Raw genomic sequence first — 61,898 nt, 5'->3', positions numbered from 1 at the left:
ATGTCAGGCTAAACGATGGAGGTAAAGCGGCGGGCGGCATGCTGAGACTCCCCTCCGGTCTTTAATGAAAATCCTCGTTTTAGAGCTTTTCAGGGTGTCGCGTCTGCCAGGACGAGCGATCCTCTGTGTTTTTGCTGAAAGATGAAGGACCGAGGGTGGCGTACAACTGGGAAAAACGAGGTCTGGCTCGGGAGGAAAGGCTGGAGGACCTCCAGCTGTGCGTAGGTTGATGCACAGAAAAGTTAGCGACACACTCTTCCAGCAGAATGAAGGATCGGTAATGGTTAAGAGGCTTTGATAGCTTCCTCTGATGTTACTGCAGACTGTTCGAAATACCAGGGGAACATTTTCCAGCTTAATTACATATTTGGAAATGCTGGCACGCCTACATTAAGCAGTTCCTCGGTTCGGGTGTTTTATTCCAGATCTTTCCCAAAGCATAAAATCTTGTTATTCTTTCCGAACAAAAGAGAAGTCAAGAGCAAACTGAGAACTCGAGGTCAGTGTTGAATAAGTGTGTCATATTTCTTTTAAGTGCGTGTGCAAAGTTCATCACGCCACCAGTTATTTAAGGTCAAATCCACGTTTTCTTTCTTCACGCCTGCTACTTAAGTGGATTAATTAATTAGCCTGAGAGGCGCACATGCACTTCAATCTTCTATCTAACCTTGTGATAGCTTTTTTTTTTTTTTTTTTGATGGATGTAGAATGAACTTTTTCGTTGCTGACATCACCGTGTCCCTCCGGAGGCGAGCGCAGAGCTGACTTGAGCGGCGGACGTTGTTGGAACGTGGTGGAACCTGGAACGTTAAAGGTGGGGTGGGAGCAGAGGTCAAAGCGCCCAGCAGAATGAAAGCAGGGGCTTTTTTGCCGCTCCTGTTGTCGGTCGACTGCGGAGGGAGCGAGATCAATCAAGCGCAGCTATCTCTCTGAATCCATAATGCTGCTCGGCGTACGGGTCCGCATTAAAGAAAACGATTTTCCGCTGTCACGTGGCCGTCAGGGGCTTGTCTGTACGCCGCGTCGACCTCTTCACGGAGGAGCTTTGGCTTTAGATTCCTCCTGTGACGATCGAGCAGATTGTCACGTTCATATCGGGGCTTTTTAAGGATCTCAGGAGTGAAAATCGGAGGCGCCACTCCAGATGATGCAGGATTTGGCAGGATCACACACACAGCTGGTTCCTGGCTTCAGCATAAGCGGAGTGGCTGGAATGTGATGTCTACTTCCCCCTTGTTCTTTGGTTTGAGGTCTGTATTTTTCCTCTCTTGCGCGGTGTGGGTGTAGAACGGTTCAGCTGCTGCGATGACAGCCTCCTGACCTGTCGTGAACCTCTCCCCCGCTCCCCAGTGTATATTTACTTTCTTTAGTTCCACTTGGATACTTCAAATATTTGCATAGACAAAAACCAGACGCCAACACCAACCCGCCAGCTCTTACCCTTTAGCCAATAGAGACAAAGACTGTCAGTTGTCATTTGCATGCAATTTGCATCGCACCCCCCCCCGTGACTGTTTGCAATGTCAGGAGGCCAAATTAACCAGTGTTCCGTTTTAGCCAGATTTGCATTTCATTTGCATTAGACTAGCTTAACGAGGGTTACTTAGCCAAGTGACCCCTGTGGAAACTCCTTACTTCCAGAGGAGTAAGATGGCGTGATTGGCTAATTTCATTAAGGGTAACAGCCGTTTGACTGGGAGAGTGCCTTTGGATGTAATCATTAAAAGAGACGAGTGCTTGCAAGCTGTTTGTAATCAGGCTATTTTTGCATGCATATGGGCATTGTGTCATATTTACTGTAAGGATGAAAGATTAGGCATTGAGGGGATAGCGGGCAGCATCAATCTCACTCAGCATCTTCAAACAGGCACATTAATCATCCCATCTATGGAAAATCCTCCTCATCAGACTCGGGGCCCCCGTGCGCGCGCATGGCGATGATCACTGGATGCAGGAAAGGACAGAAGGAGAGTTAGTGGCTGACTGAGCATAAGTACACCAGCCGATACTTCTTCATTGATCCCGGTGGCTCAGAATGGATGTTCGGCGGCGTCCTGTCCCCGCTAATGTGCTCAGATGGCGGCCCCTGCCCGCGCCAAGTGTCCCGGCGTGCCGAGCGGCTTCACGCTCAAAACACATCCTTCAGGATATGCATCATTTTTCAGAGAAGCCCTGATCACTCGCCTCATCCGTCCGCGTGTAGAAATGTTCTATGGATAAAAAGAGAGAAAGAACATGCTAATGGATCCCTTTGGGTCCTATTTAAGAGATGTTGCTCCATACTCTGCCCCTTTGTTCCTAAACACCTTGAAAATGTAACTAAATGATCAGAATTTTATTCGATCTATACACTCTTTGCTCCCAGCTGCATTTTCTCTGGGTTTATTAGGAAAGCGTGACGCTTGTTTTGCCGTACGTGCGCTAATCCCATTTATACAGGAGAATGAAAATGCCCTTGTTGGCTAAATCTGCAATTATTCCCTCTGTAAGCGGACTAGCCAGCACTCACACTCTCATTACCAGTGTTTAAGCGTTTAGTGTTGTATGAGGTGCTTAGCTGGGAGCGCGCACGTGCACACTAGCACATCTAAAGCCACGGTTGTAGGTATAATGAGGGAGAAGGCCTTGAATGGTTCCTATGCTGTGATGCATTAAAGCTTAATAACCTGTCCTTTCAGCTCGCTCTTAAGGACATGCTCCAGAGCTGATAATTGGAAAGATATTTGCCTTTTCTCCCGCTCGTTCTCGTCTCCTTTGTCTAATTGCTGCTTTCAGTGAAGTTCGGTCTATTATTTGTCCTTGAAAGATAATTCCTGTTTTTTCCAAGTCACTCTTTGAGCCCATTTTATGGATGAGGCCTGAATGGCGTGTTTTGTTCGGTTGTGGCTGCAGCGGAAAGATCTGCCACCATCTATCCAGCGCGGGTCAATAATGGGTAAACACGGGAAATGCTACATTTCCCCCGCTGAGCTACCGAATGGCGCAGGTCAGAAACTCTCAAACTCTGGTTAATGCGGTAAAGTTTTTGCACCTTATTGTGGGTTTGAGATTAAATCAGCCCTGTTTATCCCAGCCTGGGCCATAGGGATGAACGGTTCTGCCCCCGAACAACAAAGTACTGGACCACTGCCCCCCCCACCCCTCCTACCCCAGGGATTGGGAATCAGTCCCTGTGTATTTACAACATATGTAGCAAGGTTCGAACCCTGGACGTCTGATCCCATCACCTATTTTGGCCAGTCTATGTTGGGAGACGACTGGGACAAAACTGTGAGCCACAACAGAGAAATATGAGTATTTAATTATTATTCCGAACAAAAGAGTCCTGTTGCCCTGAAGCCACTAAGGGCAGCTTCCCTCTTATTAGGAAAACCGGATTGGCAAGCGGCGAGCCGTCAAAGATTAAATGGCAGCATTCCAACGCTGTCTTAAAGGCAGAGCTGAGCGTCGTCAGCATAGAATATATACCATATGCCCCGCTGACAGTTTAGTGGCAGTTACAAAATTGCTTTCCGTCCCACGTCCTGCTTGTGTTGCCTCCAAATGTTTACGCCCCGAGCGGCGTTCCCGGGGGCGGGAGCAGAGTTAAGGTTAACATTCATGCCAGTCGTCTCGTACACGGCCCTGCTGCCAGCTGCTCAGATGCAGGCCCGTGTCCCTTTTATGCTGTGGATTAGAGTAAAGGGCAACTTTATGTGTTGACGCCCTGAGCTGTACTGTATGGCTCACAGTAAGTGCCTAATGTGCGGTCACAGTTAGAGGAAGCCTGTCGACATCGCCGCGTCGCCACGGGGCTGTCGAGGACGGCTGAGTACGGCTGCCTGTCTAATGCGCTCTGACCCAGAAAGTAAGCGTCTGACCTCTTTAGCTTCTGCTTATAGAAAATCTCCCTTCTTCCCTCGCTCCTGCTCCTCTACACCTCTCCCTCTGTTGGCCTTCGCTCCTCCGATGTGACGTTCCGCCCGCCACCCCTCCCCGGCGGGATGTCTTTCTAAATCAGGCTCGGATTTAGAGTTTTCCTTTCCTAGCACCTACCCTGCAACCCAGATGTAGGTCCCTAAAGCCGCGCTGGCCCTCGGATCTCCGAAGCCGCCGTCAATTGGATCGGCCTTCTTTTTCTTTCGGAGACGTTCAGGTTTCCTTCTGTCGTTCCGCACCTGTAGGATGACGCCGCACGTGAGAGTCGCACGGGAAAGTCAAACCCCGTGCTCGAGAGGGCGCCGCCCTGTGATAAACAAGTGGAAAAGAAGCAGGTCGAGTGAGAAACACGTCTCTTCTAGCTGAACTCACATTTTCTGAGGAGGGAAAAAAAAAGGGAAAAATTCCAACGACGCAAAAAAACCCCGATGGGTTTTGAGAAAGAAACGCCAGTTCCCGTTTAGGCTGGACGCAGAGCAGATCTCCCCGAGCTCGCAGCCGCGGTAGCAGGCCAGTCTCACATCGGCTCGATTGGCATAAACCCATAGAGTTTGTCCTGCATCTGCTATATTTTCAAAGCGGAACATTGAAATTTTTTATATATAAATGATTTAAGAGCCTCTTTAAGACACAAATGCTAAACCTTTGACTAGCTTTGGACCAGTCTCATGCACACTGGTGCCAGGATGACCAACAAGGCAATCATCTTTAAAGGCTGCATTACAAATTTGACATAAATTCATGAAATTATTACTGTTTTGTTGGCTGTATGTGCCCGTCCCTTCATCCGCCGTGACTGATTATACTAATAACTCCATCATGTGACCTAAAAGCACACAATATTATGCTAGGTCATCCACGTGGGTCACGTGTGTCACATATAGAGTGAAACTGGCAACAGGACCATGTTATTATTGGATAATTATTCAGAAAAATGAAAAATCTATGGTTGATTATTTTGAACACGGACACACACACACACACACACACGCGCGCGCGCACACACACTTCTCCCCCGCTCTTGTTATTGTGACTTATATAAGCTGTGTTGCTGCTTCTGTTTGACCTCTCAGCGCGGTGACAGTTAGCGCTGTGAGAACGCCACCCAGTCCGGTCCAATCAGGATCAACAGACGTGTGTTCACATCCATAAGTTAGAAGAGCTAATCCAAAGTGTTCAGTAAACACTGGACAAAGTTGGGCGACCAACAAACGGGCCAGAGCGGCGGGGCTCTGGAATCGCATTTAACCTCGAAATGATGAAAGATGAAAAAAAGAGCACCGAACTTTGGCGAGGCTCCGAGCTTGCAGAGCGGAAATCTGGTGGGTGTTTACATACGTTTATGAAGAACTATATGCTTTTTGGGCGTTAGTGGGAAAACCCAAACCCACAAAAACCCACTCTTTCTATGAACTCTCGATACGACCACGAGGTGTTCCAGCATCCCGATTTATCCTAAAAGAGCGTCGCAACTTCCTCAAATCAATTGACTTTTGGGAAAATGGGACTTTTCTTTCCTCTCACGACCCCCCGTCTGGCCACTCTTAAATGTCACCCCCCCCCCCCCCTTCGTGCAGCTCGGTGAGATGTTCTGCAACGTTGTCCCGACAAACGCGACTCTCGCGGTGTCAACAAAGCCTGCTCGCCGCGGCAGCCTGTTGTTTTTGTTATTCTCTCTCTCTCTCTCTCTCTCTCTCTCGCCCATCAGCATCTACATTAGTGGGCTAATTATACGACCTGACATGTACTCGGAGAGAAGCGCGCCGGGGAACGCCAGCGTTTGACATCCTAGAGGGGTCCACGGTAAACAAGGCCGGGGAAGAAGTGGCTCTGTTTGTGTATCTGTTTGTTGTCACCATCAAAAAAGCAAAAACAAAACTTGTGTCGGATTCGTCCTCATTCCAGTTGACCTCGCAACACACCCGAACCTGGAATTTCACCGTTTGATGCGTTTTCAAGGCCCATTTCTTCCCCTCTCTGTTTATAGCTATGTAACAGTGGCCTGGTTGTTGGGTTCTTGTGCACTGGGTTCACCCCGCGCGCTCGCCCGCTCGCTCGCTCTCTTCCTCTGTCTCTCTCTCCGGATGAGTCATGGCGGGATAATCAGGCCCAGAGCTTTACAAGGATGACTTGCTCTGACAGTATAGATGGGCTGGAACCACCATCACCGCCCCATCAAACCCTCAACAAACAGCCAAAAACAACATTAAAGAGCGACAAGAGGGAAGGAAATTAATTAAGAAAGAGCAGATGAGTTGATTTGTGTCTGTGTGCACGAGGGTTTCTTCCTCCTCCCCTGACTTGTGTGTACGGCTGCATGTCTTTGCATAATTACGCCCGCGCATCTGTGAACGCGCACGTGTGACAGTGGGTTCCTCCCCTGCTGCTTTCTGGGAGGTCACCGGGTGCAGTGTGCTGGCACATCAGGGTTTTTCCCAGGTTAGTGCCAAGGCCAGTGCCCGGGGTAATTATGGTATTATTGCATGTGTGTGAGTATGTGTTTATTTTACCAGAACGTTTCTCTTTCCTTTCCTTCCCTTCGTTCTCCTCTGCCTCACTCTGCAGTGCGTCTGAAGCCAGTGGTGCCATCTGTCGTGTGTGTGTGTGTGTGTATATGTGTGTATCTTAAGCTTCAGAAGGAGTGAGTATGTTATGCAAATGAAAGGAAGGATGAGGAGAAAAAACAGAGGGTGGCAGTGAGCAGAAGGGCGGAGAAGGAGGGGAAGTGGAATGGAAATGATTTTGTGTGTGTGCGTGTGTGCGTGCTCGCGCGCGCGGGCGTGCGCACGGCAGTCTATATTTGTGTGTTTGAGCATCTGCCCGAGAGCTGCACAGTCAGCCATTAATTCGACCTCTTCCTGGCAACACGAGTGCCTTGTGGTTTGACACTGTGTGTGTGAACTGGAGAGCGGCTGGTACCATCAGTTCCTTTACTGGAAACACACTGGGAAGCCAGAGCCCTTTAAATGTTATATGGCATCAGGAGTGGAAAGAACAACAAGCCACCATCTCACTGGTTGAGGTCTGGAGTTCTGGTTTGTCCTTTTGGGACATGCTTGTCAATCTCATCTCCATGTTGTCATTTGGCCTTTTATTAAAAAAATAAATAAAAAACATGGTTAAAAATCCATCCAAACTTTCCATGACGTTCCAGGCCAGTGGATTATCGTGAGGGATGCGTTTAGAAGCTTGTATTGAACTTGTAAAGTTGAGGGGTTTTTTGTTGTAAAAAGAAAAAAAAATCAATAAATTAATATAAATAAATTTTAAAGTTTTTGCTCGAGTCAGTCTCTCTGTCCTTTGTTGCCATGGAAACATGGTGGCACAACAGTCTGGCATCCCTCCGTATCATTATCTTATTTACCCTGCATTACAAGGTCTATATTTGTACAATATATGATGGTTTACACACCCAGCCTTTAAGTAAAAGCCTCATTTCTATTTTTTATGTATTTGAAACAGCTACAGCGAAACATTTCATTGCCCTGATTGTTTAAATCTCTATGACTGAGTGTTTAGGGGGGATTTAATAAAGATTAATTGTGAGGGAGTTGCGAGTATTTAAACAGTTTAATGTGGTACACTAGGATATTTCATTATTTAGGGTTTCAAATCTGGAATATTCTGAAAAGTAAAACCCACTTTTGTGGAATTTGAACATCTGAAAACATGTGAACCCAGCCCTGACTCGCAGGAGATGCTCTCCACGCCAGCTAATCTTGCCTGAGTTGATAACGTGCTCTTGCACTGACCTTTGAGTTTTGACAGTAACAAATTCGTGTTTCCTGCCAAAAAGCACACAAACAAACTCCAACTTTATTGTCATCCATCCAAACGTGCCAGGCTGGGAAACACAAAAAAGGATCTTTCGGCCTGTCTGGAAGCTCATTTCATCGACTGAAAACATGGAAATGGACACAAGCGAGCCATTAAAACCACAGCTGCAAGGTTTATGACACGTAACCACGGCGCCTAATTCATTTGCATTTGCAGAAAAGCAATTATTTCCGTCAAAACAGATCTGTCAGCATAAGTTGAAGAAAATATCTGGAGTCGTTCAAGTGTTGTTTTGGTTTTACTTCTGCCCTCAGGTTCTGCACGCTAACACGTGTTTTCAGGTTCCATCATGTCAGGGTGAAACACCGTGTGTGACCGTCGGGACGTTTTGGTGCTTCACACCAAGCGCTGTGGCCCGGCCTCAACATGTGCAGTCACATCGTACGGACGGCTGCACGGGTAGCACAGGTCAAAGGTCACGTGTCATCCTCCGCTCTACTCTTTTATTTCAGTCCCAAATCATTATAATTATTTCCATTTATGCTACATTAAGCTCGTCCACCTCTCTGCTATAGCTGCCATCCTGAGTACTCCCTTCTCCCTCCATGAGCTTCAGTGGAGGCAAAACTCTCCACTTTAGACTTTCAAGAAAAGCGGAAACATTTAAATCCACAGCTGCGCCCCACCATACCTGTCAGACCCCCACGCTGTCTCCCAATTCCCTGTGTTTTAAAATCAGGTGGGTATCCACTCCACAGATGGCTGCTAATCATATGATGCTCCCCCGTTATGGAGATTTAGAACGTTGCTTCTGTTTGTGCTTTTGTCAATATGTTGAGGCCTCAACAACAAAGCCTTTCGCATTTTAGTGACATCTGGTGGCCAACTGGTAGTAGCGCAGTTTTTGAAGCGTGAGCAGAGTGAGACAGCAGCACTGGAACGCAACACTGCCCTGTGAAAAATCTGACATAAAAGCCTGCTATTGGCTTTTCAGAGTAAGTTATCTAGTGATATATGGATATTTTTTTTTACACCAAGTAGTCTGTATTTTTCCCTTGAGTAAAGAAAATGAAAATTTATGGCATGGTGCATTTAAGAAAACTCCCCTTGGTCAAACATCAGTCTGTGATTACACAGCACATTTAGTGGAGCGGAGCTATTGTGAATATAACCTTGATGAACCAACATAAAAGTGAGGAAACAGCCATGAAAGCAAGGTCAAAGATAGGCTAATTAAAAAGATAATTACATCAAAGCAAAGCATGGAAACTAATCTAAAATGATGGCATAGATAGGTAGTTCTAAAGTTCTTCCTCCATCCTCTGATTTTAATCTCGGCGTGCACACTAATTCCAGATCAATTTAAACTCCAGACAGAAAATCTACATTAATGCTGTTGTATTTCTGTGGAATCTAAAGTCATACTTCTCATATGAGAAACATAATGGCTGTAAACCCATGTGTGTGTGTGTGTGGGGGGGGGGGGGGGGGGGTGATGTTGATGCAAATTTAGTGGCACGAAGCATTCATTCTGTCACAAAGACGAGTAGAAGTAAGGAAAACGGAGCATAGTCATGACAAAAAAAAGTTGGCATAAGGCACGTCAGCCCACGGCGACATCATTAGATGAGATTAGCAGCAACGGAGAGCTTATTTTTCTTGGCCTGTGGTTCAAAGTTGTCATCAGACAGACCTTTGACCCCCACACCCCCAGACCCCCCACGGCCATGGCCTATTAGTCGGATGTTGCGTGTCAGCGTCCGCAACTTTCTTGCATCGGCGCTGACAACGAAAATGTTTATTATGTTCACCCCGCCGCCCATCCACGCATAATCGCTGTGTGGGAGTCTGCGGAAGGAGAGACAGATGGAGTCTGACAACTGGCCTCACCTCGCCGGTAAAATGCTGATTTTAATAGTTTGATCTTTCCCCTGAGTTTGTAAAAAAGAGAGCGCAGATGAGGATCACTTGGAATCAGTGGAGATGTGGCAGCTTGGCAGCGTGTGTGTCTGTTATATTCTCACCATCCCACAGGACCGTGTCTCTCCTCCATTTTTACCCTCCGTGGGAGGTGATCCAGTGAACAGGCTTATAATTGCACTAAACATGGAAATGCCATATTCACACCAGGACTGTTCTGCCGGCTTAATGGACAACTTCTGTCGTCTGTCTCACGCTCCCTCGGGGCTCAACGGTGTCGCCCCGGGGGGGGGGATCAAAGTGCAGATGATCAACGATCCAAATTTGCGGGCTAAGGAGGTTTTGTTGACCTGAAGGCGACCCTTTAAAAGATCCGACCTTGCTCCAAAAATGTGTAATAACTGATCGCGCGACCTCGTTATGGAGGCACCGCACGTTCAGGACGGACTTTGCTCATTTGGGTTTTTGCAGATATTTCCTTCGTCGCCGTGGTTCGTCTACAACTCAGTCAGTGTGATTAGCACATAAGAGTGTATTGATTAGGGTGAAGGCTGCAGTAAATGCACATCAAAGTTTCCTGCTCCATCATATTATAGTAGCTTCACCTCTGCCCCACTGGACTCTAGTGGACAGCAGGAGGTGGTTTACAGCTGATGTCCCATCAAAGTAGCGGCCAGTTGCAGCAGCCCAACGAGCAACTACTGGGGGATGTTTGATTGGGTGAGGCTGAAGGGGTCGAAGTATGAGTATGGGGGGGACCGTTATCGTCTTCAGTGTCCACATGACGAGGTTGTTAAAAGCTGCCACGTTAGAGATGGACAAGCTGGGACGAGATGGACCGACGGTACATTACAGGCTTAAAATTACCTGATAGATGACAGCACGTAATTACCCGTAATGATTTTACTGGAACCTAATGTGTTTACCAGCTCACAGAACCGGAAAACCCGGTTTCAAATATTCCTTTAACTCGTTTAGGGGCGTTTTTTTGAAAAATCAATTTGCATTGTTTTGTTCATCCAAGGCCTCCCCTGTGCGCCGCTCTGCTTCCTTTCCCTTCGCCCCTTTCAGCAGCAGAAAGAGGTAGCCTTGCGAGGAGACGCCTGAGGCGAGCCGCGCCAGACAATGGGCCCTTTCTCCGGCGTCGACGACGGCCCAGACAAAAGTGGGACAAAGCGAAATTGACAGAAAGCAGTGAAAGTTTTGCATCAACGGAACAATGAATGCCGCCCGGCTCGGCCCCGTATCTGATGCAGACAACTTCTCAAGTCTGAAATGCGGAAGAGAGGCCCATTGGCGCGCATCTGCCGGCATCTTCCCCAATAACTGATTCTGATCACCGCCCCGGTATTGTCTTATGGTTGCCTCTCGAGAAATAAAGCCTCAAAGATAGGAAAAAAGGGATGGGAGAGAGAGGAATCCTAATTAATTGCGATGAATATGCAGATGGGGTTGAATCCTCTGGATAGCTGTCTCTTATCACTGAGGTCTCCTTCAATATTTAGACAGAGCTTTGGGGACAAAGACGAGGCTACGCCGAGAATACAGCCGGCTCCAATTCACCCACGCCGCTGCTCCTCCGGCTGCACGCTGGCTTGCTTTAATTCCTTATCTGCCTCCGCTCGTTTTAGATACCGCAAACATTTTGCTCAAGCTTAACACCGGAGCCGCTCAGAGTTTGCAGAGTAGAAATTATTCGGCAGCCGGTCTCCAAAACCCAGCAAGAGTTTGGGCACGCGCGGCGTTTCTTTCCCTCCCAGAACGTTCTCTTTATGCGGATCAAAGACATCGTCCTCACAATGATAAGTTTGCATTCCCTCAAAGCAAATTTCACCAAATTTTCACAGGAACTGCTTTTGAATTTGCGTGAAACCATCGAAAAGTAGTTTGAGAAAAGTTCAGTCGTAAACTAACGTGAAAGAAAAAAACCTCGCTCCTTCAGCGCCGACATTACGAGGAAAATAGGACATAAAAGATGAGATGAGAGAGCAGGAAAACTCGTTGGCCTCAACCTTTCAACAGCTTTTCCACTTTTATTCCGACATTTCCCTGTAAGCGTGCGTGCACGTACGCTTGTATTGCCTGTGTTTGATTGAGTCGGCGTGCACGGATGCTGACTGACGAGTCATGTTGATGTATGGATGTCGTGTTGTGATCTCTGAACCACAGGCTGGCCGGCCAGAAGCAGCTAAACAGTTGGTCATCTGGTGCCGGCTCAGATATCGCAGCCTGGGTGTCAAACTGTGCGCGAGCGAGAGACGTGCAGCGGCCCAAGTGAGGCGCCATGGACCGGCCACCTGCGTGCAGAAAGCGGTGGCAGTTTGGCGCCTTGTTCCCTGGGAATTGAACAGAATGTGCTGCAGCTACAGACATGATGTAATGACTGAAACAGGGTCGGCTTGGCTGATTTAAGACTCAGCAGACAGCATTAGACTTGGTAGGCTTCCATATCCTCAGCTTCTTACACCGGCGCCCCTAGTGGTCACGCGCGGAATGACACTCAGCTATTCAGCTCCCAAGTATTGTAACTGTAAGATTCCAGATGACTGGGTAGTCATCACATATTGAGCATAAATAGCTGCATCCTGTAATAGTTGCATGTTTTCAGCCAGTTAATTAAATGTTGGCCCCTCGTCCCATTGGAAATAAACCCATCAAGGGGTCTGAGGGGTCCTTCAGTGCTGCTGCTATCCTACCCAATTGCCCATTGTATTCACAAGTTTATCCTGACTGTGACCACTCTCTCTTACATCTCAGTCCATCAAAGAAGTGGATGTGATAAGTGATCATTTAACTCAATGGATTCCTGTATCTTGTAAATATTATCTTGTAAATATAACACCCTGGCCAGTCTCATCAATCCTGCGTGCTACGAATGCTTGTTTCTTTCTTTGTCCGAATGTCCCGCGGTCAGAGGGCTCCAACAGCGATCGTTATTGATCAATCGGCAGGGGCAGATTCCTTAAAAGTGTCCCAAAACATGAAAAATCACTTTAGGACTGAATAAAATATGGCCACCATCGGTCGGTATGAAATATTCATCTCTAAAAGGTGTCAAAAAACAAACAGCCGGGCTTTACTCCTGCCGCTTGCGCTGTGTTTGAAATGCGTGCGTAATTACAGCGTCTTCTCCCTTAATGCCTCCCAGTCTGGGTTTCAACCACCCCCCCCCATCATTTTGCTTTCCAGTAACGAGCGCACATTTTCTTTTCAATAAAGGAAAACATGCAATTTCGCACAATGGAATATTTAGTAGCGTTGTGTGTCCTTGGATGTGTGTGTGTGTGTCTGTGAGAGAGAGAGAGAGAGAGAGAGAGAGGGAGGAAGCACAGTGGGGGGGTTAAGACCTGAGATGGGGCGAGTCTTGTTGTCCTCCCTGAATTATTTAGCACCTGGGGGGGTTTGTGGCTCAACACCAACTCCGGCTTTCACGGGAGGATGCAGAGCAGAGTTCGTTGTTTTTTATTTTTCACGACTTGTGCGGCTTTGTTGCCACGAGTGGCCCCCGGCTCACCAGAAGGGGATGTTCGGCCTCAGATCATCAGAAGGAATCCATCCAGTGAGATTGACCGAAAGCTCATTTGGCCTCACTTTGCACTCTTTAATCCTGTCATCAGTTTCAGTGAATTTGACAGAAGGAACAAACAAGTAGGAAATAAGAGGGATGTGTATGTGTGTGTGTGTGTGTGTGGGGGGGGGGGGTGATGTTGATGCATGTACATGAATGTGTGATCTCTTCTGCTAAAGCTTCTTACAGCGCTGCGGGTTTCCTCTCCTGCCAAGTGATTTGGGGTTTTCTCTTTGTTTTATGTTGTTTTCGTTTAAAAAAAAAAAAAAAAGTCTGTGGCCAGTGCTGTCCTGCGCTGGGCTTCCTGGACGGCCCTGCCTCAGCACCGTTTTATTCGGACTCAAAGCGGTCGGCTGGTGCGTCCTCGCAGGTGCGGGAATACAAATGTGTGTTTCCGTGTTTGTTCCGGAGCGTCGGAAGTCCCTGAACTGGTGAACTTTCATTCTAACCTCAAACCCTGAAGCACAGTGCGCACAAACGAACACACACCGTCTCCCGACGCCTCCCCCCAAAGGCCCCCCGGGGGTATCGGCGATCCTGTACGCTCGCTTACATTTACTCACCTTTGCACTCATTATACTACCGTGACTCGCAGGCTCCCTACTTTTTCACCTCCGCCGTGCTGGTTTTGGCACTTTACCCAGATTTGAAAGGTGTTTTATCTCCCCTGCTATTTCCTGTCTTCTCTATTTTATCCCCCCAATCCTTACTCTCTCTCTTTTCCTGCTTGGCTACATACCCACCCACCCACCCACCCATAGCATGAATATGTTGGCACACAAACACCGTTTTTAGAAAGCAAAACAACCCGGGGAATAACATTGGAATATGGAAATGAGTAATCTCCCTGGATGGATGAGTATCAAATCCCCGAGCGAGCAAACAAGGTAGAGAGAGAGACTGCAGAGCAACACTGTTCATTTTGCCAAGGCCAGATGGCGAGGGCAGCTTTGGATGCTGCACGCCCCCTCTGCCTGTCAGGCCGTGACATGCACACAGCACGCAGACGCAATTACCTCAGCTTGTTTGTACAGAAGTGGTCGAAGCGAGTTGTGTGTCTTATTTGACTTGGGTTTGTTTTTGCTCGCTCTTCAATCTGTTGCCGGGATTGAAGGAGCGTCTGCGTGGAGGTCAAGCCGAATCCCGGGTTGTGTGTAAGGATTTGACCAGCGCTTGTTTGCGCGTCCTAGGAGGAAATCGCACAGGCTGTCATGGAGGAAAAGTTCTAACAATACGTTCTCCTTTTCGACACATCGCACAGTGCCGCTCCTCCTGTTAGCTTAGCTTAGCCGCAACGTCTGTGGCACAAACATTTGGGAGCAGCATTCCAGGAATTCCCAGATATATACCGACGTGGACATGGACAGGTGACCAGAAGGTGGTGTACACCTGTGTCGCATCTCTTTTGACCAACCTTTGACGTGGGAGCTCTTTATTCTGAATATGTCTGTAATAGCTACGCTGTGAGGTTTGAGGTTTCATTATTTATGAGTTCGAGCACATTCAGAATAAACGCCTTCAAAAAGATGCGAAAAAGCCCTCCCAACATAATTTCAGCATCTTGTAACTACACCAGGGAGGTTTCCACCTTCATCTTTAAAAACCCTCTTTTCAGGCTCAACGTGGCGAAAAATGAAAGTCACCTCGTCGTCTGATCAGAGGAACAGCATTCCAGGCGTCCTCGCATTTGTTTCCCATTTACGTCGGATGATTTTGTACCTCGCTGCGCGTGTGGTTCAAAGACACATCAGACAAAAGAGGCAGAAATGAGACGCAAACAGGCCATCAATGAAGCCGTCAAAGCAGCCAGCGCCGCTGACGTGAACGTGCGCCCGGCGACGGCGAGTTTTCCCAACCACCACAAGGCCACACAGAAACCCACATTACAGCGCGGCACACGCTGACCCCGTGTGACTCGTGTGGAATGTGCTGCCGTCTGTGGGAATGCGCCTCTCGCCGTCAGCGCTGACGCTCTCGCAGGGCGCGTTTTATCGGAGCGCGGCCGATCGACGCAACAGAGGCGGGCATTGTCGGAAATACTCGAGCAGAAGGTGAAATTCCGGGATTCAACAGTTGCAAAGTAAGTACAGTACATTGGGAAAAAAATCAACTCTAAAGGTCGGAGCCTTCTCTGCCTCTCTGCACCCTCCCTTTCTTCTTCTTTCTTTGAAAAATTGATGTATTTTTTTTAAATATAAAAGCGCTGTGAAGGAAATACGGCGTCCTTGCAGGGTCAAAGTTGCTGGTGAATAACAAGCCGTGCTCATTGTTCCTCACTGTGCTCTGGCTCATCTTTGTTGGTTTGACAAAGACTTTTCATGACCCGAAGTATTAAAAAATGTGCAATTTGTTCTTCCTTGACACAGAAGCAGCGTCCGCGGTGCCGATGGAGACGTATTCTGCTGCTCTGAAGTCCTTGCGTGAAGCGTAGGAACGTTGTGTGTTAAATTTGAAGCCCTGTCTCTTCTGTCTCCTCTTCCCGCTGTATTTCTGGTGTGTTTAATCAACACTTGGCCCTGCTTCTAGTGGAGCAGCCCTAGTTAAAACGCACTCGAGTCTTCTCCCGCTCACTAATGCAGCTGAGACTTCTTTACCCCTTCAGTGGATAAAAGCACTTTCATCCCATCCGAAGTATCCGGCTCTTTTGATAACGTCCACATCCGTACGAATCCGTGCAGGGGTCTGTAGGTCTGCGGAGCGCGCATTCAAGCAGAGCTCAAAGATAGCTGGGCTCATTGCCATTTCAGACAGGCAGACCCAGGCTCGGGGCAGGGCAGAGCCGGGAGAAACGGAACCAGCAGCCGAGACGGAGCCAAGGTCGGCTCGAGGGGCGCCTTCGTCCTGAGCTTCGCTGTCCACCCCACGTGACTCCGCATCGACCTCAGGAATCTTACAGCCGGGAGAGGGAACACGCTGCCTGTACACCTTGTTTGCTCTAAATGGATGTAAAATCTCCGCCTACCCGGGGCGGAAAGAGTGAAATATTGACCTGGCAGTCGACCCCAGTGCCTTGCTCATGTCACGGTTTCCATAGCTGATTGGGGAGACGTTTGAAACAAGCACATGTGGATTATTTTTCTGTCTGAGTCCTTTCAAACAGTCTCCACCTTATTTTTTAAAATGTTTTCCACTCTTTCAATCCAAGTGGTGACTGGCTGGAGAATTAGCGCTCTTGATTCCCCATTTTCACGCAGCCTAATGCTAATATTAGCATTCTGCGAGTGAAAACTGTGATTGGTTAAACTTGGGCAATTTGGTTAGAGAGCAGAGTTTTGTTAAACACTCGGAATTAATGATAATTAGCAGCAGCTAGAAACAGTTCACCTCGCAGCTTGTTACGATGTTGTCAAGAACGGGTTTTGCCCTAATTATAAGTCCGTCGGTTCCAATTTAAAAATGGCACCTTTTTATTAGGTCATTGGAGCCTATGTGGGATAACTGTGTCTTTGTAGATCTCCCTTAATTCAGTAGAGGCGATAAAGCGGCTTTGATTATTTTGAAGTTGGGATCTTGACAAAAGCCAGAAGGTGATGGAATATCCTGTGTTGAAATCTATTAGTTAAACCAAGCCGAGCAGCCTTAATTACCTGCTGGTATCTCCGGTCCTGGACGTGTTAATGAATCAGTAATTGCGCGCTGCACATTTACGGCACAAGTCAAATATCAAACAATGTGTGTATATTTGAGCCGAAGCCTACCGATGTTCCTTCAGCCTGTTTATTACAGTGCCAGGGCAACATCAGCATGCTAATTACTAACTTACACATGTTGACAACTTGCTGTATTTCCAGATAAGAAATCCCCGTGGTGCTTTACCTGGCAGTATAACTAGCAGTACTCAGGAGCCATCCTTTGATTTAATTTGAAGCCAGATTGATTGAACATAGCCTCAGGTCGCTGCCTGGCCTCTGCATAAACACACCAAGTCCATGTTATGTTTAATTCAGAGTCCTTCCCCTGGAAGGAAACCAAACTGATCAGGACTTGTTTACGCTCTCCGGCCCCAGCAAGCCCTGGCCTACTTCTAGCAACTTTCCTCAACTTTAACCACACTTCACTGTTTGCATGTGTGTGTTTGTGGCGCCGCGTCTGTGTTTGAATTTGCTTTGCATCTATAATGCAGGGTCTCTTATAGATCCATACGTCTTCGGGGTGTGGGCCGTGTTTCGGTGGGGGGAAGGGGGGGGGTCTTCTAGAAACCTGGGGAACAAATGAAAAGCTGCGCACATTTGCTCCTTTGTGGGAGGGGATTTATGGAGTAAATCCACACTGCGCGACCTCTTTAGGCTCTGAAATTTCAAGTTGAAACTTGGGACCGATAAGAGGCAGCTTGAGCCTCATATTCACAGACTTTATCAGTCCTAGTGGGGGGTGGGGGGGTGGGGGTGATGCCAGAGCTGGTCCATCTTAAAAGTGCTGTCACATAACATGTACAGTACAAAAAGTCCTCTCTTACACACATCCACTGAATTTGGGGGGTTTGTGGAGACTTCTGGGCAAAATCTATGTGGAGGTGTGTGTGTGTGTAAGTGCATGTGTGTGTGTGTGTGTGTGTGTGTGCGCGCGCGTGCGTCTGACAGCTCTCTGTACCAACAGCGCCCGTAGCGCAGCAGATACCAGCCAAAGATTAGGATGTAATTACACGCCACTTTCTGCTCCATCTCTCTGCCCAGGAGAGGCAGAGAAAGAAATGGGGAGAGGGGGAGACAGACAGACAGACGTGGTATGGAAAGAAGGGAGGTGAGGAGGAGATAAGGAGGAGCTGGGATGGGTGTGTGTCAGAACTCTGTTGTGTTTCTGGGATGTGTTGCCCGCCACATCCAATTTTTTTTTTTTTTTGCACAAACCATAAAAGAGCTCCCCCAAATACCCCCCAAATACCCCCCTGCACCTGCCTCCGCACCCATTTGGGCCCCAGCTGCATTTTCATTGGCTGTCTGTCACCACGGTAACACAGTGAATACACCCCCCCACCTCCGCCCGTCCCGTCCTGCCGAATCGGAGCGTGTTCACGCTGCACTTGTGCCCTGAGCGTTGTTGAGAATTGTCTTTATCTTGTTGTTATGTGTTTCACCATATGTTCCTGTCTTCCCTTAGAAGTTAGGCAAGGGAGACTAAATGTAATTAAGAACAGAGACATTTGCAGGATTGTTGTTTGATCTACTGTTATCTCAGGAGCCAGTCAGGCAGGGGGTGTCAAACACTCATTGTAAACAGGACATCAGGGGGGTTGATGATGATCACATTTGCATGAAGAATGGGATCTGGCCTGGGAAAACAATGGAAGAGAAGAACTCTACCAACACCAAAGGGACTGGAGGAAGAGGACGGGGACATCTCAGCGGGGGATTGCATGGACATTGTGAATTTGCATGTGTGTGACTATAAAGGACTGGGCCAAGGGATAGTTAGCTTGTCAGACTTCATGCCCTGACAATTGACTCTGTTGTTGCTAGGGTTATGAACTGGCCCGGAGCTCTGTAATATTTGTGTCTGGAATTGGTTCTATTGTCAAATACATTTTGAAATTGGTACTTTACTTCTCGAAGTCTTCATTCAACGAACACGCGGATCGGCAGCTACATACAGGAGGTATTGCGATCCAACAATTTGGTGACCCCGACGTGATGAAGAGAGAAGTCATCTGAGGCAAAGAATTCAACAACGGTCACTTCGGAGGACAACTGACGACAAGGGATCCCTAATAAAAAGGTAAGCAGACACCTGTTTAATCAAGCTCTGCAGATTGGCTATTTCCAAAAATTTGTCGTCACTGTCAATTGAAGTGTCCTAGTTATAAATTCCAGATACAAATATAAAAATATTGACTGCAGGAAGTACTGTTGAAATATACAGGGAAGTACTGTTGAAATATACAGGGAAGTACTGTTGAAATATACAGGGAAGTACTGTTGAAATATACAGGGAAGTACTGTTGAAATACACAGGGAAGTACTGTTGAAAAACAGGGAATAGACGGTTAGAGTAAACCGTAACTAGTACAGTGCTGTAACGGTTAGAGTAAACCGGAACTAGTACAGTGCTGTATTGCTGTATGCAGTGCACTGTATATCATAAAGATTTGGGTTGGGACTCGGAGCGCAGTTGACGGGACGGACACTCCCGACGCCCGAGATTTGTGTTTTTGTGTGGGGTGGAAAAGTGCCAGAGTGAACGTGAATTAAAAGGCTCTTTGTCCTTGGGAATTAACCCCCAGAGTGGAACCGGATCAAAGACGTTTGATCTAGAAGCTTGTTTCACTGAGGCATTGAGTTGACCGTTGGAGTCATTCACATTCAATCTCACTTGGGAGCATAGTTAAAGATGGAACTGGATTGTGGAAAAGCGTGTTGGGATCAGGGAGAATGTTCTCCCTATCCTCAGTCTGTGGAAGAACAGTGGAAGTGGACTCTTGATCAGGTGGTGAGTGACATGAAAGAAGTCAGGGAAAGAGAATTGGATGCAATAAAAAAGTTGTGGAAGGATGCTCAGAAGCAAAAGATTCTTCCTTCTCCAGAGGTGAAGGTTAACTTAACTGAAGCATTGTGTAAGTGGGAGTCAGAAATTCATACTATATTACAAGAGCATCTTGATAATCCAAAATTAGGGTTTATAGCAGGGAAAATCATGGCAAAAACAGGGTAAGCAGTTAGAAGATAGGCGTCGAAGGATACATGTTGTGGCTGTGGCATGTGCAGCGGTGCACTATTGCAGATCTGGGGGGGTCACACGAGTGCCCAATGTAGAGAAGCCTCCATTAGAAGATTTAAATCAGACATTGACACTTAACACCACTCTTTACCCATCATTACCTACTACTATTTCCCCACCCCCATATCAATTGCCAGTTTTGACTAATAACAGTGGTCAGTTAGGTGTGGACAGAGATGAAGAACTGCAGGAGTTACGTGAGACAGTGTGTGAACTTTGGAGACAGGTCAGCAGGATTAAACAGGGACAGGAAGAGATGGAGATAAGTTAGGAAAAAATGAATTTAGAGAGGAAGCTCAGGTGGTTCGCTCTAAACTCTCCCAACAAACTACATTTAAAAAACAGGATAGTCAAAAATCTACATTAAATATCTTTAAAACACTTAGCAATCATATAAAACAAGTGAAAAGAGCTGATCCCTCAGGAGGTTTTGCCAGGGCTGACTGCAGGGAGGAGAAGGCAAGATTGATTTATGGCAGTGATAAAGAGGAGAGTGAGAATAAGACAGATACATACAAAATTCCGGTTACATTTATTGGGGAATTGGAGCATCAGGAGCATGTGCATCCTCAGACAGAATTATATGAAAAGGATCAGGGTTCAAGTATGGGAGATTGTGAATTAGAATTATGGGAAGAGAGTGAGTGTGAGTATAGAGGTGAACCGTTGACAGGGGCCATAAATAATGAGGAGGCGGGTCAAATACAAATACACACGCGGAGTAAGGGGCCCGTTTCAGGAATGCCACAGTTCCAGCCCCCTCTGATATAGAAAAGAGGAGGACAGGAACCAGTATATGTTCCATTTGCTATTACAGATATCAATTGTTTAGTGGATAAGATGCCCCCACCCGCAGAGGGAGGCGGCAAGTGGATGTTTAGCCTTTTTAGTTTAACACAGAGCAGGCAGCTGGCATTAGGAGATTAAAGAGGAATGGATGTGTGCCACAAGGTGCCATCCTGGCTCAGATAATCTACACATTACTTTATTCCGTCAGGCAATAATTTTAGGACTTCCACAATTAGTGAAAGAAGCCATGGAAGGAAATCCTGACCTTCCAGGCAGTACGGCGGATGTCTGGGAGAGACATCTTTCACACCACATCAACACATCTAAAGCTAAACAACAGGGAAAGAAAGAGGAGGTGGTGACAGCGCAGGAACAGCTCCTAAAAATGCAGTTAGATGAGGCACGGAAAAAGCTTAATGATAAACGAAAGGAAGAGAAACAGATGGTTCAGCAGTTTTCTCGGCAGGTGCAGCCAGATCAGTTATGTCCGCAACAAGATTTTGCTTCGAGAAAAGTTACAGGGAAATTTCTGGATGATTACATCACCGTGTTTGTGTGTTGGGCCTGAAGGTGTGGCTGCACAGGTTGACCTTACTGCTGAACAGAATGAGTGGTATGAGAGACTGTAAAGGAAATGTTGTCATTTCTGGGTCTCGCAAGCTATAATAGACATTTTATTCCTGCATTTTCAGAAAAGTCTACGCCCCTACGTACAATGGTGAATGAACAGGGAATGCGTGATTTGGCAGCCCGGGTAACATGGACAACTGAGGGAGAGAAAGCGTTCATTGCCCTTAAACAGGCATTCACCACAGCGGCACATTTGGCAGTTCCAGATTATAAAGATACTTTCTTTTTGGATGTTTCTGAAGGAGAACATACAGCAAACGGTGTTCTCTTTCAGAAAAAAGGGGGTGACAGGAAAGTATTAATGGATGCAAGTATAATACTGGACCCCATTGAAAACAGGCAGCCACCATGTGTAAGGCATGTGGCAGGGGTAGCAATTTTTTTTATAAAAAACAGCACATTTAGTGATGGGTCACGCTCTGACGGTACTTACAACACATAGCGTGGTATCACTGGTCAGCTCAGCAGCATTCACCATGACCTCACTTAGACAGACCAGGATGGACAAGATTTTAACTGCACCACACATAACACACACACATGAAGGGATAAATATGGCAGGGTTTAACACAGCATCAGGCTCACCTATAAAACATGAAGTAGAGATGAGGCAACTGACACAGGCACTCATGGAGCCAGCGGAGGTCGCAGTTGTAAAGTGCAAAGGTCACAGCAAGGAGAACTCTTTAGAGGGAAAAAGTAATGAGGCGGCAGATCAGGCAGCAACGAAGGCAGCAGGTTATAAACCAAGTGACAGTTTGTTGTTGGTAGAGAAAACGGTTCATGAAATGCTTACAAGATACGACAGGGAAAGACTTGGTTGTGATCAAGAAGAAGCTTCTCCACATGAAAAAACTGATTGGAAGGAAAAGGGGGGCTGTGAAAGTTGAAGGAATTTGGCGGGTCCCAGACGGCAGACCTGTTCTCCCGCCCGGTCTGTTAGATGCCGCTCTGGAAGAGGCCCACGGCCTGACACACTGCGGGAACCACGAATGATGCAGAGAATGCTCAATATGTACACACTTTAAGGTAAAATTAACAATTCGACCACAATTCGAAGTTTCCAGTTGCCCCATGGCAGGGCAAGAAAATTATAGATTGCACTGATATGTTAGATAGGGTCAATGGGTTCCGATACCTCTTGGTCGCAGTGGATGCATACACTGGCTGGCCAGAGGCGGTTCCCGTGAAAATAGAAGAGCCAAAAAGTGTTATTAAATTTTTGATTAATCTGACACATGGTTTCCCCAAATAAATTAGATTTGACAATGGAACTCATTTTAAGAATAGAGATTTACAAACCATAGGCCAGCCCGGTACTTTTATGAAATGTAGATTTTATTTTGTTCAACTAAAAACGAATCTCTAAGTTCTCTCCCAACAGGCAACCTCTGTAACCAGTCAGTAAGGATCCAGGAATTTCACACACAGCTGAGTGGGTTCTTCTGAGAGTCATCAAGCAGAGTGGTCAGAGCACAGGTGGACGGGCCACTTTGAAGTTGCAGAGCGAACATTACTTGTTAACCCTAACCCTAACATACTAACACCCTAACACATTAACCCTAACACTGGTATTACTGGAATCAATGTACCCCAGCAGATAATTCACAGAGAACGCTTGGACGGATCGAGGAACATCTAAAGACGATGGCACCATGATTAAACGTCTATTATTCTTCATTACATCAAGAGGAGTTGTCAATGAATTGTTGTATTGGCCTAGCTTAGGCTAGGCCAAAAGGGGGATTGTTGAGAATTGTCTTTATCTTGTTGTTATGTGTTTCACCATATGTTCCTGTCTTCCCTTAGAAGTTAGGCAAGGGAGACTAAATGTAATTAAGAACAGAGACATTTGCAGGATTGTTGTTTGATCTACTGTTATCTCAGGAGCCAGTCAGGCAGGGGGTGTCAAACACTCATTGTAAACAGGACATCAGGGGGGTTGATGATGATCACATTTGCATGAAGAATGGGATCTGGCCTGGGAAAACAATGGAAGAGAAGAACTCTACCAACACCAAAGGGACTGGAGGAAGAGGACGGGGACATCTCAGCGGGGGATTGCATGGACATTGTGAATTTGCATGTGTGTGACTATAAAGGACTGGGCCAAGGGATAGTTAGCTTGTCAGACTTCATGCCCTGACAATTGACTCTGTTGTTGCTAGGGTTATGAACTGGCCCGGAGCTCTGTAATATTTGTGTCTGGAATTGGTTCTATTGTCAAATACATTTTGAAATTGGTACTTTACTTCTCGAAGTCTTCATTCAACGAACACGCGGATCGGCAGCTACATACAGGAGGTATTGCGATCCAACAGCGTCAAACATTAGGATAATCCCCTCTCTCATTTAAGTGTAAAGTCAGCAAAAGAGAAAGTGGCTCTTGCAGAAGTGTTATAAATTTATAAGAGAAGTGTGTGTGTGCGCGCGCGTGTGTGTGTGTGAAGTGAAACGCTGCCATGCTGCTCCTTGAACACACCGTATGTCACTTACATGCGCACCAGGAAGAAAAATTACAGCAGCAGAACTTGTACTGGAGTCAAATTTTGCTGTTTTTTGAATTCTCTGACTTACCTTCTATTTCCCTCTATTGTTCAGCCCCCCCCCCTTTTTTTTCTTTCCTTGCGGTGACATTTTTAGGTCGCCTCTCATTCACTTTCATCATCTTCACCATGGAATGGTTTATGCACATCTGTGGTGCCTACATGCATGAGGTGAAACTGGTAGAAGTGGGAAATCCCTCTGGGGGAACATCAGGGAAAGCATGATCTCCTGGCAACACCCCCCCCCCACACACACACACACACACACTCCCTGCCGGCTGTCTTTTGAAGATGGGAATGGTGGTGTTAGAGGAGACAGCTGTCACAGACTTACAGGGACCCGCGACACACCACCTATGCATGTACGTATAGGTGCCTACATCCGGATCCTAACATTCCCTCCCCCTTGTTCTGAATATGTAAATTTATTTTACATCTTGATGTAGGAATTCGGGAGGGGGCGAATTTCCTGCTCACGTGTACCGCCGTTTGGAGCGGGCAAGTTTTAATTCCGCTTCTCGCCGAGAGAAGGGGGGAGTTCCACATTTCGGTGGGATCAAAAGCTTTGAGGGGATTTCGGAGCTGGTATCAGCACAGTGCACGTGTGGGTGCGCGTGTTTGCATGAATGGTGGTGGGGGGTCCAGGGGGCTCTGACACAGATGTGAACGTAGAAAAACAACAACAGCGCGTGAACGGCCCTCCTGCGTTAGCTCATAATCACAGGTGGATAAAACAGACAAATGCACACGTAACAAGTTCCTCCTGCCCCCCCCCCCCATGCACGACAAGTGCACTGACACACATGACGCATATCCTCTTTAATTAATTCACTTTTAATTGAAACTGAAAAATTCAAAATCTTTATCCTCTCCCAAATTTCTAAAAGCTAAAATGCTAACTTACCTGCGGTGTGTTGTTAATTATGATGTGTTCTTTTTAGGTGGCCAAACTGTTAAATTTAACAGGAATGGGAACATTTGTGAGTAGGGACTAAACAGGAGATAAAATCAATCATCATCTGGATATTGTGACTTTATGTTTAACTTTTGTAGAACCCTGTAAGCCAGAATTTGAGCAACTATTCATGTGGGTAATGCTAGCCTAGCTTAGCCTTATTAGTATGAATGTATTTGTTCCCATCTGCAGGAGGGTCCCCTTTCCTGCTCAAGGTTTCTTCCTGTTGAAAGGGACTATTTTTTTCTGCTACCATTGCTTGTTTCCTTGGTCAGGTGCTACATAAGATGCTATATGATAAAGTTCATCTGAACTATCGTGACTCTAACTTCATTTGAAAATAATAGCCATGACTGGACACATTTCCCTGCCAAGATATGATAACGCTGATGTCGCCTCCATGTTGGCAACAAAGGCGGCTCTTCTTTAAGCCGTGTGATGGGATCCTGCGCGTAAAGCCGGTCCAGCGTCGGCGCGGCCTTTTACCGACATCAATCAATTCCACAAACACGGAGCAATCGCCTCTCGCAGCATGTTAAAATCGCCAGTGGATTACCGAAGAGTTTCTAAATTATACAGAAATCGCGGCTGGATTAATTCCATGTGACATCAGCTCGTCTGCGGCTTCTAAGCCATATTTAGTTGACGATCAAATAGCTTAACCTGGCCAGTTAATCCCATCCTAATATTTCCCTAATCTGTCCCCAATCCAAACTATAACAGAATCAGCATTAGCCACAACTTGTTTGTGTTTGAGTCCTTTTTTCCTCTCTCTCTTCCTGCACCTGTTTTCATGTGTGTGTGTGTGTGTGTGTGTGTGTGTGTTTTCCTGTAAATTTACTTCAGGTTCAGGCAGTGTGACTCAAATTCTGGCAGTCACACACACACACACATACACACACACACACACGCACACACACACACACACACACACACACACACACAGATTGAAGGCACAGACCTAAACAGAGGATTAGTGACTTATCATCAAGTCCCTGGAGTTTTGATGTTAGCTAGGTTATGTTTCCAGCTAAGGTTCTTATGCTTAACAATAAGCAGACGACATCCAAATATTATTCATTATGCTTTTGAAGAGCACTTTATTTGATGAAGAAAGAAAAAAAAAAAAAAAAAAAAAGAAAGGGGAGGGGGGGGGGGGGGGTGTTGTAGCAGGATGTTAAACAGTGAGTTCACATCCTGCTGGACTGGTTTGTTTGGAGCGGACCCAACGCCATAATCAGATCAACATTTTCCACTGAGTGTCGAAAAAGCGAGCGAGCGGGGAAGCGTGACGGGATCATGACGAGGGTTTAGCTCTGCAGGCGACCCGGGGACAGATTTTTTTTTTCCTTTTGTGGGGGGGGGATGAAAGAAGAGACGGCAAAGCTTTGGAATCTAGGGGAAATGATTGGCGAGCTGGGGGGGGGCAAACGCGTCAGCCTGCGAGTGTTTCTCTTTTATTAAAAGTCATTTATCAGCGTGTCAGCGGCTGCGACGTGATGGATCTGGCGCGGTTTGATGGATCTCGTGGTTATTGGAAAATTGATTGCTGTCATTGGCGTGTTTTTATCTGTGGAAACCGCTTATTGGACAGCGTTTTTAATGACGTTTGATTCTGATGAGAATGTCAATGAATCGCGATTAAAATCTGCCGCGCTGTCGGGCGGTTTTCTGACTACGCTAATCAAAGTGATCCGAAAAGCATGTTTGGGGGGGTGGGGGGGCTGATTGATGCAGGAATGAATGTCCCTTGGCCCCTCAATCATCATTATTAAACCATAACTGGGAAAATCCTCTCTTTGAATTAAAAATCTGGCCTTTTTTTATCCGAATTAACCATTTTACAGTCAGAGGGTTTGGGGGGGGGGGGGGGGGGGGGGGGGGTTGACAGAGGTCAGTGCAGGAACCACAATGAGTTCTCACTCTTCAGAAACCCATCCTGGTGGAACCCCAGCAGATGGTGCCAAACTGGGAGGGAAGGAAATGGGGTCGGGGGTTGATGGGCTGTGACCAATAAGAATGAATATGAGGTGAGAAATTCAAGGTTTAGAAACTACAAACTTCTAAAGTTCAGTACCCCCCCCCAAAAAAAATAATTTATTACTTGCCACATGATGTTCAGGAGCCAGAAAATGATTTATGGAATGTTCAGAAATATTCCCAGTGTGCATCATGGTTGTTTTTAATCACAGTTACAACAGAGTTTCGGTTGTAAAGTAATGACTCGCTCCTGCCCACAGGCCCCCCTCCTTTAATTGAAAAAGTTAAATTGTCTAACGAGGGGAAATAAAAATTTGACATTTGGGATCAAAGTGTAGAGGTTTGTACCAAAGCCCATGCTAGGGGGCACTCTGGGACGCCGGGGCAGGTTTGTTCTGATGAAATTAGACAGACACTGTGAGGTGGTGTGTGTGTGTCTGTGTGTGTGTGTGTGTGTGCGTGGGTGGGCAGGGGGGTTCATTCTACCGAATGTGAACGCACACAATAAATCAAATAGATCCTTTTGCAGTGTAAATCCTGAAATATATCCGACATCTGAAGCTAAACTGAGAGAATTCGTCTTCCCATCTGATTAAATAGTAAACATCGGCGCGGCGCGGCCCATTAAAGTTTTATTTTAGGGCGCAGTGTAATTGCCACTTCACAGGAGCTCGAGCCGCGCCAGGATGTCACAGGGGGTACGGGGCTCGGGCGGAGGAAGAGGAGAGGGGGTCACCGCACCCCGTCTGCACCATCTGCGACACATCCCATGACCCCATTCACCGCCCGCCACCCAATGAGGGAGCTCCTGCTCCCGCGTCAGTGGGCCGTGTCCCACTTCATAACATGTCATAATGACAAGTCACCAGGAAATAATCAGGATGCTCATTTCAGCTTTAATGAAATGGTGCAATTTTGTTGACTCTCGGGGGGCTTTTCTCACAAAAGCATCCGAATTAAACTGAAATTCCCCAATGAAAGTTTAATGTGTCTAATACACCTCACCCTCAGATTAATAGAATATTTATGGCACTTTAGGCCTTTTTTACACTAAATACCACCATCTTTAAAATCCCTTATGTTCCTAAATCCCCGCTCTTCCTATATGGGAACACTCAGCTTAATAGGAATTGCTGGCACACACCGGCTTGTTTTTGACCGAGATGTATGGGATTGGGCTCTATAAGACTAGAGATTTTCTCAATCCCAGTATTTTGTTGCGCCCAGCCCATATAGAGCTGCGATGTGGGCGAACATTTGGTAAATATGCTGGATAATTCTGTCACGCTGATAGATATAGATTGAGCTGAGCCTCTGGGGTTAGAGCACGTAAGGAAACAACAAGGTTCCAATCAGCGGGACTGTGATTGCCTCCAGGATTAAAAATAATGTGTTCTGATTGCATCACACGATCAAACCCAATCGACTCTAAATCCGGTTGTGAATATAGATTGCGTGCGTGTGCATATCTTTGGTGCTTAGTGATTCAAGAGCATATGTTAAAGGGATCCATCAATGCCATTTTTATTGACCCCCCTCCGTTCCTGCGCATGGGCACTCGCACACTCCTCCGGAGTCGATATCACTCCGCTTATGACTCAGGGAAACAGTGTGGGAGTGATTTATTTAGGTGGGACAGATGCGTCTTCGCCGTACCGATCTGTCCCGTTTGATGAGATTAGGCGCATCGGACACCTCCCCTTTAGCTGGCCGTGAGCGCGCTCGTGATTGGAGGGCCGCGTGTCGGTCAAGGAGGTTGTGTGTTTGCGGGCAGTGAGATAATCCCAGAGAGCAGCTGCGCTTCAGCCTATGGAGCATCTGCTCGGGCTGCCAATGTGCTTATATAACATTCTGTTGACCTCAAATTACGGGCAGTCAATAATGATGATTAGGTCTGATCTGATGGTGGTTTTGGGATTGATGAAGTGCTTTCTGTGGCTTTGTCAGGCTGTTGGATCGTTGCAGCAGGGTTTGTTTGGACTGCCTGTACGTGCTGTAACGACCCCGTTAGAATGTTCTGCGAAAACAACCTCTAATCTGGTCATTTCTCCATTTTTTAAAGGCCAAAATAAATGTTAATGACGGATCCTGCTTGGAAACTCTAAAATCTAAAGGCTGAGTCCTGTTTACGTGGTGGTAATTACAGCGAGAGCCAGAGCAGCAACAATTAAGAACTTGCTTTTGGAAGTCGCTGTTTGTCTGTAATTGATTACCAAACTCATCCAAAGACATGGTTGGATGCAGTTAATGGACTGTAACTTTCATCGCTAAATTGAATCACGGAATGTCGGACACACACACACACACACACACACACACACACACACACACACACAAACAAACCTTGAGCGTGTCAGTATCAAACCCAAAGATAGACTCCAGAGCAGAATCACGACGCTCAATGTTTATTACATTTTTCGCATTGGTGCAAAACCATCAGTCTAATTTAGGCAACCAAATCACAAAGTTAAATTGGTTACTATGGAAACATGTCCAACACGCAAGATAAGCAAACAGGAGGTACGACAATGCTGGGAGTTGTATAGGTAAGGCCAGAAGAAGAAAGAGTTTGATTCCACAAGGAAAGGGGGCGGAGACAATTAGACACAGGTGACAAACGTGAGGTAAATGAGGAAAGGTCATGGAGGAGGATGAAGCTAGCAGGCCCATGCTTGGGAACGTCAGGAGTTCATACTTGTTGCTGGCAGAGACAAAATGCATTGTGGGATACCTAGCTGTCCCAACCGCACACAGGTCAAGGGTTAGTGGGCGGAGCAAGCATGCATGCGGGCACTTGCATAGTTGGAACTGGAGCAATATTTGGGCTGCCACTGGTGCCCTTTCACAAGTACTAAAGAACTTAATTACAGACATATTGTCTAGTGAGGGCGGGGGGGGGGGGGGGGGGGGGCACACAACCTAAACATACACATAAATCTGACTAACTGGCCTCCAAAGTGCACATTTGAATTAAATGACACCAACTGCTCCACAACGTGGCCACCACTTAATCTGGTCGGTAGCACGGAACACATGACTGAAATAATGTAAAGTGTAATCTGGATTCACGGATTGCTGGTGTTTGATAATCTGTCAGATTATTAAACACACAGGCTGAACATATTAAGAGGCGGGAGGTTTTAGGGTTCAGCTCAAACCCAACGACCGCAGGTTTCCTTTGGTGTCCTGCACAATTACAGCGCTCGCGTTGAGCTTAAAGCCTTTTAGTGACTCCGACTGATGAACCCCCCCACTTGTCTGCTGAAACAGATGTATCTGTCAAAACAACTTAACTGATGAGGTCAAGAGGAAGAACTGCTGAACTCTATTTGGATCATTTTTGGAATTTCCCCAACACTTTAGACATCACACACATGTTTAGACACCATTGCAGCGCTAACTTCACCGACAGCTGATCGAGCTCATTTATCGTCCCAGTTTCTTTTTCTTTCCTTCTTTCTCTTCAAACAAAGCACTGGACCTCCTACTAAAAATACTAATGGGCTCATCTGAACTAAACCAAGACGATCTTTGATCGCATTCAGAATTTATTATGTCTTTGTGTTTGTGTTAAAACTCCCAGTTTTTTATGCATTTTAAAGAGCGTTGGGATCAAGTGTACCATTATGTTGCACTGAGGTCTGGGTGTCTTTGAAGTATGTGTGTGTGTGTGTGTGTGTGTCTTCCAATCTGTGCCTGCTGTACCCTAAAGTAGTATATGTTCTCTACAAGGTAATTGGATTACTGAATTCCTCAAACGCAACTGCTGAGACCCCCGAGTACTATTTTATGCCTCCTCAGCAACCTCGTTGCTCCCTGCTTCATCCTTTGCTCTCGTTTTAACTTTCCCCAAGACGTCCTCAATAGAGACCCCCGTCGATTTGCAAGAAATAACCAGAAGCGCTGACAAGTAGCAGTAAAAGCACACAGGATTCATATTCCAGCTCTCTGACCCATTTCCACTTGGAAAAAAAAAAGAAAAAAAGCTGCGAATCTCCTCCCAACCTCTCCTGCGTCGCCTACCAACTTCCGTCGGATTGCATCAGAGTTGGCCTACTGTACGCGGCGAGCGCGAATTTGACAGTGTCTTGCAGCATGTGTGTCAAGGTCGGCCCTTGTTTCGTACAACCTCTTCACGCCCCCCCTCCTCCTCCTCTCATTTAATTGATCTCGAAGAAAGAAGGGGAAAAAAAGGGGGGGCGAGAAATGTACTATATATGTGCAAATTGAGATTTGTGTGAGTCAGTCTGCTTCCTGCTCCGTCTGGGGGCAAGGCAATACCCGCGGATGGATCCAGTAGAAACGGGAGGGAATGATTTAATAAGGAGGGTGTAATAGAGGGGAAGGAGAGAGGAGCAGATAGGATGGATGAATGTTTTGATCAGAGCAATAAAGGAGGACCCCTACCCGTGCTTCCTTTTTTTTCTTTGCCCTAGGGTTTGAGACTGTGTGTGTGTGTGTGTGTGTGGGTGTGTGTGTGTGTTTCTTGGCACTTCTACTCTAACAAAGCACTGAAAAGAGAATGAAGGGAGACAGCCAGGGGAATAGTGTAGAAAACAGAGAGACAGCTCCAGTGGACTCAGCGCTGCACCGGACCCAGCTCATCTGCTCCCCGACAATAGAGAGGTCACTATGAATTAGAGGCTCTGGGAGGCTCAGGAGATGGAAGCAGACAAGACATCTGTGCATCAATGCATGCGCATACGTGCACACAGCACGCTCACTTATCACTGCCCCGTCTTTTCCGCTAGTTCCTCTATTTCTGTCGTCCTCTTTCCAGCTCTCCGTCTCTGTCTTGGCTCTAAACAGGTCCTCAACAGGCTAAGCATTGTGCAGCACCCCAGAGACTGAGTGTGACATTTAGTGCGCTTGGTTCCATTTCCTGTGTCATTATCGGCTGTCTATTCTGCTGTGCTTCAATGACAATAGCCACTGTCTCGCTCCAAACAAGACCTACCGCTGTTGATGCCTGTTGAGAATAGGCAGGGGCTTTTTGTAGGGCTACAAATGGCCTCAGTCCTCCTGATGAGATGTATCGACTGGGCATCTCATTCAGAGACGAGCCGTGCCGCATTTGAGGTCTGTCAGAGCGTCTGTTGTCAAATGGAAGCATAATTAGATTCCATTTTCATTATAAATGTAGGTAAAAGTGAAAAGCAGTGAAGCGTCACAACAGGAGGTAGGAACAATTGAAGTTCCTGAGTTGTAAGGGTGATGCAAAAAAGCCTTTCCCGAGTGAGAACTTCTCAACAAGGTGTGGATCCGAGTTTATCGATTATGAATGTCGATTCAGAATCTATTCGTCAAGCGCAAGCTCGATGTGTGGCGTTCTGCAGGTCACCTGACTGCTAACGCGTGATAGCCAGTGGGCCCCTGCTGTCGGATATTTAAGTATGCATGTCCAATATGGATCTGCTAAAGAGCTATAATACGTCTTATGTCTGTCTTGTGAGATTTAACTCTGTTGTGATGGAATTTTTTAGCAGTTTCACAAGCCTGTAGGGGATCTAATCACCATTTTCACGGCAGGGGGCCTCTGTTTCAGCATGAGCACTAATACAGGGCTATAGGAGAAAATACAAATAGCTCTAACCCCTGAAGTTCTTCATGCGAAATTTATCGTCGTCCCTGACAAAACCTGACGTATGCTAACAGCACTCTCATTTGTGACCATACAAGCTATAACATATGCCCTGAGAGCATGCGAAACGATGTTTTTCAGTAGCTAGCTAGTATGGTTTTACCTGATTTATAGGCTCTTATGTTACTAATTGGGGTCAGGGCAAGAGCAGTAAAAGAGGGAGATAGGGACGATGGAGGTCAGATTGTTCCCGCCTTGTTTACCATGGCTCCGTGGCTCCGGCTACTGCAGCTAAATGCACACACTGCCTTCATGTGTGTGCGTATGCATGAGCACAGTCCGGCTAAGCTGTTAAACACATTGTATATATTTATCCTTGGGGATGAATCCAGGGCATCCAACTGATGAGTCTTGGATTTAGCCTGATCAGTCTGGCTTTGGGGGCAGAGAGGGAGGGGGGCGACGTCGGCAGGCTGGGGATGAGTCACTGTTATGCAGCCGGTGGCCTGCACTTAAATGGATATATAAGCATGCAGCCTAACCCTGTTGACACGATGCTGGTTTAATCTGCACAAGTCAACCAGTGCATGCGTGAGAACTGGAGAGAGAGTTAATCAAGTAAAATGCAACCTCACCATCGCCAGAAAAAAAACAAAAAACCAATAGAGGGAGGAGGTAGTGTTCTCAAAGCTGCACAGAACTGACTCTTCACACCAGTGAAGAAGGGTCATTTTCTGTCTTTTGTTCTGGTCGGGGTCAGCCGGTGTGTGAGAGGCAGGAATAAATCCCATTAATGGAAGATCAAGCATAGGTGGGAAGAAAGGGGAAGCCAGCTTTCATGCTGCTGAATGTCACAAACTGTCTTTCATTAACGTGCACACATTTTTGTGTGTGCTAGAATGAAACAAGGCTGCATCATTAAACAAGCTTCCCGCCAAACGCCCCCCCCCCCCACACTTCCTCTGCAGCCCAGACACTCTCTCACTTTGCCTCCAGAGATAGTTGAATTGCAGGTTGAAACCTGAAATATGCAACTATTATGATTAAAATACTGTTTTGTTTCATACTAAGGAGTTTAACCACCCATAATAGCTGTCTGATTGTAACTGATCCATTGGGTCCAGAAAAACAGGTTCTTGACCCAACCCTATAGTGATTTAAGTGCCCTGATATATGTGATCCCGATAAATCCCGACACATGCTATCATAACAGCTATAATGGACGCCAACAGAGCATTACAAATGTTTTTTTTTAGTACCAACATCTATAGGTTTGCCTGATTTACAGTCTTTTATGTTCCTAAAAGGGGTCCAGATTTATAGTATTCCTGATTTATAGTATTTCAGTATTCTTTTGACATTGGCTTTTAGGTAGTTATTTGATGCTATAAAAACTGGGCAACATCGTTACTTACACCTGAGCTCCACTCAGGCTCCTTTTAATGGATCCAGTGGTCTAAAGCCCTCCAGGCTGTGCTAAAGGTGTTGTTAACCCATGGACAATAGAGCAGTTCTACAGACAGCTGGGCCGACTGTAGTATAAAGAGACATCGGTCTTTTTGCCTGTCCTGGATCTGGCCCTGCTTTTCTCCACCTCCTCACCTTTCCTCTCCTTTCTCTCCCTCTCTCCCCTCCCGTTAGCTGTCCAGCACTGTTTATTTGTGTTTGCCTCTCCAGGAAGTTTGAACAAAATGCTGGTGTGCCTCTCTTTCCTCCCCTACCTCCACCTCGCTCGCCCCAGCTGCTTCCTCTGTCCTCCCTCCCTGTGCCTCAGCGGGGCTCCTCCATCCCCTTCCACCCCCATCCATCAATCCTAATCCCTAACCTGCGTTCCACAGCAGGGAACAGGGCCGGTACAGGGCACCGACAAACTCTCCACCCTGCCACAACATCAATCCCACAATGCACCTCATTTCCCTCTCAGCAAGCGCCCCCCCCCCCCACCCTAGCACCCCGGTGCTGTTGTGCACCGGCTCCCGATTGGTTAACAGATGGTGCATTCAAAAAGAACATAAGGTGGAGGAAAAACAGCGGTTTGCCTTCTACCAATAGCCTGAAATTTAACTACCAACCCACCGGCAGTTGAGCCATGCCTTTAGCAACATTTGCTCTTTTTGATGTTTTTATAGCGGCCCGGTCACTGGGGGTCGTGCGACCAGCTGTTGGGCACATTCAGAAGTGTTTACATCTGTCACTGTGCGTGTCTGTAGGAGTGAGTGTGTGTGAATTCCAGGATGTTGGTGCAGCGCTGCCACCGACCTCGGAGACAGGAAACCTAAACTTACTTTGTCATCACAGGCGGAGTGGGCAGAACAAGTCCAGGCTGGCTGTTTGAATCTGAGAGGATGGGACTGGGAGCGGGTTTTAAGGTTGCCGGGAAGTCCGAGACGTCGTTAAACACCACGTGTTTCTGGAAGGAATTACCCTGCAGAAAGTAACCAAAGCATTATGATGACATGCCTCACGCTGCTAATTCGGATGCGAATCATACCTGGCTGCATCGATGAACCAGTCGGCTTGGCCATTAGCAGCCTCTGCATGTAGCACGGGGAGCAGCCAGTCTGGATGACTGCATAATGTGCATAAGGGCTCGCATTAATGCATTCAAAGAATGAATTATGTAAACACGGACATGAGCAGCGAAGATTAGGCCTGAGGATGGTTCATCCCACAGAGACGAGCAGACTGTTTGGTTTGCTACCTTAAGTGACCTACTGGGACAACACACACACACACACACACACACACACACGTATGCACAAATAATAGCACAAGCTCTCTCAAGGACGGGCAGTATACACCAAACACTGACCACATAAACATGCCCTTTAAATGCACTGGGAAGCTTTTAACTCACCAAGGTAAACATATAAGTACAGACCATACATGTGTTTATGACGCCATTATAACACGCAATCCGAGCAGTAATAAAAGCCTCCGAACAGGAAATTTCGGGATAAGCTACCGGTAACTCACTGATATCGGTATTACCGTCCTTTTCTGGTAATCCAAACACACATCAGAGGCTGTCAGTTCACACTTAACATTAACATGCGCCTCCACGCACGTCTCGACTGACCGCTTGTAATGGGACCTCACTTCCTGGCTCTGTACGCAAATAAACACATTCAGCGCTGGGACAAACAGAGTTCAAAACATTTGCTGCATTTACAAATTTGGCACAGGCAGGATTTCACAATATTTGTAATGCTCCTTTGAGCACAATAACTTACCGAGAAACTTTAAAATGGGGGGACTTTCCGCTCGTACGGTAGGGACTTTAGCCTCATCTTTGCTGTATCTGTTAGACGTGTTTATTTATATCAAATGCTGTCTCCTCACATATTTACAGAAACTACTGTATTTGTATTCCAGTCCCTCCCTGGTAGCCAGCTGGAAAGAGCTGTCTGTCCCCTCCAGCTTCAAACTTTTACTAACTGCACAAAAAATTGAGATGGTAGCTTTCTTGTAGCCTTCAAAGTAAACAAAGCAGAAAACATGATATGTGCAGAGTGGGATTGGGGTATCTCCGGATATCTCGGCAGCAATTTTTGGCCCCGGGTTTCTTAGCAGTAGTCTGATTTCCCTGTTGCTCAACATGCATCAGGTGCAACTTCTGCGTTATCTCCAAAGTCTGAGTCGAACCCTCGCCGTATCCCGAGGCCGGGGATTAGTTTGAATGCATAATCCAATGTTTTCCTTCTCTCCTTTTGCTTTCCATACTTTCTGCACCACTTTGTCATCCTCGGAGTCATCCATGAGGCAGACAGATGGGAAGTGGCAGAAGATGGCAGCCAAGGCAGACTTTTTCATAAAAATACTCCCATGTCACAGCTTAATGGAAAGTTGCTTTCCGAGCCAAGGGGTTGTCGTATTTCATTGCCTTTAATTCTGCTTTGCAAGCACAACAAGTCAGGATACTCCCACCCTCTCTGTGTGTTGTGCCTGTGCATGCGGACGCATGTGTCCCAGCATTTTGTTTTTCTGTGATGTAATGGAAGACAGCAGCGACGGCTGTTTGTTCGCCCTGCTTTCGGTCTATCGGGTCTTGTCATCTGGAGGAAAGTCCCACGGTTCCCCGCACGTGTGTCCGGGGGGGGGGGGGGGGGGGGGGGGGAATGGGGGGTGCTGCACCGGAGCTGGGTAATTAGTTGCGGTAACCCCGCGAACACACGGCGATGCACGGGTTATAACACCGACATGAAGGATATTTGTTCTACCTCTTCATTCCCCCAGAGATCATCAGGCGCCGTTGTGCGACCTGATTCATCTTCCCCTTGCCAACGTGCCTCCACTGGCCCACAGTTCCAGCAGATGTATGCCCCTTGCCATTTCTCACCCATTAAGTGTCCGGTTTTCCTGGCCCAGATTTAGGTTTTCATGACTATTGAAGGGATCAGGAGGAGTGTTATAGAGACAACTGCAGCCTGCATCCATCCAAATCTTTATCTCTCCATCCCACCTCTAACCCCGGCCAGCGATCCATCCCTGCCCCCTGCGGGCGCTTGCAGCCGCTCTCATTACTTTCTGGGGTCCGAGAAAGTAGGCACATGTTGGGAATTGTCCCCCTTTATCTTTCTCAATTTTACTCTCTTGAGAGATGAAGGCTCAGAACTGCGACCGTGTGTGTGTATTTGTGTGTGGGTGTGTGTGTGCATGTGTGTGTTATACAGAGAGAGTGAAAGATAATGGGGCTTGGTGGGGTGTAAATGGGGTGAGATGACAGACTGGAGTCAGGAATCGGGGGTTGAGGAATAGAGTCAAGACACTTAAAGGGGATGAGGATAGGATGACTGTTGTCATGGAGACAGGTCTCTATGGAAACAGCCTGCTTTTTTCCCCAGCCAGACAGGGGGTTGGTCTGCTGACTGGGTGTCTGTGAGAGGTGTGTGTGGGTATGAGACATCAGAAAAGAATAATAATACGCAAGCCCATATTTCAATATTGAATCTAAATATTCAATTCCAACATGCTCGACAATGTAAATAGAGATGTATACGGGCATGATGCTCTCCGGGATCGCCATCATTTCAGTTGCGCAGTTATGACATTGTTAGCTCACCATTATATGTTGTCTCAGAGATAAACATGTTAAATTATGCTGGCGTTGATTGTAAACCATGCATGGAAAATGTATCCACACCCACTTTCCAGACCTGACATTCCGTCTGCTGCAGCCTTTTATGAAATGTGTGGTCATGTGACCATTGTTGTGTGTGAATTAGTGCTTTACACTATTGTCTCCAGCCTTTTATTTACCCTCTACCTGTAATCTTTTGGCCCTCTGGTAAACATGACGAGAGAAATGCCGAAGTACGTAAATAAACGGCGCCTTTCGGTTACATAATGTGTGTCTGTTTCCTTCCGCGGCGAAATCATTGAGCGTGCGAGAGCGCGGCGGATGCTGTGACTCTCAGTGAAGCCACCCAGCGCTGCGGGCCAAATCCCACCACTCCCACTCCTCGCTGTTCTCATCCCAGCGATCGTAGCTGTTGCATCAACATTTCATAAGGGCCTAAATAAAGCAACGCAATCTGATAGAGAGGCCCAGCACTTTGCCTGCGCTGTTAAGATGCATCTGTGTCAAACTCTGCTGTTCATCACGGCAAGGTTCTCATGTGAAAGGGGTGCTAATCACCACTGGAGACACTTTTCACCTTTCTGCACATCAGGGATGGGGGGGGGGGGTCACAGATTGTTGAGCAGGAGAGCTACCCCTGTTAATGTGTGACAGTCTGGCTGTCACATGTTAAGATGATGGTCCGATGGTGGCAGCTAGCTTAACCGTGTCTGGCCCATGTGGAAATACGTCGCCAGGTTAAACAAATAACAGCATTTTTTAAATTTACAACAGCGGGATATTCCGATAAATATGACCCAGGTTCGCTTCCGTCGGCGCCGAACTGCTGCAACAACTCTACAACAACAACCTCTGGACTTTATTGGGTTCGCCGTTGCACCACCATAACTGATCCTGGCGTGAAGGGCGGGGCTGAGAACAGGTATTCAGCTCCTGTGCTGTTCCCGCCATTAGCTGCCAACTCACACACTCTGGACCGTTAAACCAAAACAACCAGTTTGTTATTAGCGGGTAGTCGCTAATTAAAAACAGCAGGAAACTGGGCCTCTCGTAAATGACAAATCACTTTTATTTATTCTTACACTTTTTAATTTAGATGTGTGTTTACACGTCCCACATCCCTGTAATAAGTGGAGATAAAGTCTTGCTTTCATTGTTTTTGATTCATTTGCATGCACTCGGGGTTACACACAGTCTGCTGCACAATTGGCCATTAAAGCTTACATCATGACTAATTTATATGCATTTGGAATGAGCGGCGCTCGAGTTTACCCCGGCAAATCACCCAGCGCAGCCAACGAAAATAACCAGATTTTCTAGACTCGTCTAGGAGAACTAAACCGTGACTGTAATCAGGTTAACGCCTGAGCCGCGCAGTCCCGAGACAGGAGCATGCGAGGTGAGGCTCCGCCCCCTCAGCCATACGGCTCTGACTCATATACAGCGATCTGCTTGCACAGTTCCGTGTCCTCGCATCACCTCTCAATAACTTTGTTACAGCCACTTCAGTAAAGTCCCCGCAGCGTGGTGTGTGACTGGAATCTGTTTACGAGCGCCGTGCCAGTCGGCCCTGCTCGCCGCCTCCTGTCTTTTTACAGGGCTGCTCTCAGCTGATTCAATTTTCCATTCAATCTGTTTTGTTTATGGAACTGTTAGACAGGAAAGTATCAGGGAAACATCTAAACCCAATTTCATAAAAACACAACAAGAAAAAAATGATTATGCCATTCCCAGTGTCTAGGTTTCACTCGTATAATCCTGTTTGACCATGGCGTCTGACTGTAAACATTTTCATCCCTCTAAATCGTTCGTTTCTCTTCTTTTGCTCTGAACTCGTCTGAACTTTACTGTCCCCTCGTTCCCTCTCCTCTTCCTCACCCCTCCCAACATCCCTGCCCGTCCTCCCTCAGCTCGCCTCCACATCATTTCTCACTTCCCTCCCTCAATTCTCCGCCTGTCCTGCGAGTTAACTTTAGGTAAGCAGGGCAGGTGATGCGGGGTGAAAAAAGGAAACAAGAGCAGCGTGACTGCGCTGGAAAACAAGCGAGGGTGAGGGCAGCCGGGGTGAGAGAGCCTGTATGTGTGTCGGAGCGGGAGAGGGTGGGGGAGGAACAGAAATAGTTTCCATCCTCACGTTGCAGAATTACAGTCTGGATTCCCTCAGACTGGATCCCCAGAGAATGACCAAGGCTCTGTTGGTTTTTTCTTTCTCTGCCTCGCTCCTTCGTAATGTTCAGCGCTGATAAACTGCTGGCATCCCATAAGCACAAAAGCGGGGCGAGATAAGGCCCCCGCTCAAATCGTCAGTGGGCTCTCCTCGTCTTTCCTTTTTAAATCTTTGTTTTCTCACTCCGTGCCACTCTCCGGCTGATGGGGATTAAGAGGCTGGTGAAACAGTTCAAACATATGTGGCTTTATCACAGCCACCCATGCATCCGTGTGTGTGTGTGTGAGTGTGTGTGTGTGTGTGTGTGTGGGCGTGTGCAGGGGTGTGTGTTTCCAAGGCCGCCAGCGTCTGTGGTATTTACACATGCCTGGCAGTACTGCACTCGCACTGGCGTTTGAACTCATTATGACTGGAAGACACCGGGTCAAGGCTCTGCACACTCAGCACATTTGCGTCAGCGTCGTGTGAGTTTGTCTCCGTCTGCGCGGGTGTGTTTACATTATGTATGGATGCTTGTGTCCCGTGTCTTTGATCACGTGTCTGTGGTTGAGAGTGAATTTACCTACTGTAGCTAGTCCACACCTCGAGGGTTTTGAACACCAGAAGAAGCTTTGCGCAGGTATAATGAGATAATGGAGAACACAGATCTGCAGCTAGCGACATTGAAAACAGTAAAACCAGTCCAGCGAGGACTATTTACATATATTTATTTGTGTTTGTGGACTAATCCTGCAGCTGCCTGTTGTGAATATCTCTCTTAAGGGAACGCCTTTTCAATGAAATCGACCAATATTCAATTATTTTGTGTCTCTGCTATTGAGGCCATGCTAAATTTGAATAAATTTCCAATATACATCTTTGTAATTAATTGAATTATTGAGTCAGAAAGTATGTTCGGAAGGCCTTCTTCCAATTACCTGTGTGCTCACAGCATGTGGCTATTGTTCCCAGGCTTTCCAGGCAGAAACGGCATTGGTTTTTTCAAATAGTTCACAGAAAAACTACCAGAAATTTCAAGGGCGAGGCCGTTATTGAGGCCTCTATTCACTCAGTTGAAGTATCACCTTAATACTTTTACCACTGTGGTTATAACTAGTTTCTGCCGTTTCCCACGTGGCCCTTTTCACCTTGCTGCTGATAGATTTTAATCTAATAAACGCAGAGAGACCATCAGTGGAAAAATGACGGCCAGCAGACCCGGAGTAATGCAAAGCCTCGTTTGGAGTCCTATTTATAAATCAGGCAGCCTACCTTTTCTCCGCTTCTGTTTGTTCTTGCTGTTTGCTGCTCAGCAGGTAACCGCGGATTTAAACGCAGGTTGTTTTGCTGCAAACGGCCACCAGCTGCGCCGAGGAATTAGACTAGCAGAGAGGTTGAACGAAAAGAGCAAGCTGGGACGCCAGGACCAATGAGGGTGATTGAAATGTTGAGTCGACCTCAGGGGACCTGCCAACACTGCTGACATGCATGATGCAAAAGTTGAAACAGTAAATCCTCGACAACACACAACTGTCACCACAGTTCTCAGTTGTGTGTATAACACAATTAAAGGAGACATGGAAGGAACAGAACAGAAGCCACCTTATTTCAGCAGACACGCTTCACTGTTTCCCAATATTCACTGGTTTCAGAGTCAACAGTCCCAGTTTGGTTTCCAGCCGTTGCTACGCTCTCCAATTTTTCTAAAGATCCGTGTTATTGGATTATGCGCTGGCCTCTGATGCAGACGCTGCGATGCATTAGTATTTTCTTTTTAAAGCTAATTCTGCGCGGTTGGATTTATGCTCAGGGTAAATGCTGCTGCGGCCGTCGGACTCTGCAGACGTGGAACATATGTGACTCCCGATCCGGAGGTGGAATGCTTTCCCAAAGTTGGGAAGGAGACCACAGTCCTGCTGTGATGTGTCTCGGAAATAAAACATTTTAAAAAACCACTCCCTGCCAACTCAATTTGGTTTGGACCGGTCTTCTCTCCAGTTCATCTAAATGCAGCTGCTGGGCTTCTAACTGGGACTAGCGAGCGTGAACGCAGCACTGCTGTTCTCTCCTCGCTTCACTCATTGCTTGCACTAATTAATTGCCTGTTTTTAAGGTTTTTCCGAAAGGTTCATCAGAAACGTTCCCGTTCAGGTGCCAAGATCGGACAAATCAGACGGCTTGGACCATCCCACAACCAGGAAAAAGTCCAGCTCAATTCCCAAGTGACATAAGTGGAAATCTGAGGTAAAGAGTGCGCGTCCAGCAGCAGCAGCCTGTCGTGAGCCATGAGCCAGGATCCTAAGAAGTCTTTCATCCGGTGACACTCCCGTTATTGATGATATTGATCAGATGCTGCGGCCGAGCAGAAAGATCCCATTCATCAGCCAACGCTGGAGTTTGATAATGGAGCGACGACGCAACAGATTAAACGGCGGCGCGTGCTGTTGGGTTTTCTGCTTCATCAATTCTTCAGCAATCAGTTTGGATCGCGGCTCTGAGCAACAAACTGCAACTGCTGCTCTCATTTGTTAGACATAGATTTTTATTAAAATGATTATTACCCTCCGTGAAAGTCAGACGGAGCGGAATATTCACTATTTTGTATGCTAGGCTGGGCTTTCAGTTGGCTTTGAAATGTGATTTGAATTACCCTCCACACAGTTAATGGAATCAACCTTTTGTGGAACTCAAATGACATCGTATTAATACATTTACAGAGGGTTGAAGGTGTTGAAGCTTTCACATCATATCAGGTTTTCCTGCTGTTTACGATCCATCAAAACAGCCTCAACACAACGATAAGAGCTGTTCCATTCGCTCCAGCTCTTTCCACGGGTGTCTTGCGTGGCCCTGACCTCCGGGCCCCCGAACACAAGAGCACCTAAGGCTTCTCCCACGTGTGGCCTTCGGACAACAAGTCCAGCCTGAGCACCTTTTCAACTCTTTGCTGCCACATGTAGGTTTACTCTATACGCTTAAGCCTCTTGAGTAGCAATTAGCAGCTGCCTGCATGCCTAACAATCCCTTTATTGAAAGCCTGATGAAAGCCCTCGCACCTCTTAAGTGACTCTCCAACTGTGTAATAGGCTCTCTTCATTATGAGCCATGGCCACAGAACCCAGTGTTAATTATGGGAGGGCAGCGTTGAACACGACCGCCCCTGTATCTGGGTTTATCGACAACTGTAGCCATAAAGGACAAAACCCTAACCAATTCGTCCTGCTACATGTGTCTTACAGCCATGTGTTCATTATTAATTCATCTTTTTTTTTTTGACCCTTCACATATATCAACGTACCATCTCTTGCTGGCCTTGACCTAAAAATATCTGTCTTAGCAGCTGCTTTGGAGAGGCCTTATCAGGCAGCCCGCAGGCAACACGAGGCCTTCTCCCAGAGAACAGCGGCGTGCAAACAAAGGATGTTGTCTGAGTTGCTGCCTCACAATGTGGTCTGTTATCAGTTAGACCCACAGATGGAGAAGACATTCCCTTGCTTGAAATGTCACTGGAAATCAGATGATCCCGTTTTATCACCCCGAAATGATCACGCGCGGCACCTGCATTTGCGCTTGCCCCCCTCCCTCGCTCGCTTTTCTCCCTTCTCTAAACATCTTGTAGTGATTTAGAGGAGTTGGAGGTCTCCCGGGGACATGAGAAAAGGCCTGAACTGAATCGGAATCAGAAGGTTGAGGTGAAGCGTTGCAGTGAGACAGGAAATCAACAGGACGTGGCGAACCAGCCCCGCAGCACTTTCGCTCCCATCCCCTTCGTTCTTGTCTTTAATCCTTCCTCTTTGTTGCCTTCCAATGTTGACACTCATTCCTGTTGCCTGAAATAGTCTACCTGCTGTCTTACCCCGCGTTTGGACAGTTGTTGCCGTCCTCTCTTTGACATACTAATCTGATTAGCGCATCTAATCCGGTTGTTGTTAATGCTATTAAATGCTTCTTAAGAGAATAAATATTGCCGCTGCTTGTTTGCGGCAGGTTTAAAGTGTATAAAGTTAGACAACAGAATTAGTGCCAAGACATGTCTATCATCCCCTGGTGGGGGACAGCTGTATGTTCTGTGATGTTAACACACTGGGACATACAATCCATGCAGAATAAATACCTGTAATGTGGCACTAAATCAACGTTTCCAACATTTGATCAAACACAGGAAGCTAAAGCAGCTGCTGCGCGCACGTGTGCCTGTCTGACTGAAACTGGACTCTCTGCAGTGTGTCCTCTGGGGGTTTGACCTGGAAGAGGAGACACAGCTGGTGAGACGACGAGATGAAGCAAAGGGACAGCGCGGAGGGGACATGATCCGCGCAGCAGCATTCCGAACAGTCGGTTTGTTTCACCGTCGCTAGTTAGCCTCGAGCTAATATCTACACAATGCACTTGTGGCGCTTGTGGTCTCTGCGATTGTAAACATTTAAAAGAGGAAATGTTTGTGATGGCTGGGCCGCAAACATCGTCTCGCAGCTAATGTCTGCGCAGCGCAGAAGAGTGACCCTTGGGGATGAAGATAAACAGGGTGAAGATCAGTTCTTTGGTTTTGTTAACTCCGTTTGGACTAAAGCCGTCAGCGCCGCTGTAGAAGACGTCTGAAAACAGTGAAAACGAGGCTCCTTCAAGAGTTTGATTAAAGTATCAGGTCCTCTAACAGCCTGGATCAGGTTCTCCAAGTGGAAAATAACCGAGCTGACATACTCAACCTTGCTGTGGTGCGCCTGTGTGCGTGCGTGTTTGATTGTTGTCGACCAGTGGCAGTCATAACAGGATGAAATGGTCACCCACTCTCCTTTCCTTCTCTTGATCTAAACAATCTAAGAGCAGGGAGTTCCCGTCACTGAGGAACGTGAGGGACAACATGTTTTTTTTTTTGCGTGTCCCTCTGTGTGCGCTCGCGCTCGTGTCGCAACTCCGCCGTCCGTCTCCCACCCTTATTCTGTCTGCCTGGATGTCCGTGCACGTCTGTCCGTGCGGGGCTTCGGTGTGTGTAATACGAGAGGACAGCTCAATCTGCTGCCTCTGATCACCAGGATAGTGCAACACCCCGAAAAAGACACCTCCTATTTCCAGTGACAAGGCTGCGACTTCCTGTGGGCCGGTGTTCGTGGACGCTGTCCCAGTCCCCCCCTCTTGATTAGCCGTTTTTTGCCACGGCGTTCAGAGGCTCGCTGGCCACTCGGCCGCCTCCTCTTGACAAGTCGATTACCGAGACAGGAGCGAGATGGTATCTGCCGCCGCTGGCCGAGGGGATTAAGAGCTGCGGGCTTTAATTGTAGCCCAGACCCAGTGTTCTGCTGGTGATGGGAAGATGGGAGCAGTGAAGGCGTCTGTAGAGATGCTGTTCACATATGTGAGATTGCTGCTACGGCCCCTCTCAGCAGACGACACAGGGAAACAGTCAGTTTGAACATTCTGGTCTGTCGGACTGAGAGTTGCTGTTTAAATGACGTTGGCGTCCCTGTTTAGGGGGGTTAGAACGTAAATACCTTCCACACTTTCACACAAATACAAACCCAGTTGATGTTTCTGAACCAGGGAGACCCAACCGACAAACGATCCGTTCCCAAAGGTGCGTCTGCGACTGATTCCTGCGTGCGTTCCCTCCGTCAGGCCGACTCCCCCGTGGTCCAAAACAACAACAGCAAAAAAAAAACTCTTTGGAGGCAGCGTTTTTGAGTTTATCTCTCGCCCTCCCTCTGTCTGCAGCAATCCCCATCTCCCCTCGCTCCCCTCCCTCCGCCGCGCGCATCTCCACCTTGTTATCACCCCCTCAAAGCCAAAAAAGCTCCGTCGCCATGGCGACAGCCTGGCCGTCGGAGGGGAGGGTTGCGGATCCACAACTTTGTGGTGGTTTCGGTTAGACTTTGCGTAAATGTGATTTTATTGTGCGTATTTTTCTTACAGATTTGTTGGGTTGGACCACTCGGCTGAAGGAGTTAGCGTGACTAATGTCAGATTAGCTAATCGACTGCAAGAACAGAGACTGAGTCAGCACAGTTCGCTAATCCTGCAGTCGGCTAATCAAAAGCTATTCAGATGCCTCCTCTCTTAACATCTTTGTGAGTGATTTGACTATGAATAACTGCAGTTATCGAGGCGACTCCGCTCAAATCGGCGGATGCGCTGCGGAGCGACTCCACTTTAAAGCTGCGGAGATCTTTTTTTTTCCTTCCACTTTTCTTTGCCGGTTTAGTTGGAAGCTTAAGCACCATCTGCCAACAGCCCAGCCAGCACGCTCTGCCTGTACTGTATGCGTCAATTAACTTGTTTCTCAAGTGTTCTCGCTAGCTCACAAATCAGATTACCTCTCCGATGAGTGTGTATGTGTGTGTGTGTGTGTGTGTGTGTGTGGGTAGAGGAGGTCTTAATTAGAACTGCTTAATATGCATATCGATATAACATTTTTAGGGGTGAAGACAAATTTGTGGGGAACATATGGTGACATGACACGCACCCACGTAACGCACACACACACGGAAATGCTCAAATAGTCACATTTAGGTGTTAATTTAAAAAACAAGGTACAATTCTGATGTATAAAAGGGCATAAGCATAATTTCTGGCAACGGTTATAAAAAAAACCCTGTTAAATCAGGTGATGAAGAAAAAACGTGAGGTTTCCTTTTTGAACACTGTCTAAAACAATATGAGTGTGAAGCCTAAAGAAGTGTGGAGTGTCCAAACGCCTCGGGCCGAGTGGTTGCAATAATATTATGGTCTTAAAACATTCCCAGTCCTTATCGCTCTAGTCCACATGTCTTAGCGCGCGTGCACGCGCGTGCGTCTGCTCGTGTGTTTCCAACCCGCCACCTACATGTTTCCAACCTGAGACGTCCAGAGAAGTCACGCGGAGGATTAGCAATCTGCATTCCCAAATCCCAAACGCGGGGCTCCAACGCTCTCGCAGCGGGGAGCGCTGGCCTCCTGATGAGCCACGCTGGGGAATCCTGGAACAATACCCGTCAAGGCAGCGCCTGAAGGGAGAGGATGTTGGAGTGAGTTCCTCTCATCCACACCCCGAAAAAGATCCACGGTGTCCAGAGAGACGAGCCGGAGAGGGTTTATATTTACAAAGGATTGCATTTCTGAAGGACTGTTTATGGCTCGCTGTCATGTTGATTTATCTTCCATGCCCACACATGCGGAAAATTATCCACCCACCCTCAGAGGTGTGCATACACGTATATACCATAAATGTATACTTGAGCTCGGAGTTTATGTGTCACAATTACCATCAGACTTGCCAACAACTCCTTTACATCTGACTCCTCTGTATTCCCCCCAGATGTTCTTCAGCGCCTCCGGTTTTATTGGAACGCGACTGTAGCTCCCCCCCCCTCTTGCCCACCCGCTGAGTGAGTGATGGTGAACGGCGAGCGGGGTTCGAGGAGTGATGGGCAGTTTGGGTGAGCCAGGGAGAGTAATACTATTACAATAGCAACATACTTCCTCGGCTGGTCGATACTTGCCAATACGCTGTAAAGGTGGGGAAAAAATGTAGCTCACAAATACGCGTGTGTTGGGCGCGTGGTTGGGGGGGTAATAAGGTTACGACCTTGCACGTATGGTACATTTGTACATCTGACGGTTGCCGTTTCGCAGGCGTGTTATCCTGAGCGCTTCCAGCAGGTTGGGATGGAGTTTGACAGGACGTCCTCTGTTATTTATTTATTTTTGGTAGTTTGCTGTTGCCGTCTCGGCCGCAGGAAGGCACGAGACGGAGCCTCGGTGGTGTTTTATGAGAATCATTGATCGGGAGGCGTGCATTGATAAGCTGAGTGAAGGCAACATTGTGAATGAAGCAGGATATAGTGGTGACCCAGGGGGAATCACAACACACTCCAGCCTGATCTCTGGCAAAGCCTCCTGGAATCTAATGCCGACCGACCTGATAAATGCACCCCCCCCCCCACTCCCTCTCTCTCTCTCTCTCTTTCTCTCTCTCTGTTTTCCTGCTCTGATGAATGCAGAGTGAATCAATAAATCCATTCCCCTGCTGGATACCTGACAAAATTTACAAGGACAAGCTTAATAAATTACTAATGGGGTGGCCAATTAGTTTGTGTGCTAGCTTGTGCTGGAGTGTATCTACCGTGTGCGTGTGAGTGTATGTGTGTGTCGTTCATTGAGTAAATGTAAATCCTGGTTTGCGGGTGTGTGTGTGTGTGTGTGTCCTCGTGGCTTTGCAGCCTTCTACAGCTCGTGCCAGTGCTCGCGGTCCATCTTGTGCTTTCACCTCCCCGTTGAGGGGTCAGAAGAAATCATCGGAACCGCGCCCAAACTTAAGGGGCTCTTCCACGGCCTGTTCCTGCCGGACTCCCTCCTCGATCCTTTAGTTTTACAGCAATCCAGCGCAGCCAACCGCCACAGAGGGGAAAACACACGCGCGTTAGTGGACAGAAAGAGACTCATCTCTGCTCAGAGGCGTCTCCATGCCAGTGGCAGTGGACTGTAAAAAGGGTATAATATGAATAAAAGTGTCTAAAAACGGTTTATTGTATTTGTTCATTAATGCTGGATCGTCCGGTCGATCACAGATTAGCGCTGCGGTATGATCACATGTGACGGCAGCACGGTTAGCAATGGCCGCCTGACTCATCCCAGGCGGAGCGGCGAGGCGTCGGACTGCAGCTACCGCGGCCGCGCTGTCATAAATTCAATGTCATATGCAGCCGTAATAACCAATTTTTGGAGCCCCGGCCTCAGCTGGGCGGTCTAGCGGCAGCTGAGCCCACAGGAATAATGAGCAATAAAGCCATAATTTAGAGCGTCAACATCATCAGTGTTAGAAGGTTTTTGGTTTGATTCCTATTCGGGGCCTTTTTTTTGCGTGGACTTAATGTTCTTCCTGCGTCTGCTCGGGTTTTCCAAAGTCCAAAGACTGCAAATTGGGTTAATTACTCCCTATAATTTGCTCATATGTGTGTGTATATGGATAAAACCATTATTTCCTCAGATGCGTTAGGCTGACTGGAGGCTTTAAAATTGCCTTAACATATGAATGTTAAAGTTAATGTGCACGCCTTCAGTCCAGGCTTCAGCTCCCTCCATGACCCGATTAGCAGTAAGTGGTGGTTAAGAAGACGGTCCAGTTTGCTTTGGTTCTTAAACCTCTCTTTGGTCAAGTGTAGCAGCAGAAATCAAAATAATAACTCCTGTCCTGTTGTGGCGCGCGGACGCTAAGGTCACTATGAGTCATTCCGCGTGTCCCGACCATTCCGAGCATGCATCCGTCATGGGGATTCTGGATGTTTCCATCTCTTCTCCCTGTCCTGGTGCCATCCAGAGGAGCTGCACTGATTCCGTGTGTTGGGGTGGTAAAGATGACGTGTTCATTACAGCGATTCAAACGCTCTTACATATTAAAAGGCTAATCGTTTGCGTTCGTATATTAGCGGCAGTGATAAATTATACGGTTATGATTCATTTCCAGCAGACTGTTTGCTGACATGAAACCTCTGGTGCTGATGTATCTACTTATCGCCTGACATCGCCACATATGCATGAATGCCGGACGTTGTCCAGAGAAACCTTTAGATATTGGTGGGGGAGAAAGGGCGAGAGACATCAGTCCTGTGCCTCTGCCCCCATTAACCAGCAACATCAATGACTCTTTTGAGGATTGCTGTCTTCAAAAGGGAACCCAGCGTTCCTCCCTCAGACAACCCCATAATTATTCTACATTTGCATGATAAGGAGGTCTCCCTGTGTACGCATTTATATATGTATGTATGTATGAGTGCTTAAACGCACATTAGCCGCAGTCAGGCACGAGCTCTTGTCTTTTATCTCGGCGCAAAAGATGGAAAAAGGCCTTTTTAATGTGGAGCCTGGATCACTGTGTCTTTGCTCTTCATGCGAGTGTTCATCATTAGCCGCTGTCAGTCCAGAGCTTTGAAGTGGAGTCTTGGTTCTCAATGCTGGATCGTTATGGCACCAAAGCTCCGTGTTTGTGTGTTTGCATGTATGCATGCTTACATTAAGGTATATTACAATCACAGGCCCCTCCATCTCCGACTTATACACAGAAGTCTGCTGCACGTAAAAGAGTTTTCATCTTTTAACTAGCGTGCGCGGCGGGTCTGATGCCGCACTCCATGATAAGAAAGGCCTAAATAACAAGACATGCTTGTCTTTTCCTCGAGACAGGAATGTTTTAATAAGTCCCTATGCTTCACTGACTGTGGTGATGGACACAAATATAGGAATGGGAAGAAGCGGCAAAAAACACAAATGGGGGTGAACGAGCGTGGCGAAGGCTTCGTCTGGAGATGTCCTGAATGTATAGTATCTATGCGGTGCATGACTTCATGCGCAAATAACCATATAAAAAGCCAAGCAGTCGGAGAAATGTTTTTAGATGTGCACAACCACCCAAGGCCTCATTAGCCCCAGAATGTGTGTGTTTGCATGTGTGCGCGCGCTCACTGAAGCGCAGCAGCATGCATAGTACATGCGCGCACAGCCGCCTGTATAATAAACACTTGAAGCTCATGTCAGTGGGCAGTCAGGTGCACCATGGTAGCAGTTCCCCGTTTAGCTTATTATTTATGGATTATGTTTATTTAGTCCAAGTCTGCATCGCATACTGGAACTTTTTCGGTCTTGCGGTGTCGCTCACACACGCGTGGAAACGGTGTCATTATGCTGCACAGCTTCCCCGTGGCCTCTGCTGGCAACCAAGGAAGATGAACCGAGTCAAAAACGGAGCTTCTGGCAAGACCCCCCACACTTTTGCGGTGTTGGGGGCATCTAGCGAAGCATTGAGAGTTCAATGAAGACGATAATGAAGCGTGTGGTCCTGTTTCAGACGGTTGGTATCGCTCCTGCTTCCTGGTCACGCCGCCCTTCCTCTAAAGAGGTGATCGGACGCAACAAACCAGGTCGTCCGCTGACGTTCATGTTCAATAAATTAGCAAAGCCGTGATTTTGCTGACGCCACAGCTCGCTGCCTGAGTTTGTGGTCAAAGATTTACGTTTTAGTGGCGTTCAAAAGCAAAATGGCGCTGTTAAAGCTCTCATGGGTAAACTCTCCAGGGGACGTAGCATCCAGAGCCCAGGTTTGACCTACACACTCTTCCAATCTCCATCCAACGCTTCTCCGTGGGGGCTCTGAAGGTGCAGCGAACCTACTGTTACAGTGTCAGTACGTGGTGACATGGAACGACGTGACAGAGTGACGGTGAAATGCCGGTGGACGGGACATTGTACCGGATCAATTTTAAAGATCCAGCCCAGTCCATATCGCTCTGGCCACCAGCACCACGGGCCCGCAATGACTGACAGCCTTAATAACTGTCCTAATAACAGGAGAGCGGATTAATAAAGCATACCATAAATGATTACCTCCATCATTAATCCATCCCGCTGCTATTTAAAGCTGCACGTATTAACTATTTGGACGGGAGGTTTCATGTGTTAATAGCCGCGCTGAATACACTGAAAGTACATTAGAGGAACATGTGATTTAATTAATCCCATTCACAGGAATAGAAACAAATTATACATGCAGAACAATGCCGCCCACCTGTATTTAAAAAAAAGGAAATATTTGTGCTGGAATCTGTTGTAATCTCCTCGAAACAGATATGAGGCAAAGACCGGCCCTTCGTCTGCTGCATCCCGACGCCGCGGCGGCGGGCGGGTTCATTTGGGAAATCCAAGCATATATTGCATACAGCCGCTTTATGGCGGCGCCCAGGGCTCAGCCTGTCAGCGGTGATGATGACAGAGCTGATTCAGGCTCGATAAATAATAGAGCGTTGCTGGAGGTATCACCTGATGAATATTGCATTCCTTTTCCTGTTGTCTGTCTGTCTGTTTGTCTCGCAGACTACCTGGCCTAATGCCAAGCTTTCCATGGTTTTCCACTGGAAATATCCAAATCGGCTCAAAGTCGACAGCTGGCAGGCCCGTCCCCCCCCCCCCCCAAAAGAAAACACCCAAAGAATCAAGCAGCAAACGTGAGACAATTACTTCTCCTCTGCAGCACTGAAACTTCTTCCCCCCAAAAACGTAATGTCCGCCCATCTGACAGGCACCGCAGGTGGATTCGGTGCCAGCTGGAGTGCAGAGGGTTCGGGAAGGGGGGGGGGGGGGGCAGAATAAATTATCACCTTCAGCAGATTTTTACCGGGGAAGATGTCTGGAAGTGTAATCTGGGGCGCGTGTGCCGACTTGCACCTTTTGGGTTTGACTGACTGGAAATCAGGTCCAGGTTGGCTTTAGACACACACACTATCCTGTTAATTAACATATCAGAAGGACTCATTAATGCACCCATGAAAAAAACGCAAGTTTATTCACACCTGTAACTAGTTCCTTCAATTAAGTGAACCGGTCGTTAATGGATAATTATTAAAAATATAGGCACATATAGGTACAAGTGTCTGTTGTATCACTCGATGTTAAGTGTTCGGGCTAATGCGTTTTCAGGATGTCTTCTGAAGCCGCGCGCCTTCCGAAGGTGCAAGAAAGTGCGTCACGTGTCACCAAAGCCATTCTGGAAATCATTAAGAGTCGATATGAACGGATGGCGGGGAAAGCAATTTCAGTCTCGCGTCCCATTGATGTTTGCTAAGCAGACGAAAATGAGCCCGCGAACAGAAAGGCGAGATTGGAACAAATCATTTGATAGCAAAAAGAGGGCGTAGAGCTTAAAAGCAAGGAAATACGAGTCGCCATAAAGGGAAATTAGCATTAGGTGAAAAGCAATTGGATGTTGTATGATTTGAAGTCAAATAATAGCCTTTTGTTCTAAAGTTTGATCGCCTACCAGTCATATACATATATATGTATCAGCACACGGCAGCGGCACAGGCTTGAATGCTTATTACTGATCGCACGCATCAGCGTACGGCGGCAACACGCGGGCAACACTCGCCAACTCTGGACGGTGAGCAGCACTGCGAGATAATTGCTAATTACTCCACCAGTGTATTTGATGTCTTGGGGGGTGGGGGGTGAAAGAGAAATGACTTCTGTAATTTCTCTGACAGTACTATTTTTAATGGCACGCTAATCATTATTAAATGCGGCTGAAAACGAGCGTAAAACAACATTTGCACGACATACATTTCCTTGAAAATGGTGCTTAAATAAACCCCTGAAATAAAGCGGTGCGGGACTGTGATGGTGCTTATCTTGTGTCTCATTGGTGCGCCAATCAAATCTTTCCGTGCATGTTTTAATGGCACCGGCATTGTCACTCGTGCACACGCCAGTGTCGGGGTGTAAATTGGAGGGGGGGGTGAATGCTGCTAAAAAGGAGAGGGATAACTGTAGGTGTAGGCAGAGGAGGGAGAGAGCGGAGAACATAATCAACCAATCAGGAAGCAGATTAGCAGGCGGGCTGAGCGGCAGGGGGCTGAACGAGGCCTGTTACTACTGAGGAAAGACTTTTCTTTATTTTGGCTAGCAACAGGGTGACCAATCAAAATCTTTAAACCAACCCAAACAACTTCATACACCAGCGATCCCGTCTGTGTGTGTGTGTGTGTGTGTGAGAGAGAGAGAGAGAGTGTGTGAGTGTGTGTTTCCAAGAGGAAGGAAAATATGTAAGACTGGACAAAAACTGCCAGCTCCAGGGATTTTTGGCAGCTGCCCAAAGTATGTGTGTGTGTGTGTGTGTGTTAAAGTCAGTCTCTAGGAGAGGGAGACAGAGTGCGCAGACTTCCTCTTTAATTTGACACGGTTCACCGTTTTGGCATGCGCCTGTTGCCTCTGTGTGAGTGTGTGCGGGTAAGGGTGTGTCTCTGTGTGCATTTGCTCTTTTGTGTGATTGTGTGCGGCTACACACACGCGCAAACTCTCGCTGTGCGTGTGTGTGTTGTGTTGAGTGACAGCTGTGACCTTTTCAATATGCCTGATAAACCTGAGCTCTTGTCCCAGTGCAGACGTGCCTGTGTCAACTCTCGCACTCCTACATGAAGGTCAAACTCTCTTCTGTTGGAGTACTGGAGGACACACACACACACACACACACACACACACACACAAACACACTTGCATACAGACTGTTTCCTGTCATGTTGTTCACTTCTTCTCTATAAATAATGTGCTCTTTGCCCCCACTTGCATGTCCAGGCAATTACCACATCATAGTGATGCATCTGCTGCGCTCCCCACCAGGCAGTAATTGTAGATTTAGTCATTCTCCTTCTCCTCTTATTTCCTTTCGCCCTTCTCCCTCTCCTCCGTGGCGACAGTGCCATTGCCTCGTTAGCGGGCGCTGTCATGCCGCTGCCAGGGGGACGGATCCCCGGCCGTGTGTAGATCTAGATTGCTGTGATTACCACGCTCTTTAGGGAGGCAAATCTGCGTTATCTGACGGATAAGGTGATAAATCTCTTTGATGGTGGCTAAATGAGATGATTTGTCACTGTGTTGTGATGCTGTGTTTAATAAATCACAATTGGGTAAATAATAACCTGTATTAGCAGATTGAGGGGGGGGAAAACAATTAAAAATGGATGTCATGTAGAAATATGAGAAATGTAGTAAAACTGAAGCTAGAAAGAGAAACGTCCGGCTTTATATGTATAAATTGACAGTAACTGCTGTATAAGTAGAAGTATCCTATTTCCCAAAGCAGAGAAATGAGATGTTCCTTAACTGCCTAGATGGTCACCTGATTTCAACCCCAGCAGAGGAACTTTCCAGGACGCCTGAAGGCAACCGAAGAAGCACAAACCAGCTGCACCTGCAGGCGACGGCAGCAAAGGCCTGACGTCAGCGAGCTGCCGCCTTCAAACCGTCATTAACCTGATTTCCCTCTAAATGTAAAACAAATGACTTGAGAAAAAGAAATGCAAACGAGGCCCATTTCCATCAGGCGCTGGCTGGACCAACTGGTTTTGTTGGGCGATTTGACAGAGGAAGGTGTATTGTGCGCATGTGATCATCAGAGTTTGTGCTAATGCGACGTCTTTCCCATCTGCTCCCGTGTGCATCAGCTATTTTACACATCATTTTTCTGCCATAAAAGGACACTTTTGCTCCAATTATTGCCTTTCCATCACCCTTTTATAGCGCAATAACTTGGCTAAATGGCTGCAGAACGTTCATTTACACGTTGCTGCTCAGACAGATGCTCTTACATGTTTGTGTATTTGTCTTTTATACCTCTGTTTAAGTAAGTTTCTTTGTTTCTCACCTCGGCAGAGAATTCCTTAAGTCCCTTAAAGGGCTCACGTTAAAGATGGGCGTTCCTTCACGCAATGTTCCGTGTTATATAAGTTCCTCTGCGGGTGTCAGGTTGAAGGTGATCAAATTAACAATAAAGCTACGTGCACATTTCCGCCTGCTTTTTCAACGCGAGTTTCAAGTTTCAACGCGAGCTCCATTTTTTTTCTATATTTACAGACACCATTTTATTTGCATTAAAAGGCGGCTGTTTCATCTGCGCGAGCGGCAACAGGGCGCTGCACGGGTGACATGTGCCGCCTTTATGAGCCCGAGAAACTTCTCGCAGTCTCCAGCAGTTGTCTGGCAACGTCACGACAACACGACTCCGGTGCCATAAAGATGTTCTCGTGTTTAAAATAGACATCAAGTAAATCTTGATCTTGGAAAAGAGTGCACTTACACTCAGGACAAACGTGCGTGCACGTGTATCTCCAGGCTGCCGTGCTACACATGTGTGGAAAAGTACTTGATAACGGTCAATTCTGGCTGGGTGTAAGCGCCTGTATAATGTGTTTGTGTGTGTGTGAGCATCTCCCCAGTGCGATGATCACACAGGGGAGATGCTTACAGTCCATTTGTCTGCAAGCACACTGACCATTAGCTGGCCACCATACATAATGTATAGCAGTGACCTTTCTGCACACCGCACCCTAAGGCCTATAAGCCATTGTTTGGTGTTGTATTGATTTTTACCCCCTTCATAGATGAAGACGGTGATTTGAGGGGAGAGACTGAGCGCCGCGCTGTCTGCAAAAAGAGGAGGGGGAGGGCCAAAGCAATGGAGTGGAAAGAATTGAAAAGGCTCGGAGTGCAGAAGGACACATACCTGTAACCCTCCTTTCAGCGCTCCGGCGGCACGGAGGGTGGCCCTCGCACGGCGGGGTGAAAAGACAGGGTCGTGTTCAGTGTGGTGGACCTCGCCAGCGCCACCAGTACACAGCCCATTAGCTAAAGTGCCCGGACCAAGGCTGCATAGCAAACAACTTAAGTAGCGTCCGTAAAAGATCTCCATTCTTCAGGAATTGCTCGGTGGAAAATGGCACAAGGTGGGGTAAAAGAGAGAGGTGTGTGGGGGGGGGTTCCATCTGCACTCCTTCCCTATAATCTGCCTGAATGTTCTTTAAATCCCTCCTGTGCCAGATGACAACTAAAGTGGAGATACATCGGGGAGGAAAATGGGCTGAGAAAAGTGTTTTGGCATCCTAAGGTGATGGATCTTCAGACCACCTGGCAGATGAGAGAAGGGGGAGGAAGGCCAATTAGCATTCAGCATCACTTTCTTGTCACCCAGAAGGCCAGTTCCTGATCTGGAGGAGGACAGGAACAACACTGTCGCTCTCACCCTCGCCTACGGCGCCGAAATTACCACGCTGATTTGTCACTTAGCAGAGAAATGGAGACAATATGACAATCTTACATCATCAGCAGTTGCATCACGCTCCCCGGTCACATGCGATGGCTGTTGTTGTGTTTGTTACTTTATTATGTAATAACACCCTGAGATTAATCATTTCTATGGAGAACTGCTCACTTACTTTGAAGCACATGTAGATGCGGAGCCTTTATGGGCCTAATGCAGCTTTAGTCGGACACATAAGGGTGGAGAATTGTCACTGTCTGCATCTGTATTTTATTCAAATAGCATTTGAACTGTACTGATTGTGTAATTACAGCATACTTACACCCATTTCACGCCCAAACTCTTCATTTTTAGCACCAGCGCACCTCAAAGACCGGTTCCTCCTGTCTTAAAACTATGCTGAGCCTCATTTTCCTGCTAAAAATGGAAAAGAAGAAACAGGAATTTATGTTACACGGGTTTGATTCATACATAGATCCAAGTGTAGCGATCCGCAAAGCTGTTTTAAGAGCGACGGCTAAATGTGGAGCTGTAATGCCGACACTAATGCAGCACTGATCACTGGGTGAACGGGGAGAAGGAGCGGCGGAGAGAGAGGCGGCGTGCTGAGGGGAGAAAATAAGTGGCAACCAGCAGAGCTTTCTAATTCCTTCAGGAGATTGACACCTGAAAAGGCTTTCAAGCAGGAAACCACTGGGTGGCAACACGCCGCCGCCTCCCTCCAGCCCCCACCTCCCTCCAGCCCCCACCTCCACAACAGCTAACCCCTTTTTACCCTCCCCATCCATTTTTCCCCTCCTGTCCAGGTCTCTCCTGACACGCCAGCCCGTAACAATGACTTTCGCCCGGTCTCGCCTTTTAAACTGTTTTAAACTCGGTAAACAGCCCCCTCACGCTTTGAGTCACGTGCGTTGAGGAAACTTGCCGAGCGCGTCAGAAAAACTCAATTTCAGTTAATGGCGCGGCATTAATTATTCAGCTCTCCATAAAGTATTCAAGCCTATCATTCTTAGCGCATTATGTTTATTAGATTATGATGTGATTGTGGTAATTAGGAGTCGTTGTGTTGGTGGTAATGCACTTTTGATGCGAGGCGCCGTTATTTTGAAAGGAGGAGCCGATTGCCTCCGATATTCTTGGGGGAAAAAAACCCAAAACGTTTGTTTTCTGCCCAGGTTGATGACTTTGTTGTCTTTCTGTCAGCATTTGTGGATTCAATCCCAGTTCAGTAACTGGTTTTAATGGCTCAGGTAACCCGTACGGAGCCATTCAGTGGTCATTTCTTCACTTTCAAACTTTCTCTCTGCACTCTTATCTTTCATCATCTTCACGCCCCTCCCTCCTATTTTTCATCACTCCTGTGTCCTTCTGTTATTTTCCTGGTGCGTTCTCATTCATCTTGTGTCTCCATCAAGGGTGGACGCGGCGGGGGGAGCGAGGGGGCTCGGAACAGAAGAGTTTCACAGCATGGCTCCGTTTCATTTATCAACATCAGGTTTTCTCAGCCCGATGCCTTAAAAGCCAACTCAGAAACCTCTCTCCCGGCCCAGCAAACAAAGAGCCCAGCTCCACCTTCCCTGTTCGCACCGCTTTCCCCTTTCACCAATAGGTATTTATCCGAGAGTGACTGCATGGGTGATTTTCCTTTCAAAAGAGATGGCATAAAAAATGACTGAGAGGAACATTTACTAAGCCTTCCTTCGCAGCCTTGAGGTTTTGCTATATGTGAAAAAGGCTTTTAAAAAACAGATTAATTGTATTCATTCAATTTTCCTTGTGCTGTTGTGCATTCTTTGTCTCTCCGTCCCCGGCTTTCATGGTGCTGTGGTGTTTAGCCATGACAAGCGTTATCAAGGCTACTCTGCTAAACAACTCTGCGCGTCTGTCTATTAAGCTACCTCTGAGGAGCAGTTTAGCCATGATTTTCTGCAGCTTTGTGAGTGGTGGGCAGATAAAAACGGCTGAGGGTTTCACTTTGACCTTCCTTGATACAACCGGAGCCACTGTGAGCCTGCATGCCTGCGTGCGCACGCCTGTTGGCATGATTGGTCCCCACCATATTTAGCCCTCCATATGGCTTATGAAGATAGCTTTCTTTGGGTCATGTCTTGGCTCAGCTTTAATTAGTTGATTTTGCTGCTAATAGATGGAGCTAATTAACAGGGATTTGGACTCCTGCACGTTTACCACCGCTCTGTTTGTGTGTTTGCGTGCACGTCCATATGTGTGCGAGCTGACATGTTTCTGTCTACCCAACAATGGAGACAGGGGATGCTGTCACCTTGGAAACCATGTAAAATGGATTCCAGGGTGAAATCAGCCTGTGCCAATTAGACATAGACATGCTATGGAGATGGCGGAGCACACGGAGATACACACCCTGCACAGGCACACACACACACACACACACTGGCAGAGATAGTCAAACAGCGTCTTGCCCCAGGCAGTGTGGATATGACCATCATAATCACATCACCCCCCTGATAACAATAACTCTGTTCAGGGATGCAAATAATCCGTGTGTCCAGATATCTTATTATTGCAATCAATAATATCGAAACACCCCAATACGCACAGACACGGGAGCACACACACTCCTGTCACACTAATAAGGAAGCATAGGCCATTATAATTCTCAGTGTGTGTGTGTGTTTCTGCTCTTGTGTACGTGTGAGTGTTTGTTTTCCAGCAGCTGGGTCCCCTTCTTTAAAAAGCGCAGAGATCAGAAGAGAGCAAAGGGCTCACAGGGCGTAAAAACTAATTTACTTTTCATAAAAAAAGTAATTCTGCTGGCTGCCCCCCCCCCCCCCCGAAACACACACACACACACTCACACACTTCTTCTCATCATCAGGCGGCCCCTCTGTTTACCAAAGGCAGGGAGATTGAGAAACGAGTGGAACGTGGCGGGGAAGGAATGAGCAGGCGTGTGTTTGATTCAGCCCTGTTTGGCGTTTCCCAAAAGCGAACCAGTGACCCACGTGCATTCCAGTCCCTCTAAAGCTGTCCTGATGAAATGGCCACAATATTACTGCTGACTTTGTGATAACACCCTCACTGATGTCAAACACACCCTTCTCCACGCAGACCAGCCAGCAGTTTGGGCTGACACACACGAACTTGGCAATAAGTTGGTGTGTTTGAGGGCGACGTGTGCGTGTGCCCTGATAAGTCTAGATAAGTGCGTGCGTGTGTGTGTGTTTGGATGATTGCTGATTTGTTGCAGGGTGTCTATTGTTAATGAAATCCTTTGTGCCGCTCTGATTGGCTCATCAATCAAACAGCAGTTCGCATATTACCCATAACCCCTTTTCTGCTCTCTCCAGGTGGCGGATTACAATGTGACACACACATGTGTACGCACACACACACACACACACATGGGTAGACACAAATGCGTGATGGACGGCGTCACAGTTACTACACACATATACCTACCAGCGTGTTACAAATACACACAGAGACATCTGCCCAAAAGCAAGCGTACTCCCTCGTTCTTGCTTGCTCGCTCTTTTACACTGTAAATCTATGTACAATCACACACGCGTGCAGACAAACACGCCCTGTACACAAACACCCTCCGGCTGTGCTGAAAGCTTTACATCAGGAGTTTCCCCGAATGTTGCTGTCATCTTAATATCCATCCACGGAAAGACGGAGACAATGAGACAGTGAATGCATCATCTGCATTAATTTCTTCTTGATTCAAAGTGTCATGGGTAAAGAGGGCAAAGGGAGGGGCGTGGGGGGGAGCGGGAGGTGGAGGGGAGGGGGTGTGGCTGGGAGATAAAGAGGTATATGGCTCAGGGGAGGGCGGGAGCCTTGGGGGACTCCTCGCCGCGGCTGGGCCCGAGGCTAGCTGAGAGACGCGCGGCTGCGTATCTGCTGAGAGCAGGAACAACAGACACGAGTGAAGATAATCACGTTCGCGCATATGCACACTCATGCAGAAAAGCTGCAGACATAACGAGGTAAACGCCTTCAACAATGGATGTGAAACCCCAACACAGCCACAACGGGGACGGTATATAGTTCCTGTACATGTGTAATCATACAATGGACGGATTGTGAAATTATAGCCTAGAGGCGGGGGGAACAAGGATGTTAGCATGACACGTTGAAAGCGTTTTCCCAGCAGATTTTCATCGGGGATACTGGATCAGTTTTCGTGTTTGTCGACAAGTGCCTGAGTTCCATTTAATGTCAGGATTAAACACGGTGAAAAGTACCTCTTTCTCTGTTTTGCTTGGAGTGAAAGTCGATCCACTCCTCCTCCCTTAAAGATCTCTCACCCACGGGGCCACTCCGAGGCCTGGTGTGATGTAGCATTAACAACTAGGGACAAGGTAAACACCAGTTTTGACAACCAAAATAACTAATCACTTATATCACAGAATGTTTTCTAGAATCCCACAGCTTCCGCTCGCAGCGAACGCAACCAGAATTGCTCTTTATGGACCAAAACATTGCCCAGTTATCTAAAAAAAAAGGCCTACTGGCGTCGAACTGTTGAACCTACTTCTGAATATGCTCTGATTTGAGTTGGCTTCTGTTCTCTGAGTCTAGCTGCTTCTGGAAATGTCACACTACGGTCCAACTGCAGCACGCTAGCTCTTGGGGATCCACATCAATGCTGTGGCATTTATGCAGAGGAGCCGGGTACATCAGGGAACGTATGGGTCTGTTGTCAAGGCTTCAAAGATGCTGTTTTAATGATTAATATTTGAAGTAAAAAAGGTGAGCTATAATGTTCCGCAAACTGCATCTGACATTTCACCAGAGTGAAATTTAAAGGTTTTATTTGATGCGAGGTAAAGAGGGCACTCTAAAAAGTTGATGGAGTCATAAAGACAGCCGTTTTCCTCTTCCACACTCCCTGTGTTGGCCACTTATCCGTCCCCTTGGTCTTCTGCACCTCCACTTTTGTTCCCTCTCGTCAGCCTGTCGGCTCCGGGACGCAGCTATGACTCATCTGTCTGTCACATTCAAGTCGCTAGACAAGCAAGATAGCCAAGGAGTCCGTCTCCTCATCTCAGTGAATCACAATTTAGAGCTGGATGCCTTTCCCAAAATCAGGCAATCTGTGCTGTCTGCACCTCTCCGTCCCCTGACAGCTGGCAGTCTGCGTGATTGTAGATCATTTACCGCAGAACTGATCGATATAAGGCTGACTGACAGTTGGCGGCGCTTTCCTGCTGCCATGCAGCTGAACTCTTTATATAATGATGGTGGAAACGCCGTCTCGTACACACTCCCACACTGATATATTGTGCATAATATCTCGGTTAAATACCGACCAATGTTTAATCTCCTTGGTGTGTGAGTTCGACCAGTGTGGGCACTGTGGTCAAACTAAATAAGACAGCTGCTTTGACATTATTGCAGACATTTGGATCAAATCCAGTTGGGCGAAAAACTCAATTTCATGCTCGACAGACATCTAAATAACTCGATTCCGCAGACAAATGCAGCATGTTCTGACTTTCATGTGCGGCGGAGTTTCTTCCAGCCGACACCGGCGCATAGTTCAACTTCTCTGCATGAAAAGTGGCCGCTGGTTTCTGATATATTGCTTCTGGGAAAATCAGGCGAAACTATCGTCCATAATTAATCTTTTCCTTGTAGCATTTTCTGCAAAACCTCATGTCCCATGATCCTTTCTGGCAAAGCAGTGCAGAGATATATGGATGCTGAAGACGTGGTAAAAAAAAAAAAAAAAAAGTTTGCATGTCCTGTTACTTGCAAAAT

General features: G+C 47.2%; 1 long non-coding RNA gene across 1 annotated transcript; it reads right to left on the bottom strand.

Moving 5' to 3' along the window:
• Positions 1-1,674: 1,674 nt before the first annotated feature.
• Positions 1,675-36,010, bottom strand: LOC115251859 (uncharacterized). Its single transcript, XR_003890378.1, has 5 exons — positions 35,352-36,010; positions 34,867-34,944; positions 34,661-34,800; positions 4,036-4,225; positions 1,675-2,210 (listed from the first exon to the last, which is right to left on the bottom strand). It is a non-coding gene; the product is annotated as an uncharacterized lncRNA (long non-coding RNA).
• Between the last annotated feature and the right edge of the window lie 25,888 nt (positions 36,011-61,898).

This window comes from Takifugu rubripes, chromosome 12 (genome assembly GCF_901000725.2).
Source record: "Takifugu rubripes chromosome 12, fTakRub1.2, whole genome shotgun sequence".
Lineage (NCBI taxonomy): Eukaryota > Metazoa > Chordata > Actinopteri > Tetraodontiformes > Tetraodontidae > Takifugu > Takifugu rubripes.
The sequence above is the reverse complement of the archived record's forward strand: the minus strand, read 5'-3'. Positions and strand labels throughout refer to the sequence as shown.